Genomic DNA, 72,089 nt, shown 5'->3' with positions numbered 1-72,089 from the left:
TCCTGTAACCCGGAAGGTGTACACGATCAAAGGAAGAGCCGCGTGTGACAGCACCCACGTGATTTAGCAACTGACCTGCCTACACTGTGAAGCTTTCTACGTGGGAATGACCAGCAACAAACTGTCCATTCGCATGAATGGACACAGGCAGACAGTGTTTGTTGGTAATGAGGATCACCCTGTGGCTAAACATACCTTGGTGCACGGCCAGCACATCTTGGCACAGTGTTACACCGTCCGGGTTATTTGGATACTTCCCACTGACACAAACCTATCAGAACTCCGGAGATGGGAACTTTCCCTTCAATATATCCTCTCTTCCCGTTACCCACCAGGCCTCAACCTGCGCTAATTTCAAGTTGCCACCGCTCATACCTCACCTGTCATTCAAAAACATCTTTGCCTTTACACATGTCTGCTTGTGTGTGTTACGTGCGCGCGAGAGAGAGAGAGAGTGTATGCCTGTCTCTTTCTCCCCCAAGGTAAGTCTTTCTGCTCCCGGGACTGGAACGACTCCTTACCCTCTCCCTTAAAACCCACATCCTTTCGTCTTTCCCTCTTTCCTGATGAAGCAACCGTGGGTTGTGAAAGCTTGAAATTTGTGTGTGTGTTTGTTATTGTTTCTATCAACGTACCAACACTTTCATTTGGTAAGTTACAGAATCTTTGTTTTTAGATATATTTTTTCCCACGTGGAATGTTTCCATCTATTAGTTCATGCTTCTTTAGACTATGACTAGCAAAAGCTATGATTCTGTGTTCTACATTATTTGGATCCCTTTCTCCTTGGAACAATTCTGCAGCAACACCATGACCAGATGCATCTGTCAACAATTTAAATGGTTTGCCCATAACTGGATGATGTAATATGGGTAATTCAACAAGCGCTCTTAACGTTTTCAAACGCGATTTGCACCTCGATGCCATGACCACAGTACTCCCTTTTTTAACAAACGTAAAATTCTTGGGTCATTTAGCTCTTGCCCTCGTACATACGGTCTATAGTATCCGGCCACACCTATAAATCCTTTTAATTGTCTTACATCCCTGGGGTGCAGACATTCTTTGAGAGCTTTGATGCATTCCGGGTCTGATCTAATTCACTGCCCCTATAATATGACCTACGAACTTAAGTTCTTGGCGCACAAAAACGATTTAGACAGCTTCACCGTGATACTTTTCTCTTAAATTTTTTCAGAGTCTTGCACAAGGTTAGACAATTTTCCTCCCAAGTAGCTCATATTAGGACACTGTCTACGTATATTATCAAATCCTTCAATAAATCTCTTCCTAGTGCTTCATCTAATGCATGTATAAATACAGACACAGAGATATGAAGGTTTTTTTACGTCCATCCTTTTAGCAGGAGGTCTCTGGGATGACGGCCATTTACTATCATGACAAAAAATGGAAACACCTACAGCCGTCCTTATGATTTTATTTTATCGCTACCAGTTTCAACGCTTCATTGTGTCATTTTCTGGCTGTTTTTTTGATGCAGTACAGACTGATATGATCTCCATGCATAACCCATTGGCAGTAGATGGTTGGAGTGCTGACCCATTATCTGCTTATCAAGTAAAGCTGGCAACTGATGGGTTATGCACGGAGATCATAGCCACCTGTACCGCATCAAAAACCGCCTGAAGATGACTCAATGAGGCGTTGAAACTGGTAGCGACAAAATAAAATAAAATCAGAAGGATGGCTGTAGGTGTTTTTGTTTTTTGTCACGTCAGAGATATTAAGTCCGAATGGCAATACATTCAAATTATATGATTTCCCATCAAACAAAAATGCTGTATACTTTTTGGATTCTGGAGGTAATTTTATTTGCCAATATCCCGCAGTCAAATCCATTGTGCTAGCCTTTTTCAAATTTGGATAACAATTCACCAGTATTAATCGGTCAGTCTCTCTCTTTCTCTGTATGCCGATTTAATGTACAAGTGTCTAAAACTTACCCCACCTATAGATTTCTTTACGACGACCAGAGGATTATTCATTATGCTGGGACTCTGTTCTATAATATTATCATCAATCATTTTGTTGATTTCATCCTTAACTGCTTCCTTCAAACTCACTGGTATTTCATACCATTTACAAAAGAATGGAGTGTCATCCTTGATTTTGAACTTATATCTGTAAGTCACCTGGACAGTCTGAAAACACTACTTCATACTCCATTAAAATTTTATATAAATCTTGCCTTTGTTGATCAGTTAATCTTAGGGATTCATTAATTTTGTCTTGTATATCAGTTCTATGTGTTCCTTGATCTTTGGTGACAATTGTGCTGTAGCTGTTTATCGCAGACACTGAGACTCGGGTTTTTGTTTTCCAATGTAACTATCTGTCACAAATGATGTCCAACATCTACTGTTCCTTTACCAAAGCAAAGAAGATTTTTGTCTAAGATTAAGATGACTTTAAAATCTAGTAACCAATCTAAACCAAACAATATATCTCTATTAATATTCTCAACTATTAATAATGTTTGATGAAATACTATATTTCCAATACTGCATTTCATTCGAGTTTCATATTTCACAAGTTTACTTTTTGTTCTTGGTATACCAACTGTGCACACTCCAGTCACTGGCAACAGCAGTAATTGCTGTTTATTCTGTATCAAGTTAAAGAATGTCCCTGCTATTATAGGTCATGGGTTATTAGTGGCTAACCTTGGTTCTTCAAGCAGCAACCATTCCTTTGTGGATATTTTGTGTGTAAAATTAATATACTTATATTGAACAAGGCCTCCTAATGTATTTCCATGACCTGGGCCCCGGCCCTGGTTCCAGATTGAACAACGTTTTCCTCATTATGACTGACTACGGGTTGGTTAACGTAACAAGGTACTACAGTCCCATTTTATGTTTTTAGGTTACTCAGTACAAATTCTTGAGAAGTTACTAGATTTAAATTTGAATGTGGATGTTTCTCTTGATAATTATCGTTAAAATTTTTCTTATTGTAGTGGTATACTTTTGCTAAGTTTGTCTCATGCTTTTTAAAGTTATTCACGCTATTTCTTTTATAACTTGAACTTTCACCTTGGTGTAAGTTTCATTGCGGTCCTTATTTATCACATCAAGTGTGTCAACAAAAGACAGCTCATCTATCATTTTTCCAACCCCTACATAAGATGTCTTTCCTCTCATATGTGGGCAATCGTCTAATTAAAATACGAACCAACCCCTCCTCTTCCATTGGCTTATCTAAATACATTGCTCGTGTTAAACGCCAATCAAAATATTTCCTCATACTAGCCCAAGTATTATTGTAATATTTTGGGTCCCATAGATCTGATATCAACTTTTCTTGGGCACTGGCAGACCAGTATTTCTCTTTAAATTTCTTTTGAAAGTCCTCCCAAGAGGAAAAATGCTCAATATTTACCATTCCCCAATCTGAGGCTTCCCCTCGAAGGTACCCCAAAGCAAGTTCGATTATCTTATAATCTTCCCAATTTGTTGGTAATGCCTGTTTAAACCTTTTTAAGAAATGGGTCAGATGTACATCTCCGTCTGGCTTAAATTTAGGGATTGTCTATATAACCCTGAATTAGCTCCCCATTGTAAACCAGTCACAGCTTCACTAGTTAATACCACATTAAGTGAAGTTACTCTTCTTTCTACTTTGTCTTGAATAAGATTAAATTCTTTCCACAGGTCTTCTATACCTTTCCTGGTATCATTAAGTATGGAAGAAGGAATAGGTTATATGTTCCCAGATGTCATTCTCTGGTTAACTTTTCGACCTATAACTTCTTCAAATTGTTCCTCCAGACTACTTACAGGTGTACTGACACCTGTAATTTGCAATTGAATAATTGGTATTAATTCATTATTCTTATCTACACTCTTTCAAAGTATTCAGTCCCTGCTTTACAGCATTAAACTTAACATTGCACACATTTTCAAAATGATCCTAACTTTTCATTAATTTCGGATTCCACATTATTACATCTGTACTCAATGTTAAATTCTAACCTTTCTGATAAATTTTGGAAATTGTCAGTCTGTTTCTGACTGAGGTCAGTAAACATTTGATTTACATGAATGGTCGAGGAATTAGTCAATTCATTCTTTAAATCTGATTTTAAATTCTCTACTCTACTACTAAAGGCGTCAAATTCAGTCTTTTAAGTGCACCCGTGCCTTCGCATACATTACTAAACCTACATTTGTCGCTTGATTATTCAGAGTTTCACTCTGGGAATTTAGGGTTTCCCTCTGAGCATTCGAAACTTCACTCAGGGCATTTAACTGAGAATTTACCAAACTTAGTCACACTCTGAGCTTTGATTAAATTTACCAACTCAGCCTAGTCAGGCGTTTTTTTTGATAACTCTCATAGCCATAGCTGGTTCTTAAGTGTCTTCAATTTGTTGTATATTGTCCACGCTTTTATATGCGTTAGCCCTAGTAAGCATTTAAAACAAACTTTAAATACTATAATTACACAATACAAGTTCACTGAACAGTATGTATCACTTCTACTAAAGTAATGAAATTTTGTTTCACACTCACCCAGTGTAGCAGTCTCATTGCGTAGGTGAGTGGATATAGAGGCAGGGTCAACACTGGTTAACAGCAGCTGGGGCCAGCGGCATCAGATGTAGGTTGGTTTCTGCATCTGTGTCCCCGCACTGGATCTTCTTGGCTGAAGTGTTCTATACGTATTTCCTCTAAGACAAATGCGTCGAAATCTTCTTTGCTGTTTTATAGTTGTGAATTTTCCATGTCTTCATTTTTCATTCAAATTTTGCTTCACTGGGTACTTTAACATATTCCAATGTCCCAGTAAATACCTTGTTGTGTTATGTTTGGTTGTTAGGGCAATGCATAACATCTCTAGTTTTAGACTTAAAATTCCCGTTTTCTCGGGTCCTTTCACACAGGTCAGCACGTTCTAACGTTTTTGGACATTGATTTAAAGTGTGAAGTAGATGTACAAACTTCTCACTTAGATGAGATTCGCAGCCGATCTTTGCTGGCTAACTGGCTGCTGGAAAAACTCTCCATAGAATGATGCTAGGTACAGGAATATTTAAGCCTCTCTCTCTCTACTTGTGAAATAAGCAGATACATGAACTTTAATTTTAGTCAACCTATGGTATATTTAAACTACATACAGAATAAAATTCTCACTTTCCACATACATATATGACTTCCAGTAAGTCACTCGCTCTGTCCAATGTCAGAAACAAATTTACTTACATTTATAAAAAGAGTTGGCTTCATAACCATGACCACTTCTCATGAATCATAAACTATGTCTTGCCTCTAACAAGGCTGGATTAAAAGTCCATAAGAGTACTTTTTCCAATTGTTCTTGTTTCACATAACAATAGTCAGTGATACAATACGTACAGAGTTTCATATATGCTCCGTCGTTCTTCCTTACACACCACTAACACATCTGTTGATTGTCCAACAGGTACTTTTTGCTGCTGTTCGACTGCCGCATCTACCTTCTTCCCACAACGGATTTTAAATCTGCGCACGTGCGCGCACACGCACACGAGAGGCGCAGTAGGTAGGATATGAAACAAGACTCATCTGACCAAATGACTTTCTTCTATTGTTCCATAGTCCAGGTTTCATAGCACTGGCACCAACTATTCATATTACAGGCATTTTCATCACTAATGAGTACTTCTGGAATCTCAGTTCACCCTGCAATTCCCTGTTCATGGAGCTCTGTTGTAATGATTGTAGAATTTCTCTGTAAATTCTAGAACCACGCAGCCTTCTACCGTCTTGAACACAAGATATTGTAGATACAAGTGTGGGATGGTAAAATCCTACCTACTGCACCTTTCGTGTGTGCGAGACACGCACGCGCGCACGCACGCACGCACGCACGCACGCGAGAGGCGCAGTAGGTAGGATTTTACCATCCCACACTTGTATCTACAATATCTTGTGTTCAAGACGGTAGAAGGCTGCGTGGTTCTAGAATTTACAGAGAAATTCTACAATCATTACAACAGAGCTCCATGAACAGGGAATTGCAGGGTGAACTGAGATTCCAGAAGTACTCATTAGTGATGAAAATGCCTGTAATATGAATAGTTGGTGCCAGTGCTATGAAACCTGGACTATGGAATAATAGAAGAAAGTCATTTGGTCAGATGAGTTGTTTCATATGTTTATAACTACTGACTGAGTTTACGTCCCAAGAGTGAAGCGTGATGGGGCTTTGGTGATGATTTGGGCAGCCATATTGTGGTATTCCATGGGTTCCATGATTACTCTGAACACTCTCGTTAGTGGCAAGAATTATGTGACCAGATTGCATGATAGGGTCCATCCTATGGTACAGTGTTTGTTCCCAATGATGATGCTTTGTTCCAAGATGGTAAGAGCCCTTTTTCTCACAGCTTGCATTGTCCAGAACTGGTTTTATCGATTTGAAGATGAACTGTTACATCTCCACTGACCACCACAGTCACCTGAACTCAATATTATTGAGCCGATGTGGTCTACTTTGAAGAGAAATGTGTGTGATCGCTATTCACCTTTGTCTTTATTACCTGGAGTTGCCACTATTTTGTAAGAAAACCAGACATTATTTATTTATTATACATTATTTCCCCCCTGAAGAAACTGCAAAAAGGTGAGAATTTAAGGAGATGAGACCTGGATAAACTGAAAGAACCATAGACTGTAGAGAGTTTCAGGGAGAGCATTAGGGAACGATTGACAAGAATGGGGGAAGAAATACAGTAGAAGAAGAATGGGTAGCTTTGAGAAAGCAGAGGATCAAGTAGGTAAAAAGACGAGGGCTAATAGAAATCCTTGGGTAACAGAAGAGATATTGAATTTCACTGATGAAAGGAGAAAATACAAAAATGCAGTAAAAGAAGCAGGCAAAAAAGAATACAAACGTCTCAAAAATGAGATCGACAAGTAGTGCAAAATGGCTAATCAGGGTTGGCTAGAGGACAAATGTAAGGATGTAGAAGCACGTATCACCTTCGGAGAAAAAAGAACCACTTGCATGAATATCAAGAGCTCAGATGAAAACCTGGTTCTAAGCAAAGAAGGGAAAGCAGATAGGCGGAAGGAGTATATAGAGGGTCTATACAAGGGCAATTTCTTGAGGACAATATTATGGAAATTGTAGAGGAGCAAGAAGATGATGATATGGGAGAGATGATACTGCGTGAAGAGTTTGACAGAGCACTGAAAGACCTAAGTCGAAACAAGGCCCCGGGAGTACACAACATTCCATTAGAACTACTGATACCCTTGGGAGAGCCAGCCATGACAAAACTCTACCATCTGGTGAGCAAGATGTATGAGACTGGCGAAATACCCTCAGACTTCAAGAAGAATATAATAATTCCAATCCCAAAGAAAGCAGGTGCTGACAGATGTGAAAATTACCTAACTATCAGTTTAATAAGTCACTGCTTCAAAATACTAACACGAGTTTTTTTACAGACAAATGGAAAACTAGAAGCCGAACTCAGGGAAGATCAGTTTGGATTCCGTAGAAATGTTGGAACACGTGAGGCAATACTGACCCTATGACTTATCTTAGAAGAAAGATTAAGGAATGGCAAACCTACGTTTCTAGCATTTGTAGCCTTAGAGAAAGCTTTTGAAAATGTTGACTGGAATACTATCTTTCAAATTCTGAAGGTGGCAGGGGTAAAATACAGGGAGCGAAAGGCTATATACAATTTGTACAGAAAGCAAATGGCAGTTATAAGAGTCGAGGCGGCATGAAAGGGAAGCAGTGGTCGGGAAAGGAGTGAGACAGGGTTGTAGCCTATCCCCGATGTTATTCAATCTGTATATTGAGCAAGCAGTAAAGGAAACAAAAGAAAAACTCGAAGTAGGAATTAAAACCATGAAGAAGAAATAAAAGCTTTGAGGTCTGACGGCATAGGACCTGGAAGAGCAGTTGAACGAAATGGACAGTGTCTTAAAAGGAGGATATAAGATGAACATCAACAAAAGCAAAACAAGGATAATGGAATGTAGTCTAATTAAATCAGATGATTGTGAGGGAATTAGATCAGGAAATGAGACACTTTTAGTAGTAAATGAGTTTTGCTATTTCGGGAGCAAAATAACTCACAATGGTCGAAGTAGAGAGGATATAAAATGTAGACTGGCAATGGCAAGGAAAACCGTTTCTGAAGAAGAGAAATTTGTTAACACCCAGTATAGATTTAAGTGTCAGGAAATCGTTTCTGAAAGTATTTGTATGGAGTGTAGCCATGTATGGAAGTGAAACGTGGACGATAAATAGTTTAGACAAGAATAGAACAGGAGCTTTCAAAATGTGGTGCTACAGAAGAATGCTGAAGATTAGATGGGTAGATCACATAACTAATGAGGAGGTACTGAACAGAATTGGGGAGAAGAGAAATTTGTGGTGGCACAACTTGACTAGAAGAAGGGATCGGTTGGTAGGACATATTCTGAGGCATCAAGGGATCAGCAATTTAGTATTGGAGGGCAGTGTGGAGGGTAAAAATCGTAGAGGGAGACCAAGTGATGAATACACTAAGCAGATTCATTAGGATGTAGGTTGCAGTAGGTACTGGGAGATGAAGCTTGCACAGGATAGAGTAGCATGGAGATCTGCATCAAAGCAGTCTCTGGACTGAAGACCACAACAACAACATTATTTATTTATCCATTCCAAGATGACTGGAAGCTGCTTTGAATGCCAGTGGGTTTGCTGCTCTGTATCAGGCATGGTAACATGTTGTGCTTTTGGTTTTACCATATTTTTGTACAACATTTTATTCTTGTCTGAATCTATCTTCCATATAAACATTTCACTTCCAAACGAGGCTACATTCCAAATAAATAATCAGTAACCCCTCTGATTTATATCCAGTGTTAAAATATTTTTCTTTGCTTATACAAATAAGAAACTTTGGGAAGTCCAGGATGGAATAACAACACAGAAAGGGTAGACGCTACTCACCACATAGGTGGTGTCGACTTGCTTTAAGGCAACAGTGTCCATCCATATGAGAGTTTTTTTACTTGTTCAGTGTAGCTTTGTCCAAAAGTTGAAACATTTCTAGCATTCTTTTTCCTGCCTGTGACTCAACCCCTATTCTATGTGGTGAGTTGCAATCTGTCCTTTCCATATTGTTATTATTCTCCTCCAGATGTTTCTTGCTATTACCAGTCTGCAGATTGTATCTTCTCCAATTTGGCCATAAGCCATTTTGTTGCTCAAACAGCAAATTTCATACATTTTTAGTTCCTAATTTCCCAATCAAATCACCAAACCACTGTGAAGTGCATGGCACAAGATACTTCACATTATACAACTTATGAGGGCTTCTTCGCAATCCATTTGTGTATGGAATGCAGGAAAAATGATTGCTTAAATGCCTCTGTGCGAGTTGTAATCAAGTCTAATCTTACATTTGCAGCTCTGTGAGAGCTATATGTAGTAACTATTAGTATATTCCTCACCTAATGCTAGTTCTTTAAACTTCTTAAGTAGTCTGTCTCAGGATATTTGGTGCTTATGTTCAAGTGTCTTGCCGTTTCAGATACTTCATTTCCATGAAGCTAGACCATGGGCAAAACTGAACTGTTATCATTTTTGTTGCCCTTCGTATGTGTTTACTATTCCCTAATAGTCATATTTTATACTGGTTCCAAACAGTTGAGCAATTTGTAGGATGGGTCCCATGAGTGTTTTGCAAGCAATCTTCTTTATAGACTGATTGCATATCTACACAAATTGCTATACCCAGGCACTTGCACGAGTTGATTTCAGATGTGACTCATTGATATTGTAGACCCAGGATACTATGTTTTCCATTTTGTGAAGTACACAATTTTACATTTCTGAGCATTTAGAGTTTCCAGTCTTTACACAGTTTTGAAATCTTCAAGATCTGACCGAGTATTTGTGCAGCTTCTTTCAGACAGTATTCCAATACAGATAACTGCATCATCTGTACAAAGTCTGAGATTACTATTAATAGTATCTGCCATGTTAATAGCATAATACTATTGACCTGGCTGGTTTCATACACAGACAACGTTAAGTACCTATGGCCAGATGACTCTACTGGCATGGAGTATTTTACTTGCTGGCCACAAAATTGAGAGAACAATGTTAAGTAAGTTAATATAACTTATATAAATTACACGTTGTAAGCAACAACACCAGGAAAGTTGTCTGGGTTGTGAATGTTGTGTGTTTCATGTTGAATCATGGGTGTATGTGTCTGTGAGTTATTCAATATGTATCACAGGCTGGCTGAAGTGGCAGACAAAAGAAAAAATGCACGATCTATACGTTTATTTCGTGCTGCAGTACTTCTTTTGTGAAGCTTAACGCACACTGTGATGCAGTGTTGAGACTGGAAAGTCACACCAATATTCAAGAAAGGTAATAGGAGTAATACACTAATTTACAGGCTCATATCGTTAACACTGATATGCAGCAGGATTTTGGAACATATATTGTGTTCAAACATTATGAATTACCTCGAAGAAAACTGTCTATTGATACACACTCAACATGGGTTTAGAAAACATCATTCCTGTGAAACACAATTAGCTCTATTCACATGAAGTGTCGAGTGCTACTGAAAAAGGATTTCAGATCGCTTCTGTACTTCTGGATTTCCAGAAGGCTTTTGACACTGTACCACACAAGTAGCTTGTAGTGAAATTGCGTGCTTATCGAATATCATCTCAGTTATGTGACTGGATTTGTGATTTCCTGTCAGAGAGGTCACAGTTCGTAGTAATTGACGGATAGTCATCGAGTAAAACAGAAGTAAGTTCTGGCATTCCCAAGGTAATGATGTAGGCCCTTTGCTATTCCTTATCTATAAAAACAATTTGGGAGCCAACCTGAGCAGACACCTTAGGTTGTTTGCAGATGACGCTGTCACCCCAGCTAAAGGTGCCTTGACAGCAGATTCACACTGTCCCAAGTCCCATGATAACTCTCCTAGCTGTCTTGTCAAGATGGGGCTGTTTATAACACTGGAACAGCTGTGAACCTTAGTAGTCCAAGTGAGTAGCAATCCTGCCCAAGTAACAGAGTATATCAAAGTCTGTGACTCAACTTTGGCTATCATTACCTAATTCTCTTTAGGCCAAAATTGTTATGAAAAACCACCTCTTCAGTGCTAAAAGCCACATAAAGTACCCCAAAAACTCTAGCCATCGTTTTCTCAGAAAAAGTTGAGTATTTGCGGATAAGATGATACTTGTGTTCACTTACTTTGACCTCTCTTCCACTGAGTGAAGTTTCATACCTGTGTAAGTACTGCATCCAAAATGCATTTGAACCTGGTTATAGTATACTAGCCTCTGCCTCCCTACATATCATCTCTCTCTCTCTCTCTCTCTCTCTCTCTCTCTCTCTCTCTCTCTCTCTCTCTCTCTCAGTACTGTCCGTTGCCACACTGACGATTCCTGGGTATCTCAAGATGTCCGCTACCAACTCCTCTCTTTTATTCAAGTTGCACACAAAGCTCTTTTCTCCAAAATTATTCAGTTCAGTACCTCTTTATCAGTAATATATGACTAACCTACCTAATTGTCCAATTGTCCGCATTCTTTCTGCAGCACCCCATTTTAAAATATTCTATTCTCTCCTTGTCAGTATTGTTTATCAGCCAAGTTTCACTCCCAGCACATTTTATCTTTCTATTTTCAGTGTATCCTCCTACTTACAGTCTGTTCTAGTATTGGCACTGATATATCAACTATCTCTTCTGCATTTACAACGTCTCCGGTTTTCTAGTTCTCGTTGTTGTTAGCACTTCATTGTTAATTATTCTCTTGTACTGTTCTATACATGCTTCATTGCAGGTGTCCATCCAATTAGTGCCAAATAGTCTCTTCCTAGCTCTTCATTTCTTTGGTTATGATAGCTACATCTACCACATTTTAAGTGTATGGTTGTATCTGCTACTGTTTGGTAAGAAGTAATTTTGTTTCAAAGGAAAGTTGAAAAATAAGTAAATAAAACCTAATAAATTATGATTATAATAGAGGGAAACATTCCACGTAGGAAAAATATATCTAAAAACAAAGATGATGTGACTTACCAAATGAAAGTGCTGGCAGGTCGACAAACACACAAAATTCAAGCTTTCGCAACAAACTGTTGCCTCATCAGGAAAGTGGGAAGGAGAGGGAAAGACGAAAGGAAGTGGGTTTTAAGGGAGATGGTAAGGAGTCATTCCAATCCCGGGAGCGGAAAGACTTACCTTAGGGGGAAAAAAGGACGGGTATACACACTCGCGCGCACACACACACACACACACACACACACACACACACACACACACACACACACACACACGTATCCATCCACACATATATCATTGTTACTGTTATAAATATATCACTACTACAACATTTTCCTTTCTGGAGGTAAGTACTGGTCAGCAGAGAAGAAATTTTCTTTGTTTATATTTGAGTTTTTACACTATAGGTGTTAAATTTTCCAATTTTTTATTTTTTTTTTTATTTTTACAATATAGCAATTAACATCAAGTTTTGCAGTTCTTACTTACAAAAGACACCATCTCCTCAAACACGCTCTACTATGGAACACACAAACTGTTTCTCATTAAAATGATAGTACAGTCTCCCATAACACCACTGACTTTATAATGAGAAACGACTGCAGATGATATGCTACACTAAACACCAGTTTCTACAGGCTGCTAGTTATCATGATGAAATCATACTCCAGTGCCTACTCTATACAAGACATGGTAATCAGAGAAGGGAAAGAAAATGCAATGAAGTCTCAAACGTAACAAATCAATAACATTTTTGTTTATTTTATAATTCAACATCTCAAGCATAAACATCCTTATATTAACATTCCCAAATTATAGAAGAGCCACAAACTATATATGGCTTACAACTACTGCACTTCCCAAGTACAAAATATACTATGTCATTTGAAAAGAAAACCTTTACCTTTATCATTTCAGTTTAAAGAGTGCAAAAAGCCCAGTGACGGTGTCAACTGACATCATCTTTTTGCAAACCCATTGTCCACAAGAGGAAAGAATCAGTTTTAATAGTAACAACTTCTTCACAGTATTTGTTTGATGTGCTTACACAACCTCCAAATTCCATGGGGGTATCATCTGCAACAGATATGACTGATGTAAAATGTGCAAGCAAGGTAAAGCAAACTCAAAATACTGACTACCACAAGCAGATTGGACAACTAAATGCAAAAATCTAGTACTTTTGAGGTTTAACACAAAAAACGTGGATGATGTTCTGAAAGAGGAGAGGTAAAAAGAAATTCACTATTTTCTTTTTTCTGAAACTTCAAGTTGTCTCAACATAATAGAACTCTCAGATGGAAACTGGAAATACTCAGAACATTATTGACAATTATCTTTCCCATATGCAGAAACAGGGCACACTTTTACAATTTTGAAGACAGTTACAACTAGAAACAGTGTATTCCACAATAGTACTAAAATAATAGATGTATTATATCAGAAATTCTGCTACTATACAGAAAAAGTTTTTACAATAAATTGCAAAATGACACCATACTACAATAAGATGTGCATGTAATTCTACAGTCATCACAGCAAAAGGTTTGCAATGCCAAAACAGGCAACTCCATATTAATGATTACTGTGCAATTTACACTTAAGGCCTGGCACATAGTTCATCGAACCACCTTTAAGCTTATTTCTCTGTTCCCCTCTAACAGTAAATGGGAAAAATGAACACTAATCTTTCTGTGCGAGCTCCAATTTATCTTGTTTTGTTATGATTATCATTCCTCCCCACGTAGGTGGAGGTCAAAATATTTTCGCACTCCGAGGAGAAAGTTGATGATTGAAATTTCGTAAGATCTTATTGCAATGAAAAATGCCTTTGCTCTAATGACTGCAGCATCATATCCGAGGCGCTCTTTCCCCTATTTTGCGATAGTACAAAATGAGCTGCCCTTCTTTGAACTTTTTGATGTGCTCTGTCGATCCTACCTCACGCGAATCCCAAACCACACAGCAAGACTCCAGAAGAGAAATTAAAAGCGTAGTATACGCAGTCTCTTTAGTAGACCTGTTGCATTTTCTTAGTGTTCTGCTATAAATCGCAGACATTTGTTTGCTTCACCCACAACATTATTTATGTGGTCATACCAACTTATGTTATTTGCAATTTAACCCCTAAGTATTTAATTTAATTACAGCTTTTAGATTTTTGTGATTTATTGTGTAACGGAAATTTAGCCAATTCATTTGGGTACTCATGTGGACAACTTCATGTTTTTCATTATTTTGAGTCAACTGCCACTTTTTTGCACCATACAGATATCTTGTTTTAATCATCTTGCAACTTTATCATCAGATGACTATAAGATGGTAAATAATAGCACCATCTGCAAATCTAAGAGTGCTACTCAGATTGTCTCCTATATTGTTTATGTAGATCAAGAACACCAGAGAGCCTGTAACACTTCCTCAGGGAACACTAGATGTTACTTCTGTGTTACTCTATGACTTTCCATTAGTTACTAAGAACTGTGACCTTTCTGACAAGAAATCATGAACCCAGCCACATAACTGGGACAATACTCCATGCATTTTGACCAGAAGTCATGTGTGAGGTACAGTGTCAAAAGCCTTCGGGAAATCTGAAAGTATGGAATCGAATTGACATCTCCAGTCAATAGCACTCATTACTTTGTGACAATAAAGGGCTAGTTGTGCACCACAATAATATTTTCTGAATACATGTTGGCTGTTTATCAATAAATCTCTCTTAGAGATGTTGAAGGACAGTATATATTCCAAAATCCTATTGCAAATCAACAATAGATATGGGCCTGTAATTCTGTGGATTACTAGTATTTTCCTTTCTTGGGTATGGCTGTGATGTGAACAACTTGCTATGCTTTAGGTATGGATATTCCAATCAGTGACTGCATATGATTGCTAAATAAGGAGCTGTTCTATCAGCGTACTCAGAGGAACCTGAGTGGTATACAATTATGACCAGAGGTCTTGCCTTTATTAAGTGATTTAAGCTGCTTTGCTACACCAAAGATATCTACTTCTAACTTACTCATAGTGGCAGTTGTTTTTGGTTTGACTTCTGGAATACTTAGTTCGTTGTCTTTGGTGAAGGAATTTCGGAAAACCATATTTTCTTACTGTCTTAGTGACACTGTCATTAGTAACATCACCACTGTTACTGCACTATGCAGATACTGTGTCTTTCTGTTGGTGTACTTTACATATGACCAGAATCCTTTTGATTTTTTGCCAGATTTCTAGAAAGTTTCATTGTGGAAAGTATTGAAAGTATCTCGCATTGAAGTTTGTGCTACATTTCAAGATTCTGTAAAACTTCACCAATCTTGAGGATTTTGCTTTCTTTTAAATTTGGCATGCTTTATTTGTTGCCTCTGCAATAGTGTTCTGATCTGTTTAGTGTATCATGGGCAATCAGTACCATTCCTTTTTAATTTACTTGGTATATGCCTCAAGAGCTGTCAATACTATTTCTTTGAAATTAAACCACTTCCGGTCTACACTTACATACTGAGACTGGAAGACCTCAGGCAAATTTTTATCTGTTTTGTTAAACGTATTTTCATTAATGTTTGGTGGGTTTGGATATTACGGTATTCAGTCTTGCTGCAACAATGTGTATTTGTCATGATGCTCCCTATTTGCTCAGGATTATTTGTTGCTAAGAGGTTAAGTGCATTTTTGCATTTATTTACACTTCAAGTGACCTCCTGAGCTAACTGTTCAAAATAATTTTCTTATAATGCATTCAGGACAATTTTGGAAGACTTTTTGCTTACCTCTGTCTTTACACACGTATTTTCTTCAACATATCGAGAGTAAATTGAAGTTGCCACCAACTACAACTGTATGAGTGAGCTACCTATTTGAAATGAGTTTTCGTTGAACTGCTCAGCGACTGTAAAGTCGGAGAGGTGGTCAGTGAAAGGAGCCAATTATTAATTTATTCCAGTTTTCAAGTATAGCTTATACCCATACTGACTGACAGGAACTATCTACTTCGATTTCACTACAAGGTAAACTACTACTGACAGCAATAAACACTCCACTACCAACTGTATTTCATATATCCTTTCTGAACATGATTAGGTTTTTTGTAAAAATAACAGCTGGACTTATCTCCAGTTTCAGCCAGATTTCCAAACCTATAATTTGAGATTCTCTGCTTTCTATTAGCACTTTGAGCTCTGGTTCTTTTCAAACGTATAGTGAAAGCATTTGTAATGCATCAGATTATTTGTTTTAGTAACAAAAATAAATTTAAAATGTTCCTTTCAGAGTTAAAACAGCACTGTTGGAGTACAATACTTTTCGGACACTGTATGTGTCAAGACAGCATCTGAATAGAGAGACGTTATTCGGCAATTATTACACTCAAGTATTGTGTACGAGCAGCGTGCAACTTTGCATGTGAGTGTGCAAGTATCTTAAACGAAATTTCCGACTGTGATAATCTTTATAACAATGATAGGACAGCATACTCAAGTCAGTATGTCATCACACCAAGATGGGTAAATGATTCCAGCACATGGCTTTGCCCTTGTGATAATTTCTGATGTGTCTTCAAAGTTTAGTCACAAAGATGGCCAACTGGTCATATGTTTGAAGTGCTGAAGCCTGATCATTTGTTCAGTGTTATTATACATAGATAAGCTAGAGTTCATTTTAAATCATTGTGGAAAGGCCTGTGTGTCAGCGCAAATTTTAATTGTTGGCAGTGCAAGACCAATTACTTATTGTTTTTATTTGTGTCACCTATTTTAAATTACAAAGGGCACGAGATAGATTTCTGGTGTTCTAGAAATGGCAAATATGCGCGAAGTTTCTCTTTGCAGTGAGTACTCTATTTGTGACGAGGATTATTGATTCACGATCAGGATTATATTTAACATGATTAACAAAAGTATCATTAGAGGCATGTAAGGGAAGACATCCACCCAATACTGCTGTCTTTGTGTTGTCATCCGAAACAACAGGTGCTACACACAACTGTAATTATCATTCCCACGATAGTGGGAACTGCTGATCAAAAGAGGTCAATGCACCTCTCAATTATATCTGATGATTCATCACAGTTCAGATCTGTTTATTTCTGGCTAACCAATACTACTCCTCAGGCCATTCCTAATTATAATGATAACTCTCAAATACTTACAGTGTGCAAGTACAAGAGCAAAAGAGCAGAGCTATCCTCTAGTGCCAGTTTGACGAGACAGTAAAATATCAGGGTTTGTGGCTTCGCGGCATCTTACAAATATAAGATGGCTGTTGGCATGCTGTCCACCCTGGTTAATGAATAGAGTGGCATCTATATACTCGAGTAACTGGCCACTGACATCCAACCAATACTATTCTGATAAATTTACATTTAAGCTTTGTTGATATAATAGTATTCTTCCAGTTACAGTGATAGTCATTTGGTAGTAGTTAATACATTTTCAAATCCACCACCATATTTGCTAAGATACATGTAATACAGATGGGATCAGACAAATTCTTTAGAGAGTTCAGTACATGACCAGTCTGCGTCACAGACTTTTCTACAAACACTTAATATTTTTAAAGGTGTTAACAGGTATTACTTTGAGGTTTCTTCAAGAACAGTAGCCATGAAAGCCTATTCTCAAACATATAACCTGGGCACTTCACCAACTCATTAAAATGAAGAATGATATGCTCAGAACCCACATTCCCATTCACTGAAATTGCAACAGACATTTTAAAAATATAATTTATCGCCTTTTTTTTTTTTTTTTTTTTTTTTACCAAATTCTCCAGTCTGAAGTATCAATTGTAATAGGGTAATTTGGATGCAAGGTGAGACAAGGAGCAGTAAATCAAATTCTTACAGAATGATATCATCATTGCACACTTCACAATCCTAATTATATTTTATCTAGCAATGCTGATGACAGTGACAGTTAAAATACTCCATGGGGGGGAGGGGGGGGGGGGGGGTGCATAATTATAATGCATAAAATTTGCAGGGAGTGGGTCTTCTGTTTGGTAACACAGAACAGCTGCTCTGCAAGGAACAGTTTCAAAAAATTGGTGAACTTACATGGGAACCTCAGCTGCTGTCTATTTTACCTCTGCATATTACCATATGCTTTTATAGTGCCAAAGAACATGCCTCTTTGTAGGACAGCTCCCAGCAGAGCACTCTTCAGCAGGTTACCTGGGGTAGAAGAACAGAGACTCAACCAACACTGGAGGATGTTCCTAAGTTTCTGCGTACCAAAAAACCACATTGGGCAGTTGTTCACCATTTAGCTGACAGTTTTTCACACACAACTCTTGAGAAAAATATTAGGTCAATCTTCTGGAGTTTCCTGAGGGTCATCATAGATGCCTCCCATTGTGAGCAACTGGCCATATGTGGATGGAAAGAAGATTAAACATTTCTTTTGATTCCTTGCACAACTGCTCTCATAAAAGTGAGTTCCGATTCCATTGGTGACAGACGTATCACCAGAATCACTACTGAATGGGCATTTTTTTTTTTTTTTGTGGTTTTCGGGCGCACAACTTCAATGGTCATTAGCGCCCTGACTACTCTAAGAATGCACCGCGAGGCATAAGTTGACAACAACTAAAAGGGAAAACACAATAAAAGACAGACTGACAGGCATAGGATTAAAAAACATCATCAAATGTCCTTAGCGAGGTTTGTCAAAGTGATAAAACAAAGAACACGAGCAGCTGCTCATGGGTCATCCGCTAAAATGGCATCTAAAGTATTAGGCAGGTTAAGATCGAGGCGCAGTGTGTTAAGATCTGGACAGGACATTAAAATGTGTCTAACCGTCAGCAAGTGCCCACATGGGCAGAACGGCGCCGGCGCAGCCGTCAGCAGATGGCGATGGCTGAACCGGCAGTGTCCAATTCTCAACCTTGCTAAAACGACCTCCTCCCGCCGAGAAGAGCGTGAGGAGGACGTCCAAGCCACGGGAATAGGTTTTAAGGCCCGAAGCTTGTTGTCGGTAAGTGCAGCCCAATCGGCATGCCACAGCGACTCAACGCGCCGACAAATGACCCTGCTAAAATCGGACGAAGGGACACAACAAGAAGCTGTCCGAGGCTGGAGGACCGCAGCCTTGGCCGCAGCATCTGCAGCTTCGTTCCCAGGGATACCGACATGGCCAGGAACCCACATAAAGCTAACCGGCGTACCGACGTCCACCAGCTGCTGAAGAGAGCGTTGGATCCGGTGTACGAAAGGGTGAACCGGGTACGGATCACTGAGGCTCTGGATGGCGCTCAGGGAATCTGAGCAGATGACATAAGCAGAATGTCGGTGGCGGCAGATGTAAAGAACAGCCTGGTAGAGGGCAAAGAGCTCAGCTGTGAAGACCGAACAATGGCCATGGAGCCGGTATTGGAAACTTTGTGCCCCGACAATAAAGGAACACCCGACCCCGTCATTGGTCTTAGAGCCATCTGTATAAATGAAAGTCATGTTGTTGAACTTCGAACGAAGTTCCAAAAAATGGGAGTGGTAGACCGAACCGGGGGTGACCTCTTTTGGGAGCGAGCTGTGGTCGAGGTGAACGCGGACCTGAGCCAGGAGCCAAGGTGGCGTGCGGCTCTCGCCCACTCGAAAGGTTGCAGGGAGTGAAAAATTAAGGTGTTGAAGGAGGCGACGAAAGCGAACTCCAGGGGGTAGCAAGGCAGAGACATACAACCCGTATTGAAGGTCAAGAGAGTCGTCAAAAAAGGAACGATAAGACGGATGGTCGGGCATTGACAGTAGCCGACAGGCATACCGACAAAGCAGTATATCGCGCCGGTAGGTGAGTGGCAATTCGCCAGCGTCAGCATGAAGACTCTCTACGGGACTGGTATAAAATGCTCCGATCGCAAGTCGTAAACCCCGATGTTGTATGGAGTTGAGGCGGCGTAAGATGGATGGCCGTGCAGAGGAGTATACGAAGCTCCCATAATCCAGCTTGGAGCGGACGATCGACCGATGTAGACGAAGTAGGACGGTTCGATCCGCTCCCCACGACATACCACTGAGAACACGGAGGACATTTAAAGAACGGGTACAACGGGCGGCCAAGTATGACACATGTGGAGACCAGCTAAGTTTCCTGTCAAATGTAAGGCCTAAAAATTTGGTTGTCTCCACGATTGGGAGAGCAACGGGACCGAGTCGTAAGGACGGTGGGAGAAACTCTGTAGCGCCAGAAGTTAATACAGACCGTCTTCTCGGCAGAAAAACGGAAGCCATTGGCGACACTCCAGGAGTAAAGACGGTCAAGAGAACGCTGAAGACAGCACTCCAGGACACGTGTACACTGCGCGCTGCAATAGATGGTAAAATCGTCCACGAAAAGGGATCCTGATACATCAGCTGGGAGGCAATCCATTATTGGATTGATCGCGATGGCGAAGAGAGCGACGCTCAAAACTGAGCCCTGTGGCACCCCATTCTCCTGGCGAAAGGTGTCGGACAGGACAGAACCCACACGTACCCGAAACTGTTGATCCATTAAAAAGGAACGAATAAAAAGAGGGAGGCGACCGCGAAAGCCCCATGTATGCATGGTGCGGAGAATGCCCGCCCTCCAACAGGTGTCGTAAGCCTTCTCCAAATCAAAGAACACAGCCGCGGTCGGGCGCTTCCGCAAGAAGTTATTCATAATGAAGGTCGACAAGGTAACCAGATGGTCAACAGCAGAGCGGCGCCTTCGAAAACCACATTGTACATTGGTAAGTAGGCGTCGAGACTCGAGCAGCCAAACCAATCGAGAGTTAACCATTCGCTCCATCACTTTACAGACACAGCTGGTAAGCGAGATAGGTCGATAACTGGAAGGCAAGTGCTTGTCCTTCCCCGGCTTAGGAATCGGGACAACAATAGACTCGCGCCAGCATGCGGGAACATGTCCCTCAATCCAGATGCGATTGTATGTACGAAGAAGAAAACCTTTACCCGCAGGAGAAAGGTTCTTCAGCATCTGAATATGAATAGAATCAGGCCCTGGAGCGGAGGACCGTGATCGGCCAAGTGCGGTTTTGAGTTCCCGCATGGTGAATGGGGCATTATAACTTTCACAATTCGAGGAGCGGAAGTCAGGTGGCCTAGCCTCCTCTGCCTGTTTGCGGGGGAGGAAGGCAGGGTGGTAATGAGCGGAGCTCGAAACATCGGCGAAAAAGCGGCCGAAGGCATTGGAGACAGCCTCAGGGGCCACAAGGACTTCATTCGCGACCTTCAAGCCAGAAACAGGGGAGTGGACCTTAGTGCCAGATAGCCGGCGCAGGCTACCCCAGACAACAGAAGAAGGGGTAGAACTGTTGAAGGTGCTTGTGAAAGCAGCCCAGCTGGCTTTCTTGCTTTCTTTAATAATACGACGACACTGAGCACGTAATCGTTTATAATTAATACAATTCGCCACTGTAGGGTGGCGTTTAAAGGTGCGTAAAGCACGTCGACGAGCACGTAAAGCGTCTCTACATGCTGCGGTCCACCAGGGGACCGGTACGCGACGAGGAGAAGAAGTAGGGTGAGGGATGGAATATTTAGCAGCAGCGAGAATGACTTCCGTGAGGTGTGCGACCTGACGATCGCAGCTTGTGAAGGTTTGATCCTGAAAGGTCGCCCTGGAAGAGAAGAGCCACCAGTCTGCCTTGGAGATGGTCCAACGAGAGGAGCACGGAGAGGGAGTATGCTGCAGGAGATGGATAACACACGGGAAGTGGTCGCTCGAATATGTATCAGCAAGTGCATACCACTCAAACCGGCGTGCAAGTTGGGGAGTACATATAGAGAGGTCTAAATGGGAATAGGTATGAGATATGTCCGAAAGAAAAGTAGGGGCGCCAGTATTGAGGCAGACAAGATTGAGCTGGTTGAAAAGGTCTGCTAACAAGGAGCCCCTCGGGCAGGATGCTGGAGAGCCCCAAAGAGGATGGTGGGCATTGAAGTCTCCAGTTAACAAAAATGGTGCAGGTAGCTGAGCAATAAGTTGCGTCATGTCTGCCCTGGTAACGGCAGATGACGATGGAGCGTAAACGGTACAAAAGGAAAACGTAAAAGTGGGGAGAGTAATGCGGATGGCAACTGCCTGCAGGTCGGTGTGCAACGTGATGGGATCGTAGTAAATATCATCCCGGACCAGCAACATAACCCCTCCATGAGCTGGGATACCTACCACAGGGGGTAGGTCAAAACGCACAGAGGTGTAGTGTGCCAAGGCAATTTGATCGCATGGGCGTAGCTTCGTTTCCTGGAGGGCTACGACGAGCGGACGATGCAAGCGGAGCAGCAACTTCAAGTCCTCTCGGTTGGAGCGAATGCTGCGAATATTCCAGTTAATAAGTGCCATCGTAAGAAAAGGAAGATGAGAGAAGGGGTCACCTCGAAGGCCGCTTAGGGCCTGGCTTCGAGCGAGCACTGCCGCTGCTAGCAGGAGGCGGACAGTCATCGTCCATGGGGTCTATAGGGTCATCGGCCATCTCGGGAGGATGGCCGGGAGGGGGAGCGTCCTCCGTCGGTGAACGGCCAGGTGTTCGGCTACCAGCGGTGCGGCCAGGCGAAACGGATGACGGCCTGGGGCGGCAACCGCTGGGTGGCACAGGAGAAGAAAGGCGCCGCGGCGGAGAAGGAGAACTGTGCTTCCTATGCGCCTTTTTAGAAGGACGTTTGGTGGAAGTACCGGTCGAAGGCTGGGAGGTCGAGGGACGGAGGAAGTCTGCACGGGATGGTTCCTTCTTGAAGGCCCGTGCATCTGACTTCGGGGTCTTCGACTGAGCAGAAGCTGAGGAAGTGGCTGGTGTCTGTGGGGTGATGGGAGGAAGAGGAGACGTCGACCGCGCGATCTTAGCACTGGCCGAACGGACGACCGTGGTGCTGAAGGTCAGATCGCATGTCTGGGTTGCTACCTCCCGGGTAGTCCGAGGAGAGGCGAGGACAGTGCTGTATTTCCCCGCTGGGAACAGCGTGGGCTTCCTACTAGCCAATAGCTTGCGAGCAGCCGAGGTGGACACTTTCTCTTTGACTCGAATTTCCTGGATACAGCGTTCTTCATTTATAGACAGGACAGTCGCGGGAGGATGCGGCATGGTCACCCTGACAGTTCACACAACGAGGAGACGGAGGTGGACAGTCACCCTCATGGGCATCCCTGCCACAAGTGACACATTTAGCCGCATTGGAGCAAGACTGTCGAGTGTGATTGAAACGCTGACACTGGTAGCAGCGCGTAGGTGTCGGGACATAGGGGCGAACAGAAATAACCTCGTAGCCCGCCTTGATGCGCGATGGCAGCTTAACACTATCGAAGGTTAAGAAAAGTGTCCGGGTCGGCACAAGGTCATTGTTGACCTTTTTCATGACCCGATGGACAGCCGTCACGCCCTGCTCAGCGAGGAAAGATTGAAGCTCCTCGTCAGTCAATCCGTCGAGAGAGCTACTATAGACTACACCACGAGACGAATTCAAAGTGCAGTGGGCCTCCACCCGGACAGGGAACGTGTACAAGAGTGTGGCCCGAAGCAGTTTTTGTGCCTGAAAGGCACTCTCAGTTTCTAGTAATAAGGTACCGTTACGCACCCTGGTACAAGATTTGACAGATCCGGCTATGGCATCTACGCCCTTCTGAATAACGAAAGGGTTGACAGAGGAAAAATCCTTTCCGTCCTCAGATCGAGAAACTACGAGGAACTGTGGGGCAGGCGGTAGTACTTTTGTCACTGTTGGCTGGTCACGTTTCCGTTTGTGGGTCGAAGTCGAAAGCGATGGAGTAGAATCCATTGCGGAGGAATCCCCCATGATTGCCAGCGTCTCCGATGGCGCGCTCCTTCCTTGTGGGGACCCTCTCAGAGGGCACTCCCGCCTTAGGTGAATGTTTACACCTCAGGTCACACCTCCCAAGAAACAGACGGAGGGACCAATCGGCATGGTCAGAAGGTATCAGCTCAGGCAATCACCCCTCCCCGGGCCTGGCCTTTACCAGGGGGTACGCGCGTGCCTTACATGTCTACCCAGGGCGGGGACTTACGTGTTACCCCGTCACCGGCTACGCGTGCGAACGCGTGGGTCGGCCTTCAGACACGCACAGGGAGGAAGGAAGAAGAGGAAAAAGAAGAGAGAGGGAGAAAGAGGACAGACTGTCTCAAACGCCGAGGCGGAGACCAGAGAAGGCAAGGAGAAGAAGGCAATGAGAAGGCAAGGAGAAGAAGGCAAGGAGAAAAAGGCAATGAGAAGGCAAGGAGAAGTCAAGGGAAAGAGTAAGGAAGACAGTGAAGTGGAGAAGAGCAAAGAAAGGAACCAACAAAAGGAAGGAAGAAACGAGAAGTGAAAAACCAAAAAGACCACGATTATAGGTCGTGAAACCGTCCGTCTCCGGACGCAGGCGCTAACTACCCCCGTGAGGGGGATGGACTCCTTTTAGTCGCCTCTTACGACAGGCAGGAATACCTCGGGCCTATTCTAATCCCTGGACCCGCAGGGGGGTACTGAATGGGCAGACAATACTTAGCCTCAGTATTTCTATTTCAATGCATGCAAATTTGTTTCACTGTAATGACACTCTTGACATGGAGGGAAAGATTTTACATGTGTACATAATGAGAAATATTCAGCAATTTTAACTACTGAAGTTATTTTCTCGTGTGTGTGTGTGTGTGTGTGTGTGTGTGTGTGTGTGTGTGTGTGTGTGTGTGTGTGTTTTGCTAGCTATATTGTTGATGATGGTCACCACGAGTAAACTATAACAGATTATGCTCCCTTAATTTTTGGAAAAGCTTTACTCTACAATACCCTTCTTAATAGGACCAACTTCCCATGACTAAAATTTTTAGCTTTATTGAAGTATTTTTGCACTGGTGGGTACTTTGTGCATCTTCCTGACATATTTTATGCTTGTCACCAAATGGTACTGCATAAACACATTTTCACACACTACATAGCAATTATTTCAGTCTTTTTTTTTTAAGATGAACTAAAATAAGGGTTATAAAACTAAGTACACAGAGAGAAAGATAAGTGTTTTTGGAAATAATATCCTGCGGAAGATACTTGAGCCAGTTTGTGAGAGAGGAGAATGACGACAAAAGAAAAAGGAGCTAAGGGATATATATTTAATGAACTAGATGATGATGATGCAGAAGCCCAGACAAAGAGCCTGACGTGGGCTGGCTGCTTCTACAGAAGGGATGAGGGATCAAGATTGAAAGAAGTGTCAGAGAAGAAACCCAAATGATGATGACCTTTAGGCCTACCAAAAATAAGAAGGAGAGACCAGGTGGCCAACTGCCAGCAAACTTTCTGTGTTCAGGTATGTATCATCATCATCATCATCATCATCATCATCATCATCATCATCAAATGTACCTTTTGTTTTCTTTATTTTGCAATTAAAAAACACAATCCAAAAAGCAAAAGTGTTTTGTTACCATTTTTTCTGTCTTATGTAACATCTTGTGATTGATGTTAATTCTGCCCACAACCCCACCCAACATCTGGCTAGGAGCACTGTCTCAAGGATTGCCTGCTAACAACTGCTGTGGCTCTACATGTTGAGGTTCGTACAATTCTTGTAATCCACGAAGTTAAAGATAACACCCCTGTTCCTTACCAAAAATGGTCTACAGTCATGCTGCACAGTGTCCATAGGAATGTGCCCAGAGCTTATGGCACACTTGGCTCAAACGTACTGTACTCTGCCACGATTTGTCAAATTAAATGATTGCTTCCTCACAGTAGCAGTGACTTTTTGTTTTGTTTGTAAGTTGCAATTTGTCTCTTAATATACACATGCTAATCATTTATTTGCAGTACAAGAGACATCAAAAATGGGTAATAAATCTTCACTAGTATAAAACAATATTAAGACTACAGTATTTTAACATCAATGAAACTTTTTTGTAAATTGGTGCAATCTGAAGAAAACAACCAGAGTTGTGGCAATACCACTCATGAAAAATGCATCACGTAATGCTCCTTGGCACCATGTCATCCATAAAAATCCGGAAACGAAGCCCATGAATGGCTGCAAATGGTCTCCAAGCAGCCGGACATAACCGTTTCAAGTCAATGACTGGCTCAGTTGGACCAGAGCACCCAAACCAATCAATGTAAACACTGTCCTCACCTTTATGGAGTCATCGCCAGTTTGCACACTGCTGAGCTGACAACTTGAGCTCATCGCTTCGTAGAATCTGCGCCACACTCTAATCCTACCATCAGCTCTTACCAATTGAAATCAGGACTCTTCTCACCAGGCTAATATTCCAGGTCCAACTGATATGGTCATACGCCCAGGAGAGGCGATACAGATGTCAGTTGTTAGCAAAGGCATTTGTGTCCATCGGCTGCCGTAGTCCTTAAAACCAAATTTCGCTGCACTGTCCTAACGGACACGTTTGTTGTACGTCTCACTTTGATTTTTGTGGTTATTTTATGCAGCATTGCTTGTCTGTTAACACTGACAACTCAATGCAAATGCAACTGCTCTCTGTCGTTACAGTGAAGGTCACTGACAACTGCATTGTCTTTTTTTTTGTAATGGTTTTAGGGCGCAAAACTGCTACTGTCAGAAGCGCCGATTCTGTGGCTTAGGGAAGGGCAAAAAACCAAATGTTAAATCAGCAGTCATTTCCACAAATACCAACGTGCCCTGGGGTCCAGAGGAATGCCACAGAGACACCCCACAAGTGGAGCAAGTAGAGGCTGTCCTGAATCTGGTGGACCAGAGGGTGGCCGGGATAAAGAGCTTGAAGGTTGAGAAGAGAGCTGAGCAAATTCGAGCATATAATATATTGCAGCCGCTTATGGCGACATGTATTGGACAGCCTGTAGAACAGTGTAAAGCTCTGCAGTAAAAACCAAACACTGGTCGAGAAGCCAAAATCCATTAAGTGTGTTGCCAACACTATAGGCACAACAAATGTGGTCTTTGAGACATCAGTGAAAATAAATGTGGCATCCTCCATTTGTGCGCACAGAGCAGCAAATGCCTGACGATAAACTACAGGGGAGTTGGGGGTGGTGGGGTACTATCCTTGGGAAGCTGACAAACGTCACGGAGAATGTAGGTCCACAGATTAAGCTAAGGTGGCGCCGTAGCCCCATTTGTAAAGGAATTTTAGGAAAGTGGGAGGAAAGAGAATGTGGCAGTTGACAGAAGCACATTCCGGGAGGGGGAAGGGCATGGGTCGGATGGGTAGGCATGGAAGACATGACTAGCATAACGACTCAGGACAGCTCTCCGATTGGACAGTGGAGGTTCAGCAGTCTCAGCATAAAGGCTCTCCATAGGGCTGGTGTCAGAAGTTCCAGACACTAAACGCAATCCACGGTGGTGGACTGAGTCGAGACGCTGAAGAATAGATGGCCGTGCAGAGGAGTAAACTACGCTTCCATAGTCCAATTTCAAGCACACTAAGGTGTGATATTGGCAGAGGAGGACCACTGACTGCTCCCCAGGAGGTACCACTCAGAACACTGAGGGTGTTGAGGGATCGCGAGCCGAAAGATATTAAACGTGGGAAGAGCAGCACAGTTTTCTGTCAAAAAAAGTTTTGTGACATCTGAAGGGAAGGTCGACAGAGCCTAGGTCTAGGGACAGTGGAGAAAACTGTACGATGCCAAAAATTTACACAGAGGATCTTACTGGGAGAAAAGCGGAAGCCAGTTTTGAAGCTCCATGAGTGGAGGCGATCGAGACATCCTTGAATACGTCGTCCAAGAAGGCTGGTCCGTTGAGAGCCATCATAGACTGTAAAATCACCGACAAAGAGAGAGCCCGAGACATCAGGAAGGAGACAATCCACAACTGGATTTACGGCGATGGCAAACAGTACAACACTCAGCACCAGCACAGAGCCCTGGGGCACCCCATCTTCTTGGGAGAAAGTACGGCAGAGAGTAGTGTTCACACGCACCTTAAATGTGCGCTATGTCATAAATTCATGAAGAAAAACAGGTAGCTGACCTCTAAAGACCCAAGACAACAATGTGCGAAGGATGCCTGTCCTGCAACAGGTATCATATGATCTCTCTCCAGATCAAAAAAATATTGCTACCGTTTGGCGTTTCCTGAGAAAATTGTCCATGATATAAGTGGAGAGAGCAACAAGATGGTCAAACTGCCAGAATGATGCTTTCGGAAACTGCATTGGGCAGGTGTTCAAAGGTTTTGGGACTTCAGCTACCAGCCTAAACGAGAACAGGAATTACTATGGCTTCCCGCCATCTTCTGGGAAAGGTACTGTCGGTACAAATTCGATTATAAAGGCGGAGGAGGTAATGTAGACTACATTATGATAAATTTAGCAACATTTGGATGTTGATGCCACCTGGTCCTGAGGTGGAAAAGCGAGAGGAAGAGAGTGCATGCTGGAGTTCCTGCACAGAGAAAACAGTATTATAGCTTTCGCAATTTTGAAGGGAGAAAGCAGGACATTGCACTTCTGCTGCACATTTCTTCGTGAGAAAGTCTGGCGGGTAATTTGAAGAGTTCGAAACCTCAGCAAAATGTTGACCCAATGAGTTATAAATGGTGACTGGGTCCATTAAGGTATCGTGCATGATGGTGAGCCCAGATATCAGGGAGAAACTAGACATGCCGGATAACCGTCCAATTCGACTCTGAACTACAGGTGAGGGAGTGAAGGTGTTAAAGGAGCTGGCAAAGAAGTCCCAGCTTGCCTTCTTGCAATCGCAGAAGGTGCGACGACATCGCGCACGTAATTGCTTATGCCGGATACAGCTGACCTATGTAGGGTGGTGGCAGAAAACGCAAAGAGCATGTCTCCACTTGCATATTGTGTTACAGCATATCTCGTTCCACCAAGGAACTGGAGGGCACCAGGGGAAAGGGGAGGCATGAAGTATTGAACGTTCTGCGGCTGTAAGAATAACTTTCGTAACACGAGTGACCTGATTGTCGATGCTAGGAAATTGACGGTCATCAAATATCACTACAGAGGAGAAAAGTGTCCCATTGGCTTGGGAAAACTTTCTAGCGACTTGTGCGCATAGATGGCAGTTGTAGCTGTAATCGAAGGACACAGGAAATAGTCACTCAAGTGCGTATCAGCAAGAGCGAACCATTCAAAGTGCTGAGCTAGAACAGTACCGACTGAAAGATCGAAATGAGAGAAGGTTGACGTGGAGAAAGACAAAAATGTAGGTTCCCAGCATTGAGGCACACAATAGCCGCTTGGTAGAAAAGGTCAATCAATAGGGAGCCTCACGGACAAGGACGTGGAGATCCCCAAAGCAGGTGGTGGGCACTGAAGTCCCCAACCAGCAAATAGGGGGCACAGGAGCAGACCAAGGAGATTGAGGAGATCAGCTGTTGCAATTAGTGTGGGCGATGGATTGTATACAGTACAAAGAGAGAAGGTGTATCCAGAAAGGGAAAGATGTACAGCGACAGCTTGGAAGGAACTGTTTAAGGGGATTGGGTGATAATGGACAGTATCATGGAGAAGAATCATAAGTGGCCAGAGGTCCATCAACAGAGGGGGAGATCAAATCGAACTCATTGGAAATGAGGGAAGACAAAGCGATCATAGGGATGTAGCTTTGTTTCCTGAAGACAAGACAACCGGGAGTAGGATTCATCCCGACTGGAGTGAATTCCATGCATATTCCATTGGATAACTGACATAGGGCAGATAGAAAAGGGAAAAAAATCTCACCACAGTTGCCGTCAACCCAATGACCGCCGACACCTGATGGCATATGGTATGGAATGGCATTCTGCCAAAGGGTTGCTCAGGGGCAGCTCCTGCCGCCAGCAATTGGCTGGTTGATCGGCCACCAGCAATGCGTCTCGGTGACACTGAAGGTGGTCAAGAGCTTCTACTGCTGAGTGGCGCAGTAGATGAGACACGCTGTGGCGGAGGAGGAGAGGAACTATGTTTCTTTTGAGCCTTCTTGGAAGCAGTACATTGAGAGGAGGGATGAATTGATGGTTAGGATGTTCGGGGTACATTTAAAAAAAAAAAACTTAGAGTAGGCTCTTTTTTGGAAGTCCGGGCATCCAATTCCGGGGCCCATGATTTTTCCAGGGGTGAGCCTTAGAGTGAGCAGATGATAGGGTGGGGTGGGGTGGGGTGGTGGGGGGTGGGGGGGGGGGGGAGGTTGAATGGGCAATCTTTTGGGTGGCCGATGCGACTACCGCGGCGCTAAAGGTGAGATTGCAAGTCTGTGTGGCTATCTTCTTAGTACGTCGAGGAGATGCAGGGACGGTGCCAAATTTAGCCACTGGGCTTTCTATTGGATAATAACTTATGAGCAGCAAATGTATACACCTTTACCTTCACTCTGATTTCCTGAATAATTCTTTCATCTTTGAAAACAGGGCAATCTCTAGAGGATCGGGGACGGGGAGGGGTGTGGGAAAGGAAAGTATGCAGTTCAAAAAGGGAACAGTTGCACTAGCTCAGGGTCCCATGCTCACCATGTGCATATTCACAAAAGAGATGGGGAACCCCTGGGGGCACTGCATTGTCTGTGACGAGACAATGCTTGACACTGTGGATTGCAAAATATCAAATTCTCTAACGATTTCAGGATTGGAATGTCCCTTGTGAGTAGCTACAATTACTATTCCATGTTCGAAGTCTATTAATTCACATCATGCAACCATAATCACATCAGAAACCATGTCACATGAATAACCAGAGTACAAATGAAAGCTGCGCTAATGTACTGCCCTTTTATAACTTGGGTATGCAATACCACTGCCATCTGTATACGTGCATACAATTATTCCATGCCTTTTGTCACCTCAGTGTATTCTTTATTCCATTCCTAATAATAATATTTTTTCCTTCATTTTGTCTTGTTTTCCGATTGAGGCCTTTACAACATACTTTCTTGTTTAACGTGAGTTTCATGAAGTATGATTATTCATGAAATTTTCTCAGTTACTGATGACAATACTATAATAATCCCTCTTGGAGATGAATTGCATGAACAGAGATTCAAAGAAACCACATGGAAACACAGATTAACAACTCTGAATGTATTGCCACACCACGTCTGAAAGCCCTTTGGTTCCCCTTTTCAGTAAGCATTTTATTTATCTGAAAAAAAAATATTTTAAAAGTTATTAGTAATTACTATATCTAGAATGTTGCCCAGTCTAACCAAGGCTTATTTCTAGGTTTCTGTTATTTAGTTCTGAAGTCCCAATACTGCCGATTACAAAAATACCCACTTTACGACAGTTCAGTTTGCTAATTATTCAACACACAAATTAGAAATTAGCCAAACATCGGGGGGGGGGGGGGGGGGGGGGGGGGGGGGGGAGGGGGGGGGGAGGGGAAATCCCTGCTGGAGTACATCTAGTATTAACATCTGATAAACAATTAAGATCTATTTGTCTACATGAAAGTCTGGCCTTGTCTAGCATCAACCATATAATATGAGGGAGAGTCAAATGAAAACCTTAAATATTTTTTTTAATATTATTTATTGTGCAGAAGTGGTACAATGCTGTATCACTTTTCCAACATACTCATCCCAACACTCAATGCAGTCCTCCGGCACTTACATAGTGCATAAATTCCTTTAGAAAAAAATTCTTTTGGTAGTCCGCACAACCACTCATGCACCGCGTGGTGTACCTCTTCATCAGGACAGAACTTCTTTCCTCCCATTGCATTTTTGAGTGGTCCACACATATGGAAATCACTTGGGGGCAAGGTCTGGTGAGTATGGTGGATGAGGAAGACAAAATGCAAGTATGTGGTTGTTGCAACTGTTGTAGGGACAATGTGGGGCCTTGCATTGTCACGTTGCAAAAGGACACCACCTGACAGCAATCCACGTCGCTTTGATTTGATTGCAGGCTGCAGATGATTTTTTAGGAGATCTGTGTATGATGCACTGGTGACAATGGTCCCTCTAGGCATGTAATGCTCCAAAATGATGCCTTTTTCATCCCATAAGAGAGTCATCATAACCTTCCCTGCTGATGCTTCTGTTCGAAACTTCTTTGGTTTTGGTGATGAGGAATGGCACCATTCCTTGCTCGCTCTCTTCGTTTCTGGTTGGTGGAAGTGAACCCAGGTTTCGTCCCCAGTAACGATTCTTGCAAGGAAGCCATCGCCTTCTCGTTCAAAGTGCCAAAGAAGTTCTTCAGAAGCATCAACACATCATTCTCTCATTTCAGGAGTCAGCTGCTGTGGCACCCATCTTGCAGACGCTTTGTGAAACTGGAGCACATTATGCACAATGTGGTGTGCTGAACCATAACTAATCTGTAAGCATGTTGCAATGTCATTAAGTGTCACTTAGCAGTTTTCCTTCACTATGGCTTCAACTGCTGCAATGTTCTGTGGAGTCACAACCCGTTGTGCCTGACCTGGACGAGGAGCATCTACTGAAAGTCACACCATTTGCGAACTTCCTACTCCATATGTAAACTTGCTGCTGTGACAAACATGCATCACTGTACTGAACCTCCATTTGTCAATGAATTTCCATAGGTTTCACACCTTCACTATGTAAAAACTGACTAACAGAACACTGTTCTTCCCTGGTGCAAGTCACAAGTGGGACGGCCATTTTTATACTGATACTGCGATGGTATGTGTGCATCTGCACTATGCTGCCACGTACAGGCTATTCTGCACACTGTTTGTAGCATGCTTACAAACTTACAGGATAACGGAGCGAAATTTAGATTTGTCATTACAAATTTAAGGTTTTCATTTGACTTGCCCTCTTATCTTACAGTCACTGCAACAAGAAATTTTATTTTTATTTACATGTCAAGTTCCGTAGGACCAAACTGAGGAGTAAATCTCCAAGGTCATGGAACGTGTCAGTATGTGAAATTACAACATAAAAGTAATAACAGATAAAAACAAATGTTTATCAACCCAAAAAAAAGGCTGTTCATAAGTTTAAGTAAACGTACAATTAATTTGTGCTGTAACCAGTTTCTAGTTAATCTTCATAAAGTTACGCCTATATGAACTGTGTCAACAAATCTGCACTTGCTGTTCACACTGTTAACACCTCTGCTTTAAATATTTGTGTTACTTGCCCCCAAGAGCTATTAATATTCGACAATCTTTTTTTGAACTGTGGTTTATGGAGATCTCTTCTGTAGAAACACAGAATGCTGAATGTGTTATGGAACAGTTCACTAAGCCACTATTTAAGTTCGCTAACTGTGACTGCTAGCATGTTTTGTGTAAACCATGTATCCAGTTAAAAGGAGCTGTTCATTGCAACGTGTTTTGGATGTAATAAATGTGAAGAGATTTCATGATAGCTCAAAGGTACTGAGTCAATCACTGATCCAATCCCAACAGTTAGAGTTAAAGAGAATTTCAATGCTAGCAAGGGAATGTGGTTATCACACCACTAGATGATGATTTGGGTTGAGGGGGCACTCAACATCACGGCCATCAGCACCCTGACAAAAAGTCAACATGCAAATCTCACGGGTGGGGACGAAGGCTGTCCCCACATGCGGAGCAGTTTATAACGTATTAAAGTCTGCCACTCTTCCCCACCAGTTTAGGGATGAGGCCTGACCGTTCACAAAATTTCACTACTCTTAACACTGGCATCGGTATCTGTGAGGATGGTGGACACATCTCCAGCGAGACCAAGGGCTGCCCTAATATCAGTATACAGGACACACGTAGCCACAATATGCTGAACTGAAAGTGGCACCTCACAAACTTCACAGAATGGTGGATCCTCCCGCTGGAGGAGGAAGCTATGTGTGAAAGGGCTATGCCCAATGTGCAGTCTGGTAAGCAAAACCTCCTTCCAGCGGCGAGGCTAAAATTAAGTATGCCAAGCCTTTGTGGTCTATTTGAGCAACCACAGTTTGTTGTCCATCACCTGCAACCATTCAGTCTCCCACTGACGCACAATGCATGTCAGAAAATGAGATAACGGCATACAACAGGATAGGACATTGATGGACAGCACCATTCCAACATGCTCCCTTGCCAGCTTTGTCAGTCATGTCATTACCCTGTATCCCAATGTGGCCAGGGACCCAGCAAAACATTAACTCCTTGCCACGGCTTTGGAGCCGTTGTAAGGAGTCATGGGTGAGCTGAATCAGCAGGTCTACTGTATACATCTGGTGAAGTGCCTGCAGCGTACTAAGAGAGTTGGAACAGACAAGAAAACTCATACGGTGATGTTTGTAAACCCTCTCCAGTGCCATCAGAATGACGTAACTCCACATCATAATTTGTAAGTTGTTCTGGAAGACGTACTTTAAAAACCCTATCAGGAAAAACCACAGAACAACTGAGAGCATTCCCCTGCTGGGATCCATCTTTATAAATAACGATGAAACTACGGTACATACTTAAAATAGACAAAAACAAAGTTGTAAAAACGAAATCTGGAGTACAACTTTTCGTATACTGTTTCAAGCTTAAAATCACTTTGGGCCTCTGAAGACACCAAGGCGGCAGTGCGTTCCATTCCTGGGTGTGTATTTTCATGCCCGAGTGAGCCAGATCCTTGGGACAGTCTGTAGCACATATACCAAATGGCTGGGTCGCTTGGGGCCCGATTCCTGAACAGTCATTCGAAGGTGGGTTAGATCACTGAACTAAATGCCAATGACCGAGGTGACACTAAGATTTTCAGCGCCTGGCGAGGCAAAAGGATGCGTCGCCGAATCCAGAGTGGTAGTTCACCAGCCTCTGCATGCAGACTGACTGGGCTGGTCCAAAAGGCTCCATTCGATACCTGAATGCCCTCATGGTGGACAGCACCTAACATCTGGATGTACGAAGGTCGGGCTGATCTGTAGACCACGCTGCCATAGTCTAAGCGTGACCGAACAAATGCCCTATAAAACTACAGGAGATGGGACCTGTCAGCTCCCCACGTTTTTCCGCCAAGGCATTTCAAAATGTTTTACAACCAGAAGCCCTTTGTTCGTAGGTCTTTCAGGTGTGGGAGCCATGTTAGTTTCAAGTCAAATAATACACCCAAAAAGTGCACATTGTCTTGAAAATGTAAAATATGGTCCCCCATTGTACGCTCTGATAAGCACGATTAAAACTGACACACATGGTCTTCTCAGGTGAGAACCGAAAACCAGTTGACTGGGTCCAATCAGCTGTAGCTGCCTCCTCATATTAAGATCAGAGGAAGAGGAAAGATTGCACAGTCATTCACAAACAGAGAGCATTTGACAGGGCTCCTAACTACAGAGGAAATGCCATTGATAGCGATGGCAAACAATGTGACACTGCCCTGGGGCACACCATTCCCCTGAACATAACAATCAGACATGGCATCACCAATGCAATAATGAAAACACCGGTCCTTGAGAAACGATTGAATCAGAAGCGGCAGGCATCCATGTAGTTCCCATTCATGAAGTTGGCAAAGGATGTTGTACCGCCAAGTCGTGTCATATGCTTTTTTGAGGTCAAAAAACATACATACTAAATGGTTTTGGCGTAAGGAGGACTCCTGCATAGCCGTCCCCAGTAGAATTAAGTTGTCAAAAGTGGAATGGTAGCACCTGAAACCACACTGGGAGCAGCTCAGGTGACCTTGGGACTCTAGCATCCAGACGAGGCGGCAGTTGACCATGCTTTCAAGAGTCTTACCTATACAACTGGTAAGGGCGACACTGATAACTGTTAGGGGCACTACGGTCCTTGCCTGGTTTCCAGAATGGAATTAATATTGGCTCCTTCCAAGTCGTGGGGTACTGTCCATCGAAACAGATCTGATTGAAATAAATGAGGAGCTGACCTTTCGCTTCAGGGCACAGGCAACAAAGCATGGTATAATGGATCTCATTAGGTCCTGGAGCAGTGTCTCTGGCTGCAAATAATGTTGATTCCAGTTCCCACATGGAGAATGGAAGGTTGTAGACTTCCTTAATACACGAGAAGAAATTGAGCTTCCTTATCTCTGCAATCTGATGCAATACCTGAACAGCAGGAGCTTGTCTGGATGACGTACTAACAGTAAAGAAGTGTGCATCTAAAACGTGAGTCATGTCTTCTGGTGTGTCCATTATTTGACAAGGCCGTAAGGGGATGTGGATAATCCTGGCCTGAAATCCACTGTTTTGATTCCCAAGCATGCGCAGCAGAAGTGGATTCCCTCTAGGAAGCCCTCTTACGTTCTTTGAATACTCGCCTTGCATGTGCTCTCGCAGACCTGAAGGCATGAAGATTATCTGTAGTTCTGCAGAGCTGTCCATCTGGCCCTAATGGCCAATCGACAGTCGTCATTCCACCAAGGTACAAGCCGTTGTCTGAGGTGGTTAATAGACCTGGGGATGGACTCCTGTGGCAGCCCTTTGGATCTCACGACTAAAGACTGTTTTACCTAAACAGCCATTAACCACCTCAGCACATAGCACACCTTGAGGTTGAGGGTTTTTTTTTATAGAGGTGTGTACTTTCCTCGCAGTCCAAGCGGTGAAGCCAAGACGCCCATTCTCTGAAACACACAAGATTCCACTGCTGCACTGCATGGTGGTCGCTGAAGTATGACCAGAGGTTATGGCGACAGAGGACTGGTGGCACTTACCAGTCCCCAGCTCAGGAAACCCGGGGTCGCCAAGCCTGTACGTAGCAAACTAATGATGAGTCCCTGAGGGGCACACCACTAGAAGCTTTTGCAACTGCATTTTTACGAGAGTAGTAACAGTTTCCTCTTACTTTACTATTACGGCTCAATGATACTTCCACACTACTGTGTCTAAGGTGTGGTGAGACCAACTTGTAAACAAATACAAAAAGCCAAAAGAACATATAATTACAACACACCTTCAGGCCAGTTTGAAATAAATTTGAGAAAGAAGCCTCCAGCAGAATACTCATTCATTTTTCACAATACAACTTAGTAAATGATTCCAAGATTGTGTCCTGCAAAGGATTACCTACAAGGAAACTGTTACAGTTATCCAACAGCCCATAAATGTATCCCTAAGTTATTACAAAGAACACAGGGTTCAAAATGACAAATTAGCACAAGAATCTAACTAAACTCACAATCAGAATAACTATATATAACAGCTAAGTTTTCCAGACTGTGCAGTATTGAGCATCTTTTATCCTAAACCGAAACAAAAAAACACTCACTCAAGGAGTTTGAAGGAATGCTCATGATCTGTAACATCTGTACATGCTACAGGGACCAAAATTCAACCACAGCAGATATCTCTCATACGACAGCTGAGCTAGAGTTGGTACACAGCCAGTAGTTTGAATTCTGATCTCAGAAAGTATCATGTCATACTATTTCAAACAAGCAAAAATCTGTTTGGACTTTAAACAAACAACTGTCTCATACAAAACTAAACACCTCATGTAGCATTCACTGTAGTGCAGCAGAACAATGATCATCAATAGAACATTCTTTGACAAACTAATTAAGAAACACATCAAACTTTTAAGGCTCTCTTATTGTACTGACTATATAGACAGTATCTTATGGTGTGGACTATATGAACCATGGCTGCTTTATTTTGTTTGCAGTCACTCCCTTTTGTCTTACAGAATTACTTTCAGATACAATATGGCTCTTGTAAATAACGTATTTAATGAGAAAAAGCAACTAGCAACTGGGTGGGGGGGTGGGGGGGGGGTGGGGGTGGGGGGGGGGGGGTGGGAGGAGACTTAATTGTGAGATGCAGATAATTTCACATTTCTTTAAGGTCTTTTCAGTCACCTGAATTCTTTTACTTTTTAATGGCATTTTAGTCATATATTCAGTAGATAATCAAAATGTAGTTCTTACGACACCATATGTCTCTGAACTGACATATTACTTTACATAAAAAAGGAGCAATTTTAGAGATTTTTCAGCATTTTCGTAATTCCGTCCCTTTACACGAACAAACTTGTGACCATTCTTTGTATATATTTACTATTCCTTGTTTGTTCTGTATGGTAAGGGTTTATACACTACCAATATTATAAGGCGAGAAGTGCAACTGTTTTGTATGGAGCCCTCTGTCAAGTGACATGCGATTTCTCAGTACCCCGCAGAGAATCAAAGACTGCAACTTGTTTTACCTATGACCGAGCTTATGTCATTGTTCAATATCATATCCCCACAAATTACTACACCCAAATATTTGTATGAGTTGCTGATTACAATTGTGATTCTCTGATATTGTAGCTGTATTCTATTATGTTTCTGCATTTTGTGAAATGCACAATTTATATTTATCAGCACATAAAGCAAGTTGCTCATCTTTGTAGCACTTTGAAATCTTATCAAGATCTGACTGAATATGTATACAGCTTGCTTCAGACATTACTTCATAATAACTGCAGCATATATATAATCATCAACTTTGCCCCTTCAAAGTATTCCCCCTCAGATACAATACTCTTGTGCCAAGGTAATCCCACTTAGAAATAATGAACTTGTATCAGCACTTTTTCCAATCTTGCAAGCACTTCTGGAACTCACTTTTCGTTATGGTGGTCAGCTTCTCCAGCTATTCTATTTTTGTCTTATCAGTGGTGGCAAAACTGATGTTCTTTCATGATTTTCTTCAGCCTCAGGAACAGAAAGAAGTCACACGGGGGCCACGTCTGCTGAACACATTAGCCGAAGCAACAAAGGTTTTGTTTCTTGCAAAAAATCATGAACAAACACTGAGGTGCAAACAGGAGCATTATGTGATGCACTTTTCATGAGTGGTTTTGCCACAATTCTGGTTTTCTTCAGATTGCTTCACAAAAACAGCACATAACTTCTAGGTAGCATTACTTATTGTCTGTACAACCATTAGGCAGGAACTCGTTTGTTTGTTTTGTTTAAGGCTCCAAAACTAACTAGGGTCATATGCGCCCATGTCAAAACTAGAATATGAAGACAAAGAGAAATGTTAAAATGATCACACATTAACCCCAATTAATGGACGAGAAGACAGCTAAAAACAGGGATGTGGAGAAAGGTCTATAAAATACACCATAGAGAAATGGAGGTCCTGAACTAAAAAATAAGTGTCCTTCACCACATTGCCATGTAAGACATGGGAGGACCAAAGAAGTTTCTTATCGAGCATGAGCCCAGGAATTTTGTAGTTTCAATGAAGAGAAGAGCAACGGGCCCAAGATGTAAAGTTTGTCGAAGACACCAACTGCGCTGCCAGAAATTCATACAAACAGTTTTGTTAGTGGAAAAGTGAAAGTCATTGTCGATGCTCCACGAGTGAAGACAATTGAGACGTCACTGAAGATGTTGCTCAAGGAGATGGTCCGTGGAGAAATGCAATAGATGGCAAAATTGTCAATGCAAAGGGAGCCAGTGATGTTCAGTAGGAGACAGGCCATTATAGCATTAATGTTGATAGCAGAGAGGACGACACTCAGGACGGAACCCTGAGGCACAGAATTTTCCTGGATAAAGATGTCCGACAAGGCAGAACCTACACGAACCTCAAAAACTCAAGTCTTAAAAATTCCTGAAGTAAATGGGTCATGCTGCCACGGAAGCTGCACATGTAGAGAGTACCGAGAATACCAGTCCTCCAGCAGGTGTCACAGGCTTTCTCCAAATCAAAAAACAGGGCCAGTGTGGGATTTTTGCAGAAAAACACTCACGACATAGGTGGACAAAGTGATAAGATGGTCAACTGCAGAACGGCGCACTTGAAATCCACACTGTGCAGTGGTTAGTAAATTGTGAGACTCGAGCCACCATACCAGCCGGGCATGAATCATATGTTCCATCACCTTGAAAAAACACCTGGTGAGAGAAATGGGGAAGTAGCTAGAAGGAAGGAGTTTGTCCTTACCAGGCTTAGTTACGGGTATGGCAGTGACTTCATGCCAGTGTCTGAGAAACATGTCCTCTGACCAGATGTGGTTGTACATATGAAGCAGCAAATGCTTGCCCACAAGAGAAAGGTGCTACAACATCTGAATGTGAACACCGTCTGGCCCTGGGGCAGAGTATTGGGATGAACTGAGAGCATGATCTAGCTCCCTCGTAGTAAAGGCAGTATTGTGGCACTCATGATTCTGAGAAGAGAAGGGTGTCGCACTAGCCTCTTCCACTCATTTCTGATGGAGAAAGGCAGTGGTAGGAGTTCAAAACCTCTGCAAAATGGTGTCCCAAGGTGTGGGAAATAGCAATAGGGCCCACTATGATATCGTCTGCTACTGTCAGGCCAGAAATTGGGGAATGGATCTTGGTTCCAGAGAGCCATCGCAGGTTGGCCCACACAACTGAAGTGGAACAGTTAAAAGAACTAGTGAATGAAATCCAGGTAGCTTTTTAGCTATCCTGAAGAATGCAACGACACTGTGCACGCAACTGATTAAAGTGAATGCAGTTTACCATCATAGGATGATGGTTAAAAATGGAGAATACATACCCGCAGGTGGATTGCGTCGCAGCATGCCTCAGTCCACCAAGGGACTGGAACACAGCGTGGTAAAGAGGAAGTGCGACGAATGGAACGTTGTACAGTAGTAAGGATAACGTTTGTAAGATATTCTATCTGGTCAACACAACTGGGGAAATTTTGTTCACTGAAGGTCACCACGGAGGATTAAAGCTTCCAGTCGGCCTTAGTAAGCCATTTGGATGCGCACATACGTTGGGCAGGAGTCAGCAAACTGATAGGACACAGGAATGGTTGCTTGAGTATGTGTCGGAGAGGGCGGACCACTCAAGATGATGGACAAGCTGGGCCATGCAGAAGGATAGGTCCAAATGTGAATAGGCATGTGTGGAGTCTGAAAGGAATGTGGGTGCTCCTAGGTTAAGGCAGAGGAGATTAAGTTTATTGAGAAGGTCAGCCAAGAGGGCACCTCTCTGATAGCTTCTGGGACAACCCCACAGGGGGATGGTGAGCATTAAAGTCATCAAGCAGCAGAAAGGGGTGAAGTAGTTGCCCAATAAGGCAGGAACTTGTGAAGCACTATCCTACTGTAATCAAGAAAACAGTGAGAAGAACCTTCAAATATAATTGAACTTTTTGAATTTTTTCAGTTTTGGCTCTATGGGCAGTTTCCACAGAGACGACTGGTCCTTTGTTTCACCAACATAACTGTCATGTTTCTTTTTAAGTTATTTCTTTTATTGGCGACATCCATGACAGCATATGTCATCCTTCTTGTCAAGCAGCCAAATCACAATTTTCATTAGATACTGAACGTGACTGCATTGTTTTTAAAAGGTTGGTGGACTGGGAGCAAGAGCGGACCAAACAACATGGTTATCAGTCCCTCGATCCACGACTGGTGTATCCAAAGGTAGAGACATCGATCAAGAACATTTTCTTATATAGTTGGGCGATTCATAAAAGTAAATGTCAGAAGGCTAAAAACATAATGGACATCTTTTGTACCATCTATAATAAAGCAAGATGAGAGTTAGGGAAGTCAGCAGGTGGATGTCCCCGGAGATCTGCACATGACAGGAAATGTCCCACCCACAGCTGTTAAACCCCTGATCCACTACAGTCAGGGGCACCCACTATTCAGCAAAGTGCCACATTCACTGATTAGAAAATTGGGTGTGATAAAGGATGCAACCCAAATAGAAAAGCAATCACAACAATTGAGTAGAAGTGGGCTGAAAGAGTAGCCTTGTCAAAGATCCTCAGACCTGGCATACAGCGCAAGACGCACCATGCCCAACTACCCTGCCCCTGGGCTAGAGATAGATTAAAACCTTTTACCTCAGAATACAAACCACTCTCTCGGAGAAAACAGACCCGGTTTAACTGCCAGCGAATTGTCTGTCATTATTAAAGGCAATGAGTCTAAGTCCTACTTAGCACAGAGGGTCAAAAGGAGGGGGCATTCCACAAGCACATGAGCTACTGTTTGTACGCTCCACAACCACAAAGTGGGGGGAGGGGGGCAGGCACTCTACAAAAAATGAAACTATGGGTTAACCTGGTATGACCAATGCAGAGGCAACATAGGAATGTGGATTACTTCTTGGAGAAGTGGAAGGAAGAGCACCACACTGCAGCAGTCTCCATGTGTGTGTGTGTGTGTGCAGACTATCAGATGGGGCAGCAGCCCATGAGATGCTGCTCCATTTCTGAGCGAGAAGGGATCTCATGTGCACCTGCAAATATGCACACCATTGGCAAAGTGAACAGGGAGTGTGTAAGTGCTCCTCTAGCCAAACAGTCTGCCAGTTCATGCCTTAAAATACTCACATAACTCAGGACCCAGAAAAAGACAACTGAGCTTGTCAACTAACTCAAAACAACCTGTCGGATAAAAATTGGCAAATAAAAATTGGTAGGGGGCCTCGAAAGCTCCAGTCATGGAGGGTAACTAAAATGTGATGACACCATGTCGTGTCTTATGCCTTATGAAGGGGAAAAACTGCAATAATGTATAGCCATTTAGAAAAAACCTGTCCCAGTGCTGCTTCTAACCTAAGCAGATGGTTGGTTGTAGATCATTCCTCTCAGAACCACACTGACATGGGGGACAAAGGGCCCGTGATTCGAGAACCCTGTGTAATCTAAGGGCAACCACCATTTTAAGCACCTTACAGAGTATATCAGGCTAATTGTACAGCAACTGTCTAGACACATTAGGTTCCTGCCTGGCTTGGACTGGAACTATGCTATCTCACCATAGTGAGGTAAAGACACTTTGCAGCACTGTTTAAGATCCTGAGGAGATGCCTTTGGGGAACATTCAGGTACTGGATAATCTGACTGAATTAAATCAGGGCCTGGGGCTGTGTTGTTGGCCAAGGCAGGAGCCTGAAGTAGCTTCCAGTCAGTGCAGTGTTCATTACAGGATTTAGCTAGGTGGGGAGTGAAACATAAGGGGATGACTACAGCTTGTCACTTTTGTAGTAGAAAGGCAGCCAAATAGGAAGGGGACGCCAATGCTGTCACAAAATGGGTCACAAGGTGTTCTATTCTGCAAGAACCAATGAATCTGCACTAGTGCCAGCCAGTACGACCAGGCCTGGAGCAGCTGTTGAAATTTAGCGGCCTGTAAGATCATAGAGCTTTGCCCCCACCTGAGATTAAGAGTCATACATCCCCATAAAAAGAGACATAGCACTCTACATCTACATCCATACTCCGCAAGCCACCTAACAGTGTGTGGCAGAGAGTACTTTGAGTACCTCTCTCAGTTCTCCCTTCTATTCCAGTCTAGTATTGTTCATGGAAAGAAAGATTGTTGGTATGCCTCTGTGTGGGCTCTAATCTCTCCGATTTTATCCTCATGGTCTCTTTGCGAGATATACATAGGAGGGAGCAATATACTGCTTGCCTCCTTAGTTCTCGAAACTTCAACAAAAGCCCGTACCGAGCTACTGAGCGTCCCTCTTAAAAGAGTCTTCCACTGGAGTTTATACATCATCTACGTAACGCTTTCGCGATTACTAAATGATCCTGTAATGAAGCGCACTGCTCTCCATTGGATCTTCTCTCTCGCTTCTATCAACCTTATCTGGTACGGATCCCACACTGCTGAGCAATATTCAACCAGTGGGCAAACAAGTGTACTTTAACCTACTTCCTTAGGATTCATCCAATGAATCTCAGTCTGGCATCTGCTTTACTGACAATTAATTTTAAATGGTCATTCCATTTTAAATCATTCCTAATGCCTACTCCCAGGTAATTTATGGAATTAACTGCTTCCAGTTGCTGACCTCCTATATTGTAGTTAAATGATGAAGGATTTTTCTTTCTATGTATTTGCAGCACATTACACTTGTCTACATTGAGATTCAATTGCCACTCCCTGCACCATGTGTCAATTTGTTGCAGATTCTCCTGTATTTTAATACAATTTTCCATTGTTACAACCTCTTGATATACTACAGCATCATCCGCAAAAAGCCTCGGCGAATTTCCGATGTTATCCACAAAGTCATATATGTATATTATGAATAGCAACGGCCCTACGACACTCCCCTGTGGCACACCTGAAGTCACTCTTACTTCGGAAGATTTCTATTAATTGAGAAATGACTCAGCACTCCTCCTTATTGTGTTTCATTTAATAGCAAGCCTTAGCTCGAAGTTGCTTAAAAGTGATAAGGCTGGTCTATAAATGATGTTGTCCAACTAACTGCAGGCTCCTCAGCAATCCTGAACAGCTATTGGAGTGTCTTTGGTCCGTCAAGGCACTGGCTGACAGTGGATGGGGAGGGGACTGTAAAAAAGGGTAAAAAGCAGTTTCAGCAGCATGGATGATCACCTGAGACACCTTGCCCAACCCTCATCAATCCAATCCAACAGACAGGTGGCAAGTGTAACAGCAGAGGTAAGGACACTTGGTTCTGTGAAGTGCCCAATGTGGTTGTCTGTCTGTCTGTCTGTTGCTGGTAAGGAAATGACAGGATCACTAGGAAGTGGTCACTGCCACAAAGGTAATCGTGTAGCTAGCAATATAGTGAAGCTTCACGATTTGGGCGAAGGTATCATTAGCATGAAGCAGGTGAGAGAAACATCATTGAGGAAGTACACATAATGGTATGTCAGAAGTTGGTCAAGTAGAAGGCCTCTACCAGATGAAGTGGTACTCACCCACAGGGGGTGGTGTGCATTGTAGTTCCCAAGCTCCTGGGAAAGTTGTTGGATTAATATGGTGAATTCAATATAATTAAGTGGCCTGCCTGGAGGTAGGCAGACATAAAAAATGGTAATCACTGAAATGATAATGAAATCAAGACCCTAAGATGACAACAGGCATTGAAATACATCAACAGGGACAGATGAAAATGTGTGCCCCAACCGGGTCTCGAACCTAGGATCTCCTGCTTACATGGCAGATGCTCTATCCATCTGAGCCACAGAGGATAGTGCGACTGCAGGGATTTACCCCTTGCATGCTCCCCGTGAGACCAACATTCCCAACTTAATGTCCACACATGACATTCGTAGTGCCCCTGCCCATTACACTCGTTACTCATGGCAGACAATCTTACTGAGTTCCGTAAGAGTTCGGGCAATGTGTGTGTGCATCCAGTACAGAATAAGAGGGGTCAATGGCCAGTTAGCCTTAACTATATGAAGATTGTTCTTTCAGACATGTCCGAAAGAACAGATACTATCTTCTGATAGGTAATCACTGAGGTCGTTTGCACCCAGACGACTATTACTTCCTATGGGGTATGAAGGGAAATCCATTCACCTACATCTGTACCAACCAAAGTGAAGATCCCCTCCAGAGGACCTCTCGGGAACAGCGAGGTTCTAACAGAATGCACGACAACCACAGAGCATTGGAAAATGGTCATCAGTGAAGTGAGTTTCTTGGAAAGCAATGCAAACTGTAGAAGAGTGGGAAAGAAGAGGATTTAGTTCCAGCAAGTGACAGTAGTACCCATTACAATTCCACTGAATGATCATGCGACTGGCGGCCGGGTTAAATGTGAAAGAGTCAGAAGTGCTGGTCACGCTGCTGGATCACTACCTGTCACCAGTGTGGATGGAACCACATCCACAAGGATCATCTCAGAATCCGACTGTGTGGGAGGACCTGGCGCCTTCAGTGGCACTGAAGACTTGGCCCGATTCTTCTTCTTCTTCTTCTTCTTCTTCTTCATCACTGGTGGGCAAGGTTAACTCAAGGGACTATCCGCACTGACCACTGTGACAGATGATAGACAGCCGGGACTCACAGGCAGTGGCTCCTTCAGTCATTCTTTGGCACTGGTCCTCCGGGTCCGGGGTTGCCAAGGAGAAGGATCCTGAGTGGGAGCCCTGTCACTTGTAGACATTGAAGAAGGAGAGCTCTTCTCCAGTTGGGTATGGGAAGTGGTTCCCAAGGAAAGTACTGTGAGAACCATGGGAGAGGTGAGCGATGGGAGACCTGGTCTGGGAAGGTTTGCGGGAAAGGAAGGGGGGGGGAGTGCACCAGCATTATTGATTATCATGTCCTCAGGATATAGGCATTAATTTTTTTTGTGCCTCAGTAAATGACAGACTATCAAATTCATATTCCTGGATCTTCTGTTCTTTTTGGAAACTGGGCAACGGGGCAACTGAAGGGTCATTTTCTGCGCAGCTGACACACAAAAGTAGATGTTCACAAGAACTACATTCATGGAATGATTATCTGCACCTCTTAGGTAGTGGGACACATGGTTTCCACATCACAACTGTACAGCATGACCTTTACCTTCTCCGGAGGAAATTCCCTCCATAGGCTAAGACAAAGGTGCCTGTACCTGTATGTTTATCCTTAGGCCCTTTTTGTACACATCTGATAAAATGTACACATCACTGGTGGAGATTAGCCCTGAGTTCCCACATCTGTTTGGAGTGTAAGATCTCTGTGAAAGATGATTCCTTGGACTATGCTCAAAGTTTAGTTGGGTCAACGATCACAGGTACATCACATGGATGATCACATACCAGAAGAGATGTAGATTTGGCAGCAGATGAAGTTTCAGTTAATAACGAACCATCTTGAATTTTCTCCAGACACTCAACATCTGCAAATTTGCCTTCAATGTTTTCAACAAAAAATAAAACAATCCCCATCAGTACAAGCACAGACAAAGTACTGGGTGAAGTATTTTACTCCCAGACATCCAGCTTTTTTTTTTTTTTTTTTGTTGTGGTTTTCGGGCGCACAACTTCAATGGTCATTAGCGCCCTGACTACTCTAAGAATGCACCGCGAGGCACAAGTTGACAACAACAACTAAAAGGGAAAACACAATAAAAGACAGACTGACAGGCATAGGATAAAAAAACATCAAATGTCCTTAGCGAGGTTTGTCAAATTGATAAAACAAAGAACACGAGCAGCTGCTCGTGGGTCATCCGCTAAAATGGCATCTAAAGTATTAGGCAGGTTAAGATCGAGGCGCAGTGTGTTAAGATCTGGACAGGACATTAAAATGTGTCTAACCGTCAGCAAGTGCCCACATGGGCACAACGGCGCCGGCGCAGCCGTCAGCAGATGGCGATGGCTGAACCGGCAGTGTCCAATTCTTAACCTTGCTAAAACGACCTCCTCCCGCCGAGAAGGGCGTGAGGAGGACGTCCAAGCCATGGGAAGAGGTTTTAAGGCCCGAAGCTTGTTGTCGGTAAGTGCAGCCCAATCGGCATGCCACAGCGACACAACGCGCCGACAAATGACCCTGCTAAAATCGGACGAAGGGACACAACAAGAAGCTGTCCGAGGCTGGAGGACCGCAGCCTTGGCCGCGGCATCTGCAGCTTCGTTCCCAGGGATACCGACATGGCCAGGAACCCACATAAAGCTAACCGGCGTACCGACGTCCACCAGCTGCTGAAGAGAGCGTTGGATCCGGTGTACGAAAGGGTGAACCGGGTACGGATCACTAAGGCTCTGGATGGCGCTCAGGGAATCTGAGCAGATGACATAAGCAGAATATCGGTGGCGGCAGATGTAAAGAACAGCCTGGTAGAGGGCAAAGAGCTCAGCTGTGAAGACCGAACAATGGCCATGGAGCCGGTATTGGAAACTTTGTGCCCCGACAATAAAGGAACACCCGACCCCGTCATTGGTCTTAGAGCCATCTGTATAAATGAAAGTCATGTTGTTGAACTTCGAACGAAGTTCCAAAAAATGGGAGTGGTAGACCGAACCGGGGGTGACCTCTTTTGGGAGCGAGCTGTGGTCGAGGTGAACGCGGACCTGAGCCAGGAGCCAAGGTGGCGTGCGGCTCTCGCCCACTCGAAAGGTTGCAGGGAGTGAAAAATTAAGGTGTTGAAGGAGGCGACGAAAGCGAACTCCAGGGGGTAGCAAGGCAGAGACATACAACCCGTATTGAAGGTCAAGAGAGTCGTCAAAAAAGGAACGATAAGACGGATGGTCGGGCATTGACAGTAGCCGACAGGCATACCGACAAAGCAGTATATCGCGCCGGTAGGTGAGTGGCAATTCGCCAGCGTCAGCATGAAGACTCTCTACGGGACTGGTATAAAATGCTCCGATCGCAAGTCGTAAACCCCGATGTTGTATGGAGTTGAGGCGGCGTAAGATGGATGGCCGTGCAGAGGAGTATACGAAGCTCCCATAATCCAGCTTGGAGCGGACGATCGACCCGATATAGACGAAGTAGGACGGTTCGATCCGCTCCCCACGACATACCACTGAGAACACGGAGGACATTTAAAGAACGGGTACAACGGGCGGCCAAATATGACACATGTGGAGACCAGCTAAGTTTCCTGTCAAAGGTAAGGCCTAAAAATTTGATTGTCTCCAAGATTGGGAGAGCAACGGGACCGAGTCGTAAGGACGGTGGGAGAAACTCTTTGTAGCGCCAGAAGTTAATACAGACCGTCTTCTCGGCAGAAAAACGGAAGCCATTGGCGACACTCCAGGAGTAAAGACGGTCAAGAGAACGCTGAAGACAGCGCTCCAGGACACGTGTACACTGCGCACTGCAATAGATGGTAAAATCGTCCACGAAAAGGGAGCCTGATACATCAGCTGGGAGGCAATCCATTATTGGATTGATCGCGATGGCGAAGAGAGCGACGCTCAAAACTGAGCCCTGTGGCACCCCATTCTCCTGGCGAAAGGTGTCGGACAGGACAGAACCCACACGTACCCGAAACTGTTGATCCATTAAAAAGGAACGAATAAAAAGAGGGAGGCGACCGCGAAAGCCCCATGTATGCATGGTGCGGAGAATGCCCGCCCTCCAACAGGTGTCGTAAGCCTTCTCCAAATCAAAGAACACAGCCGCGGTCGGGCGCTTCCGCAAGAAGTTATTCATAATGAAGGTCGACAAGGTAACCAGATGGTCAACAGCAGAGCGGCGCCTTCGAAAACCACATTGTACATTGGTAAGTAGGCGTCGAGACTCGAGCAGCCAAACCAATCGAGAGTTAACCATTCGCTCCATCACTTTACAGACACAGCTGGTAAGCGAGATAGGTCGATAACTGGAAGGCAAGTGCTTGTCCTTCCCCGGCTTAGGAATCGGGACAACAATAGACTCGCGCCAGCATGCGGGAACATGTCCCTCAATCCAGATGCGATTGTATGTACGAAGAAGAAAACCTTTACCCGCAGGAGAAAGGTTCTTCAGCATCTGAATATGAATAGAATCAGGCCCTGGAGCGGAGGACCATGATCGGCCAAGTGCGGTTTCGAGTTCCCGCATGGTGAATGGGGCATTATAACTTTCACAATTCGAGGAGCGGAAGTCAGGTGGCCTAGCCTCCTCTGCCTGTTTGCGGGGGAGGAAGGCAGGGTGGTAATGAGCGGAGCTCGAAACCTCGGCGAAAAAGCGGCCGAAGGCATTGGAGACAGCCTCAGGGGCCACAAGGACTTCATTCGCGACCTTCAAGCCAGAAACAGGGGAGTGGGTCTTAGTGCCAGATAGCCGGCGCAAGCTACCCCAGACAACAGAAGAAGGGGTAAAACTGTTGAAGGTGCTTGTGAAAGCAGCCCAGCTGGCTTTCTTGCTTTCTTTAATAATACGACGACACTGAGCACGTAATCGTTTATAATTAATACAATTCGCCACTGTAGGGTGGCGTTTAAAGGTGCGTAAAGCACGTCGACGAGCACGTAAAGCGTCTCTACATGCTGCGGTCCACCAGGGGACCAGTACGCGACGTGGAGAAGAAGTAGGGTGAGGGATGGAATATTCAGCAGCAGCGAGAATGACTTCCGTGAGGTGTGCGACCTGACGATCGCAGCTTGTGAAGGTTTGATCCTGAAAGGTCGCCCTGGAAGAGAAGAGCCCCCAGTCTGCCTTGGAGATGGTCCAACTAGAGGAGCACAGAGAGGGAGTATGCTGCAGGAGATGGATAACACACGGGAAGTGGTCACTCGAATATGTATCAGCAAGTGCATACCACTCAAACCGGCGTGCAAGTTGGGGAGTACATATAGAGAGGTCTAAATGGGAATAGGTATGAGATGTGTCCGAAAGAGAAGTAGGGGCGCCAGTATTGAGGCAGACAAGATTGAGCTGGTTGAAAAGGTCTGCTAACAAGGAGCCCCTCGGGCAGGATGCTGGAGAGCCCCAAAGAGGATGGTGGGCATTGAAGTCTCCAGTTAACAAAAATGGTGCAGGTAGCTGAGCAATAAGTTGCGTCATGTCTGCCCTGGTAACGGCAGATGACGATGGAGCGTAAACGGTACAAAAGGAAAACGTAAAAGTGGGGAGAGTAATGCGGATGGCAACTGCCTGCAGGTCGGTGTGCAACGTGATGGGATCGTAGTAAATATCATCCCGGACCAGCAACATAACCCCTCCATGAGCTGGGATACCTACCACAGGGGGTAGGTCAAAACGCACAGAGGTGTAGTGTGCCAAGGCAATTTGATCGCATGGGCGTAGCTTCGTTTCCTGGAGGGCTACGACGAGCGGACGATGCAAGCGGAGCAGCAACTTCAAGTCCTCTCGGTTGGAGCGAATGCTGCGAATATTCCAGTTAATAAGTGCCATCGTAAGAAAAGGAAGATGAGAGAAGGGGTCACCTCGAAGGCCGCTTAGGGCCTGGCTGCGAGCGAGCACTGCCGCCGCTATCAGGAGGCGGACAGTCATCGTCCATGGGGTCTATAGGGTCATCGGCCATCTCGGGAGGATGGCCGGGAGGGGGAGCTTCCTCCGCCGGTGAACGGCCAGATGTTCGGCTACCAGCGGTGCGGCCAGGCGAAACGGATGACGGCAACCGCTGGGTGGCGCAGGAGAAGAAAGGCGCCGCGGCGGAGAAGGAGAACTGTGCTTCCTATGCGCCTTTTTAGAAGGACGTTTGGTGGAAGTACCGGTCGAAGGCTGGGAGGTCGAGGGACGGAGGAAGTCTGCACGGGATGGTTCCTTCTTGAAGGCCCGTGCATCTGACTTCGGGGTCTTCGACTTAGCAGAAGCTGAGGAAGTGGCTGGTGTCTGTGGGGTGATGGGAGGAAGAGGAGACGTCGACCGCGCGATCTTAGCACTGGCCGAACGGACGACCGTGGTGCTGAAGGTCAGATCGCATGTCTGGGTTGCTACCTCCCGGGTAGTCCGAGGAGAGGCGAGGACAGTGCTGTATTTCCCCGCTGGGAGCAGCGTGGGCTTCCTACTAGCCAATAGCTTGCGAGCAGCCGAGGTGGACACTTTCTCTTTGACTCGAATTTCCTGGATACAGCGTTCTTCCTTATAGACAGGACAGTTGCGGGAGGATGCGGCATGGTCACCCTGACAGTTCACACAGCGAGGAGACGGAGGTGGACAGTCACCCTCATGGGCATCCCTGCCACAAGTGACATTTAGCCGCATTGGAGCAAGACTGTCGAGTGTGATTGAAACGCTGACACTGGAAACAGCGGGTAGGTGTCGGGACATAGGGGCGAACAGAAATAACCTCGTAGCCCGCCTTGATGCGCGATGGCAGCTTAACACTATCGAAGGTTAAGAAAAGTGTCCGGGTTGGTACAAGGTCATTGTTGACCTTTTTCATGACCCGATGGACAGCCGTCACGCCCTGCTCAGCGAGGAAAGATTGAAGCTCCTCGTCAGTCAATCTGTCGAGGGAGCTACTATAGACTACACCACGAGACGAATTCAAAGTGCGGTGGGCCTCCACCCGGACAGGGAACGTGTACAAGAGTGTGGCCCGAAGCAGTTTTTGTGCCTAAAAGGCACTCTCAGTTTCTAGTAATAAGGTACCGTTACGCAACCTGGTACAAGATTTGACAGATCCGGCTATGGCATCTACGCCCTTCTGAATAACGAAAGGGTTGACAGAGGAAAAATCCTTTCCGTCCTCAGATCGAGAAACTACGAGGAACTGTGGGGCAGGCGGTAGTACTTTTGTCACTGTTGGCTGGTCACGTTTCCGTTTGTGGGTCGAAGTCGAAAGCGATGGAGTAGAATCCATTGCGGAGGAATCCCCCATGATTGCCAGCGTCTCCGATGGCGCGCTCCTTCCTTGTGGGGACCCTCTCAGAGGGCACTCCCGCCTTAGGTGAATGTTTACACCTCAGGTCACACCTCCCAAGAAACAGACGGAGGGACCAATCGGCATGGTCAGAAGGTATCAGCTCAGGCAATCACCCCTCCCCGGGCCTGGCCTTTACCAGGGGGTACGCGCGTGCCTTACATGTCTACCCAGGGCGGGGACTTACGCGTTACCCCGTCAACGGCTACGCGTGCGAACGCGTGGGTCGGCCTTCAGACACGCACAGGGAGGAAGGAAGAAGAGGAAAAAGAAGAGAGAGAGGGAGAAAGAGGACAGACTGTCTCAAACGCCGAGGCGGAGACCAGAGAAGGCAAGGAGAAGAAGGCAAGGAGAAGAAGGCAATGAGGAGAAGGCAATGAGGAGAAGGCAATGAGGAGAAGGCAATGAGGAGAAGGCAATGAGGAGAAGGCAATGAGGAGAAGGCAATGAGGAGAAGGCAATGAGGAGAAGGCAATGAGGAGAAGGCAATGAGGAGAAGGCAATGAGGAGAAGGCAATGAGGAGAAGGCAATGAGGAGAAGGCAATGAGGAGAAGGCAATGAGGAGAAGGCAATGAGGAGAAGGCAATGAGGAGAAGGCAATGAGGAGAAGGCAATGAGGAGAAGGCAATGAGGAGAAGGCAATGAGGAGAAGGCAATGAGGAGAAGGCAATGAGGAGAAGGCAATGAGGAGAAGGCAATGAGGAGAAGGCAATGAGGAGAAGGCAATGAGGAGAAGGCAATGAGGAGAAGGCAATGAGGAGAAGGCAATGAGGAGAAGGCAATGAGGAGAAGGCAATGAGGAGAAGGCAATGAGGAGAAGGCAATGAGGAGAAGGCAATGAGGAGAAGGCAAGGAGAAGTCAAGGGAAAGAGTAAGGAAGACAGTGAAGTGGAGAAGAGCAAAGAAAGGAACCAACAAAAGGAAGGAAGAAACGAGAGGTGAAAAACCAAAAAGACCACGATTATAGGTCGTGAAACCGTCCGTCTCCGGATGCAGGCGCTAACTACCCCCGTGAGGGGGATGGACTCCTTTTAGTTGCCTCTTACGACAGGCAGGAATACCTCGGGCCTATTCTAATCCCCGGACCCGCAGGGGGGACATCCAGCTTGTCATCCTTCCCACACTGTAGTGAGCGGAGGAAACATTTATGGTTATATCTAGCTGTGTTATAATAATCTTTCCCATCTTAAGAGACTGCTGGCTGTCATGCATCTGCCAGCAGATTAAAGTTTCATTTGCTTCATGTGTGAATCTTCCGCCACGGTACCACCCACCCCTAATTGTGGTTCTTCCCACGGGCACCAGCCCGCCACAACAATAGTTTACCTAGCCAGTGAAATGTTGTCCACCATCTCCGTGCCCCAGCACATACTCCTTGGCTTGTGGTGAGGATTCTAGCTCAGGCACCAACAGTGCGATCCCTGCATGGTCAGGGGGTTACCACTTGACACACACCCTCCACCTGATAATTGACAGCACTTTTGCTGCTTACTACCAGATTTTAACTGAGGACAGCAGGAAGGAGGTGCAGGTTGGGGAGAGAGAATCTAAGCTTTTTTAGGCTTTTGTAATAATTTCTCCATCAAATAGTTTTCTGCCTCTGTAAGCTGATTTATCATTGGTAAACATGTACTCCATGAAAAATACCCATTTGTTAAAGCATCACTGTTAGTAAAACTCACTTTTGGTTCATTTTTTAAGCCATACTGAATTTTACTATGAACTGTCTGCAACAATTACTGTAAGTAATAGTTTTGAATCTAAACAGTATCCATTTAGTGTATAAAACTGCATGTGAAATACAATAAAAAAGTAAGTAAGTTGGTTGACTGGCTGACAGGGATATGGGGTGGGGTTAATGATCAAACAAGGTCAGTTGCTCAATCCAAGAGTGGTGTATCTGGAAGTAGAGATGTTCACCGAGCACATTTCCTGATCTAGTCAGGAGATTCATAATGGTAAACGTGAAAGGGCTAAAACATATTGGGCATATTTTGTACCGTTAATAATAAAAGCAAGATGAAGGAGATAGGGAGGTCAATAGGTGAGGATCCCGGAGCTTTGCACAGAACAGGAAACTTCTTACCCACAGCTGTCCCACCCCTGATACCTTACAGTCAAGAGCACACACTACTCAACAAAGTGCCACATCCACAGATTACAAAATTGGGTGTGGCAGAAAGAAGACAAATGAAATAGAAAAACAAAACAGAGTAAAAGAGGAATGAAAGATTAGCCTTGTCAAGGCAGTAAGAGACGCCCCATCCCAACCACTCTGCCCCAAAAAAACTTGCATAGAGAAAACCAAGAACCAGTTCAACCATCCACAAATTGCCTGGCAGTCTTAGAGGCAACGAGTCCTGAAGTCCACACTCAGTGCAGAAGGAAAAACAGAGAGGAGAGGGGGGGGGGGGGGGGGGCATTCCACCATATATGAGCTACTGTTTGTAAGACTCCACAACCACAATGTGGAAGTAACTTACGAGCACCGTGCTGCAGTAGCCTCCTTGATTGTGCAGATTTAATTAGATGGGGCAGTAGCCCACCAGATGCTGTTCCATTTCCAGGCGAGAAGAGGTCTCACATGCACCCGCAAATCTGCACCTGGGGTCGGCAAAGCAAATGGGGAGAAAGTAAGTGCTCCTCTAGTCAAACAGCCTACTAGTTCGTTCCCTGGGATATTCACGTGATGTGGGAAACAGTGAAAGACAACTGAACAGGCAGCAAAACGAAGTCAAAAATACAAAAACGAAACAGAAAAAAATGAACGTTATATGCTGATGTCCTGTCTTCTTATCCAATTGAGACTTCATGGCATAGCCACAAAAAAGTCATTTGTCTCACCCAGGTAGGCTCTCACTTTACACTTCGACAATGTGTTAAACTGTCTGGTTCAATGTCGCACAATCTGAGCTGAATGCATTCACTCCATATCCTGTTCGAATGCAATTTATATTCTTCAACTTGGGCTGTGAGAGTACAAAACCAATGGGTATCTGTTGAGTGTCAACAAGATATTGGCTTCAGGTGGAGCATTCGTATTGCAGGTTTCATACCATTTACTGTATGTTGAAGTTGCTATCAGAAGCCTGTGGGGGTAATCGCAAGGGTGGATTTCTGGAACAAAATTTGTTTGCTGTCAAACCTGGGATACCTTCATGGATGGGAAGTGTACGATACCTCATTTTTTTTCAGAAATATTCATTCAATATAACTTCTTCCCTTCTTAACAGAGGATGGCTAAGTGGCAGAGTGTTATCCAGTACAGTGGAATACTTTTTATGCACCCAGAAATGATTCTCTTGGTTGCACTAAGCCGAAAATTATTTAACTTAAGGGTGTTGAACTATAGACTTCTAGTATACTGCAACAGCTTCCCAGGTCTGAGTTTGCAATTTTACCTGTACTACTTCACTAAGCATCTCTCTGGTGTACAGCTGTGCAAGCTTACTTTGTCTGCGATTCATGAACTAGAACAATGTAGGTATATTTTGCTTCACATGGTAACAGAATCACAAAACAAATGTCAGTGATAAGGTTGTGTGAAAGGAAATCATTATCTTCTAAAGTACCACATCCAGAAAACTTTCTAGCTTTAGAAAAGTGTCATATTTTAAAGAATTTGAGATCTCTTTCTCGGAAGAACAGTGTTTGATGGTTAGTAAACGATTTCTGCAATATATGTAAAATGTCTGTATGGACTGCAACCTTCAGAATTATAAAAACCCATCTTTTTCTAGGAAGCACAGTGATCCCAACTAACTTTGAGAAAACAAATGTTGAACATGCTAAGCAGGTAGTTTTGCAAGTAGTTGTCTTGACATGAATGGTTCTAAAAGACAACGGTAACATTAAGGTACTAGCAGAATTAAAGTGGAGGACAGGTCATGAGTCATGCTTAGATAGCTCAGACAGTAGAGCACACGCCCACAAAAGGTAAAGGTCCTGAGTTCAAGTCTTGGTCCAGCACAGATTTAATCTGCCAGGAAATTTCAAATCAGCAACACTCCGCTGCAGAGCGAAAATTTCATTCTGGAATGGTGCCATTCACAAGAAAGCTTTGTATCTTATTTCTTCAGGATCTACAAAAAATACACGGAGCATGTGTTCAAATGGTACACACTTCATGTCAGCAACGCATGACATGGACCAAGCAGTCACAATGGTGACAGGGTACAGTACCTTTCACATGACAACATAAAATTGGAATCTCTACAGAATCAATTTCTTCCAATCTAAGACTCCATTACATCTGTGTCTGAAAAGCAATTCCTCAGTAATGAAACATATGAAGCCTTAAGACTGACTACCAACTTTACAGTGAATGCACAAAATATCTGCTAAATATTAGATTTCACTTTGTCTTAAGTTGCAATTTGAACAGCAATTGTATATAAATGTCTTAATGCACTGTGATTAACAGCTGGTGGTGACATGCTGAGTTACAGGGCAATGACCTTCAGTATGAACAGAATATTAAAAACTGGTTTATCATCAGTATCTTCATGTACCAACAAAGACAAAACAGCAAATTCAGTATCAAAAAATTCACATAAAAAACCACCACCACTTCACAGTGAAGGGGTAAACAAAAAGGAAGTACAGTTGCCTGTTCACATTGTCAACATACTAGCTGCTACATGCAATTTAAGTCTGTGTATATAATAGTTATTGTCTTATGCTCCTATAATTTAATATAATATTCTTAAAAAAATAAAATTTAAATTTTCCAACATAAATCACTTTTTAATAATAATTAAAAACCAATAAATTCTAAATTTGAAAATCTTAAACTAAGCACACTAATAAAGTGTTTTATATTTATTTCCAGATACACACATATCAAAACGAAGTTCTCCATTGATCATGTTGTAGCCGTGGCTACCTGTACGAGCTAATTTTTGCTTGTTGACAGTACTCTGAAGACCAACATAATTGGTGTTGCTGCTAACACCAATTATTGTTGTGGAGTGAGTTAGTTGCAGTTCAGCTCTTGGCCAACACTGAGTGACCCGAGCTTAGGTAGAGCACTCATCAGCACTACTCAGTTGCCCTATTAATGCTTTTACAGCATGTTCATGATGCAATTGGTTGTTGCTTACATTTCAATGTGGAAGCGATAATTAGCAAATTGTGTCACATAGACTGAAATGGTGAATGTTATCAAAAGTATTAATGTTTACCGAGTGACTGAGAGGTTGCCCTAAAATTCCAGGCGAAATTAAATTTTGAGGTCTGGGGATATTCCTCACAAGGCAGAGAGAGAGAGAGAGAGGTAGGTGTGTGTGTTTTTTTTTGGTAGGGTTTAAGGGCGCTCAACTGCTGAGGTCATTAGCGCCCAGTCACTGGTGTTAGAACACATGGAATCTGCTAAAACTCAAGGGGATGGGGGGGACACCAGAAGGACCTGACAAAGATGCAGATAAAATAAGTAAAAAGGTTAAATGTCTTTGGACAAGCCAGTTAAAGTTATAAAACGCAGAATACGAGCAGCTGCTCGAGCGTCATCAGCTAAAACATCCGGTAAAGTAGATGGCAGGGACAGGATAACACGAAATTGACTAAAACGGGGACACGACAATAAAACATGGCGCACTGTTAATGCCTGACCACAAGGGCACTGCGGGGCTGGGTCACCGGAGAGCAGGTAGCGGTGGCTAAACCGGCAATGCCCAATCCGCAACCTGGTCAGAAGGACCTCCTCGCGCCGAGATGGTCGGGAGGATGTTGTCCAAGCAGTTGGGAGCGGTTTTACTGCCCGGAGCTTGTTTCCTTGGAGGGATGACCAAGCATCCCACCACAACGACACAAGCCTCTTACATACATCCCCATGAACGTCAGATGACGGGACACAATGGGAGGCTGGCCGAGGCAGGAGGACTGCAGCCTTGGCCGCAGCATCCGCAGCCTCATTCCCAGGCACTCCTACATGTCCGGGAACCCACAGAAAGCTGACAGAACCACCATTATCAGTGAAAGAATGGAGGGACTGCTGTATCCGTTGAATCAAGGGATGGACCGGATAGGGAGCTCCAAGGCTCTGAAGAGCACTGAGTGAGTCAGAGCAGAGTACATACGATGAATGGCGGTGGCGGCGGGCATACTGAACGGCCTGATGGAGAGCAAAAAGCTCGGCCGTAAAGCTGGAACATTGGTCGAGGAGCCGGTATTTAAAGGTGGCGGCACCGACGACAAAGGCACAGCCGACACCATCGTCAGTTTTGGAGCCATCGGTGTAAATAAAGGTGTGACCGGCAAGTCGAGAACGAAGTTCGACAAACCGTGAGCAATACACTGCAGCCGGAGTACCCTCCTTCGGGAGTGAGCTGAGGTCGAGATAAATAGGAACCGGAGCCTGGAGCCAAGGTGAAGAAGGACTCGTAAGAGGGGTGGTCGGGCATAGACAACAGCCGGCAGGCATACCAACACAGCAGTACGTCGCGCCGGTAGGTCAATGGTAACTCGGCAGCTTCAGCATAAAGACTCTCGACAGGACTAGTGTAGAAGGCTCCGGTCGCAAGACGTATCCCCCGATGGTGGATGGAGTTGAGCCGGCGTAAGAGAGATGGCCGAGCGGACGAGTAGACGAAGCTCCCATAATCCAGCTTCGATCGGACTATGGACCGATACAAACGAAGCAGGACAGTGCGATCCGCTCCCCAAGATGAACCGCTAAGAACTCTGAGGACATTAAGGGAACGTGTACAACGGGCCGCCAAATAATAGACATGTGGAGACCAACACAGTTTCCTGTCCAACGTGAGCCCTAGAAACTTAGTGGTGTCCACGAATGGGAGAACAACGGGACCGAGATGTAAGGATGGTGGAAGGAACGCTTTATATCACCAAAAGTTGATACAAACCGTCTTCTCTTCAGAGAACCGGAAGCCATTTGCCACACTCCATGAGTAGAGGCTGTCTAGACAACGCTGAAGGCAGCGCTCCAGGAGGCATGTTCTCTGGGCACTGCAGTAGATCGCGAAGTCATCGACAAAGAGAGAGCCTGAGACATTAGGTGGAATGCAATCCATAATTGGATTGATCGCGATGGCAAAAAGGGCTACGCTCAAGACGGAGCCCTGAGGCACTCCGTTCTCCTGGAGGAAGGCGTCGGACAATACGGAACCCACACGTACCCTAAACTTTCGATCCGTTAAAAAGGAATCGATAAAAAGGGGCAGACGACTGCGTAGGCCCCACCTGTGCATAGTGTGGAGGATACCTCCTCTCCAACAGGTATCATAAGCCTTCTCCAAGTCGAAGAACACGGCTACCGTTTGGCGCCTTCGCAAAAAGTTGTTCATGATGAATGTCGACAAGGTCACAAGGTGGTCAACAGCGGAGCGGCGGCGATGAAAGCCGCATTGGACATTAGTAAGTAGTCGTCGAGATTCAAGAATCCAAACTAACCGAGCATTAACCATGCGCTCCATCACCTTAAAGACACAGCTTGTAAGAGAAATGGGGCGGTAACTAGAAGGAAGGTGTCTATCCTTCCCGGGTTTTGGTATAGGAACAACGACGGCGTCACGCCAACGCATGGGGACTTGACCTTCAGTCCAGACGCGATTGTAGGTACGAAGAAGGAAGCTTTTGCCCGCCGGAGAAAGGTGTGCCAGCATCTGAACGTGAATGGCATGTGGCCCTGGAGCAGAGGACCGGGACAGTGCAAGCGCGCGTTCGAGTTCCCGCATGGTAAAGGGGGCATTATAAGTTTCCAGATTCAGCGAGTGGAAGGAAGGTCGCCGAGCCTCGTCTGCTTCTTTCCTGGGAAGGAAGGCAGGATGGTAATGGGCGGAGCTTGAAACCTCCGCGAAAAAGCGGCCAAAGGCGTTGGAGACAGCCACAGGATCAACAAGGACCTCATTACCTGAGGTCAGGCCAGGTACCGAGGAGTGGGCCTTAATGCCCGACAGCCGGCGCAGGCTACCCCAAACGATGGAAGAGGGAGTAAAACTGGTAAAGGAGCTCGTGAAAGAGGCCCAACAAGCTTTTTTGCTGTCTTTGATGACTCTACGGCATTGCGCTCGGAGTCTTTTGTATTCAATACAATTCGCCAACGTAGGATGGCGGCGAAAGGTGCGTAAAGCACGTCGTCGAGCACGGATAGCGTCCCTACAAGCCTCATTCCACCAGGGGACGGAAACGCGACGTGAAGAAGAAGTAGTACGAGGAATGGAACGTTCGGCAGCATTGATAATAACAGCCGTGAGGTATTCGACCTGACTGTCACAACTGGGAAAATCGTGGTCCGGAAAGGTCGCCAGGGAGGAGTAAAGTCCCCAGTCAGCTTTCAGTATGTTCCAGCTCGAAGGACGTGGGGATGAGGTGTGGTGCAGGAGACGAACGACACAGGGGAAATGGTCGCTCGAATAAGTGTCAGAAAGGACATACCACTCGAACCGACGGGCAAGAGTGGTAGAACAGATCGAGAGGTCCAAGTGGGAGTAGGTATGAGTAGAGTCCGAGAGGAAAGTCGGCGCGCCGGTATTGAGGCAGACAAGATTGAGATGGTTGAAGACATCCGCCAAGAGTGAGCCTCCTTGACAGGATGCAGGAGAGCCCCAAAGGGGATGATGGGCATTGAAGTCGCCAAACCATAAGAACGGCGGGGGAAGCTGAACGATCAGGCGCATCATGTCAGCCCGACTAACAGCAGATGACGGTGGAGTGTAGATGGTACAAACTGAAAAAGTAAAAGCAGAAAGAGTAATGCGGATAGCTATTGCTTGGAGTGGGGTGGTCAATGGGATGGGATGGTAATAGACATCGTCCCGAACGAGCAACATGACCCCACCATGAGCTGGGATACCGTCCACAGGGGTGAGGTCATACCGCTCCGAGGTATAGTGGGTAAAGGCAATACGGTCAGTCGGGCGCAACTTGGTTTCCTGGAGACCAACGACGAGCGGACAGTGCAGGCGGAGGAGCAGTTGTAATTCCTCCCGATTAGATCGAATACCTCTTATGTTCCAATGAAACAATGCCATTGCTAGTCAAAAAGGTGGGGGAATGAGACGGGGGAAGAGCTGGTCACCTCGATGGCCGCGGAGGGCCAGGTTGCGAGGGAACAACGCTACAACCGACGGGAGGCGGATCCGGTTCCATCGACTCGTCGCCAGCTGCGGCCGCTGTCCATGATTGTGTAGGAGGGGCCTCATCATTTGCCGACGAAAGGCCGGCGGAGCGCCTGGCAGCAGAGCGTCCCGGCGAAACTGAGGACGGCCGGGAGCAGCGACTCACGGATGAAGCGTCAAGACGAAACGCGCCGGGGTGGAGAGGGGGATAGAGACTTCTTCTTGGAGGCCTTCTTGGAAGGCCAAGGAGGCACAGGGATGGTGGGCTGGACCCGAAGAAGGTCCTCAAGCGCGGGGTCCGTTTTGGAACGCCGGACCTCGGAAGCTGGGGTCCGGAACGTTTCCCCGATGGACGCCTGAGAAGAGGATCGCTTCTCAGGTGGCGTGGGGGGAGGAGGAGGAGGAGGAAGTGTGGCCCCTGGGGCAGAGGGGGTGGGGGCCACGGGGGAGGAGGATTTGGAAGGGAGGGATTTGGGAGAGAGAGAGTGTGTGTGTGTGTGTGTGTGTGTGTGTGTGTGTGTGTGTGTGTGTTTTAATCATTGCTTGTTGACAAAACGCTAGAGACCAGTTATTGTCATGGCGCAAGTTGCAGTTGGGCTCTCAGCCACAATGGAGTGCGCCGAGCTTGGCTATTGCGTTTGTCAGCACTGCTCGATAGCAGTCTTAATGCTTTTACAGCAAGTCCATGCCACAATTGGTCACTGCTTAAGTTTCAATGTGCAAGTGAGCAGTAGCAAGTTGTGTCATGTAGACTGAAATGTTGAATGTTATCCAAAGAGTTACTGCTTATTGAGTGTCTGAATAAATTATAATTTGTGACCCTTTAACAATCTATGTTCTCACTTAAAACAGTGATCATAGTATCCCTGGACGAATTATTTAATGAGATTGGCTGTATGGAAAGTTTGTTGGGAAAGTAAGGAGAGACTTTAACCTAATATAGCAGGCCTGGAGGAAGACCAACAGGACAGTTAAAATGTCAAATTTAAATGAAATATTAGTAAAGAAGGGAGAAACATTATTGGGTGGGAAGGGGGGGGGGGGGGGGAAGGAGTTGCTTTAACAAAAATTGTTCCACTAGTTGGGGCTGGAAGTATCATAACATAAATGGGTTCAGCTACAAATGACAAATGCATCACAATATGACAGCTGTGATATGTGTTTAGTATTACATCAACCGTACTATGCAAAGTAAATGACCATGCAAAGTCTGGCACAGTTGTAGCACAGTTAGGTAAGCCCATGCACCATAGCAAGGTTGTACATCAGATGGGAAAAAATCTGCTTCTATTTGCCCTCAGGCAGAAAACCGCATAAAAGGGAATAATTAAATCCCTTTTAAGTGTCGTGAGACTTATACACAATATGTTCAACATGCTGTTCACTGTTTTTAGTCACAAGTTGAACTTACGAAACAGCATGTTTCACAACAGATCAGAGTCTCTCATGGGTAACATTCAGTATGCACAGTGCAATGTGAAATTTCAATTCAGTTATATTTGTAATCAGAGCATTGAACATAGCATCTTTCAGGTAACACCCAGTCAGAAGTCTCACAGATTAAGATCAGGTGATCTTGCTAACCAGGATCTCCAAAATGTTTCTGCAGCAATTGCTTTACTGGCTACACAATGCCAATGATTCAATGATGCTATCAACTCCCATCACACAAATTACCCTTAAAGAATGATGCAGTACCAGCTGATGTGTGACCGGACCTTCATTTGCCCATATTCTGCAATTCTGTGTACTGACCTGTCCTCAGAGATGAAAATGGGCTTCATATGTCCACAGAATGTTCCATGGCCAGTCAATGCCCACTTCCATGCAAGCAAGAAATTATGGAGCAAACCTTTGTCTAACTCCTGAACATGGGTAATTTTGTATGGGCAGCAATGCAGGATGTTTCACAAAATTTTATGCACAGTGCTTAAAGGCATATCCAATGTTCAGGCAATTCCCCATACATTGCATGTATGCCCATCACCCCCTGATCCTTCCCCACCATCTACTGATGTCTGGACTACTTTCCATACTGCTTTCAAAGCCTGCCAGACAGCATGCAACATGATTTGATCGGGCATGATTCTGGTCAACTTACATAAGAACCCTTCTTTCCACACTATCAGAAATGGTCGTCCAGGAGACAATTACTACAGAAGTCTTTGGTTTTCTTTTCCCAGAAATGCAGCTGTGATGTATGCCGTCAGGCTTAGAGCCTAGCCTGTGTAGCTCCCGTTTGGTCTGGAACATGCTTGATCTACAGGGACTATTTTTTCCAGGAGTCTTGTACCTATCCTATTTAACAGAAGACTCTCGAAAAGCTCCTAAAGTTTAACACCACCCAAGAAGAGCTATTTGATTGTAACTTTCTGTTTCATCAGAAGATTTGTTCAGTTTCAAGAAAACAATAGTTTAGTAATTTTGAAAGTGTCTGGTAGATGTCCTGATTTCAGGATTGACCTATAAAGTTTGAGAAGCCATATTTCAGTGCTGTTCCCTCAACAAATCAGAAACTGAGTGTTACCTCATTAAAACCAAGTGACAGGCCTGTCTTTACATTACATTGGGGAAAAAAAATCCACCAAAACTGCAGGAATAAGGTTTTATTGTGTACAAGACAACACTTGGCCTATTCTCTCAACCAACATATAAGAATTCAACTATTAAACAATGAGAAATATAACTTTACAGTACACATCTAAATATAAAACAAAACTAATCTGAAACTAGTTTCAAAGCTAACAAGTTGATAAAAAATATTAAATCCTAAAAAACGTAGCATTACTTACTTAGGTTCCATTTCAGTCCCGTAGTAGTGACAGAATTGGCCTTTCCACCAATAGGGATTAAGCCACACCACACTTTTTCTGCAACGAGATCAGGTGGGAGAGAAATTTCATGGGAACCTGGCCTCAGCAACCATGTCAGGGAGTCTGACGACAGAAGGTAGACAGGCATAGCACCTTCCACATGTGTCATCTTGAAGAGAGTATTTATGTTGGCAAATATATGGTCCATTCTTCCTGCAGATTGAACCACAGCTACAAGGGCATCCACCTATCACAATAACTGAATGACATATCTCAACAAAGGAGTCATGAATTAGAGGTTAAATTTAGAGACTAATTATTGCAGATTAAGAGTTAAATGTTGATATGTAGTACAGCTTCAAGAAATATAATGTTAGTAACATTAGCACTTGCCCACAATGTACGCATGCATGTGCAAATACACTCTTATGAAAAATCTAGATCTTTAAGCAACATCTCTGATAGAGAAAGTAATAGTCCCAGTCTGAGAAATCTCTTTTTTTCAAGTCCCACCCTTATAAGCCACATTTGCTATCCTTTCAAAATACAGAATATCAGACTTTTAGTCTCTCTTTCACCAATTACAATGTTGGGCTAGTCTTTTTGGATGTACTGATGGATCTTCGGGTCGTGGTGTTTGCCCTTTAAGCTCATGCACAGAGAAGTGTATGTTAGGGCAGCAAAATGTCATTGACCATGCTATATCGCCCACAGGCAGGTGCTTGATAAGCAGTCATAAGACACATGTAAACAAGAACAAAGGTTTATTATAACCCCAGTAGAGAGATTTAATAACAAAGGAAAAACTCTTCTGAATAAGAAATAATACAACTTGTCAGACACCAACACGCACATGCCTGGAACACACAGTGAGACATGAGGACTATGCCACCAACAATCCCTAACGACAAAGGTTGAGCGTTCGGCATAGTTGACTGACAGGTATGTCTCTGTATAGTCATAGGTTCCGCTGTGGTGTCTTCCATCCTTGAGCAAACTGCATCAGAAAACTTGAACGAATGTACAAGGTTCACATTGATAAAGCAGAGTGCACAGCACTGTTGGCCACTAAAGAGTCCAGAAAGAAGCAAAAACCTTAGAAAAAAATCAAAATAATGATATACAGTATAGTACAGGGTGCTTCTGAGAGACTAAAAATAGAAAAAAAAAGCACATATTAAGTGAGTTACATTCTTTTGAAACTTTCGAAGCTGTTTCTGAAAATTTAGATTTTCTGTTGCATTTTTCCTTAAATCTCGGAAACCACTTCGAGTAGAGTATTCAAATTTTCAGGGAGTAATAACATAGATATCCAGAGTCTACTGAACTAAAAGAAGAACACAATGTTATCTGTAATTACAATTATTTACATTAACATACAAAAAGTACACCAAATTTTAACCATGTAATTAAAAAAAAATTATTTCCGAAAGCAGTGGCTGAAATGCAATTATTGTACTTCAGTAGACTCAGAACATACAGTTTAATGTCTTGTAGAAGTTCCATGTCAATGGCTACAGTGGTTCCTGAAATACATGGAAGCCAAGTCAATAAATTTAACATTGGCAGGATAGGGCATTCCAACTCCCCTTGAAGGACAGAAACAGTCATCTATCAAAGTTTTAATAAAATTGGGGTTTTGTTTAAAAGAATGGTAGTTTTTAATGGTACAGCTGGGGTCGAAAGAGAGACCATCTGAATTTTTTTACTATCTGGCTTGACTTGCCACATCAGGATGGATAGTCTAGAATCTACTGTGTATCACCAAAGTTTGTACAAGAAGATACTTTGCTTTTCACTCCTTCATTAGTGGACACTCCCTTTTCATTAAGAACAACGCTGATCTTAGGCAATAAAGCATTTTGAAATGCTGCACCATTGTGGGAAATTTTTTGTTGATGGAGCCTGACAAACATATGACGGATGGAAGTGGAGAAACATCAGTATCAAAGTACAATATGAATACAGACTCCAAAACCATCTTTGTCAATTATTTCCACCTCTTTCTGAAATAGTGTCATGCATTAATATGTCCACAAACACACAAGATATAACCTCTATAAAGGTTAGGCTCTTGCTCCGGCTCTGCTCAGATCACACTGAACACAAAAAAAATGACTTTTTACAACTCTACAACCTTAAAAGGGTAGGCCACAATGTCAGGATTTACTTCAAACCTTTTACATATTTAGTAGGCCACTAAAACAACATAATGTGCAAGTAGTAAGGTGCACTAATATGGCAATTCCGAGAAAATCGCAAGCGTAGTTTTTCGCATTTATCGTGTAACATTTATCTGTGCATAGGTGCTGGATGTTAGCGTTTGTGGTGGTCAAGTGGTTAGTATTTGAGCTTTGTCAGATGAACGTAGATGAGGTGATGGTTTGACTTCCACTCAAACATTCATTTTTGCAGAACAAGTGTAACTTCTATGATACTAAAAAAAAAGTGCACCTACACTATTCATTCTTGCATTAGCAATGTGTTACTGCTAGGCAGATTAACTGCCAAATGGGGCCTGCCTCTGTGTCTGCAGCTCAAAGTGTTGAGGTGCAGAGTAGTTCTGGGTACCTTATCAGATTGCATATATAAGGGATTCTGCAAAGCATGACAGGCATACATTTTCAGGAAAACTGTGCTTCTTCATTTACTTGTCGATAGTTATAAATATGTTTGTTCTAATAATTAAATTTAATTAAAACAATAAGTAGTCAAATAACATGAAATTCACTAAAACTTCATGCAAACGGACATTTTTTTAATTATATTACCTTTCAAAAATAGATTCAACAAAATGACCAGTGTTGAAAAAATATAAATTAGAATTACGTTTGAGTTAGAGTCAAATCATTGCCTCATACGTTTGTCTTCCAACGCTCCAACACTATCCACCTGACTGCCGCAAATGCTAACGTCCAGCACCTACACACACATACATCAGTTACATAATAGATGTGTAAACCTTCTCTTAAATGTGTACAAAGTTCGAAGCAAATCTGTGATCCCAACATTGTGGCCTCCCCCCTGTTAGATTTAGCTGCCCAACCAAATAAACGATTTCACAAGCTTTTAGCATAATATACTCAAATATGTATCTGATTTATGATGCATTTAAGCAAGTAATCTAGATTTAATTCCCATAGTTGAGAAAATAGTAAATCAGCACTACTGTCTCGTCAGTGTAAGAAGATCCCTGACAACTGGCCGTGCATTTCCCAGCTTTCACTGTGAAGCTGAAACAGTTGCAGGTGAAAATAATAGCAGTCTATAGAGCTGTGACAATGTACATATGTTACCATAGAGACCTTTACAAAATTGCATTACATGATGATTGCGGTAGGTGCACAAAGCTGTTGTGCTCAACTTAGAGCATCTGTCAGAGATCAGCTTATACTGCCTCGAAAATAGCCACAATCTGTTGTTAGCATACTACACTGAAGTACTGTAGCCTGCCATGTCTGCTGATGTATAACTCTACACATTCTACATGCCTACAGCAATTTTTTGGTACACCACTTGTGAATGAATGAATAAGTGGGCCACTTACATCAATCTTATTAGCTATAGCAACAAAACCAAGACTACTTCACTTCCTAAATTTGGCAGACAAACTATAATTCAGCTCATCTATCAAACCTTAGGATTCCTGTTGCTACAGCATTGCCAAGAGTTAATACAGGACAACTAGGCCTAATATGTGTTGTGCATTCACTAGGTGCCCTACACACTACCAGAAATAAGTAAGACAGTTCATTTAAGGGCCAGAAATTAAATTTATATATATTAAGAATGCACAGTTTCACAGTGATATGTACTGATAAAATTCTCTTGAGCTTCCAGTTGTGTCAAGGGTTCAAAATCCATGAGCTTTCGGCTGAGCACTCCTCAGCCATTGTCAAGTAGTGACCGTCTTTTGGTTGCTGCCACCACACTTACATAGCTGTCTGCCTTCTCTGACATCACTGGTGCTCATTCTACCACCATATAAGGTAATGTTTTCACTGCACACCAGCTTCAACCTTCCCATGGCTGAATCCCAAGCTGTACTTAGCTGCAAACAGTCTTCTTTATTTAGCACGATGTTACAAATTTTTTGTCAATCGCTTCTTTAGTTCCTCTATCTCAGAAACTATTAGTCCATATAATAACAGATGTCTCTTCAAATGCAATATAATGTGTATTTTCTAAGTCCCGAAGGTGAAAGCATCTCATGTTCCACACAGTGTCATTCAATGGTACGCACAGTTGGTCCTACATAAAACTGTCTACATCCAAATGGTATTTTATATACTCCTGGCGTTCATGGATGTGGCTGAGTGCACAAGAGAATTTTGTCAATATAGATTAGTATAAGTGAAGCATGTAGTCAATAAATATCTAAAATATCATACCTGCAATTGCCTGACAGTTTCAATTAATGAAAGTGTAAAACTTTAAAGCAAAAAACAAATCACATTCATCCCTAACAATTTTTCACACACCTATTATTTGCCTTCATCAATTACAATAGACAAAGTTGCAACGAAAACTGAACAACACATGTACCTTAATTTTCACCTTGCCAAGATGCTCAACAGCAAACAAAGCAGCTTTTGTAAAATCAGTTTTATTCTGATCCGGAGTGACAACAACAGGAACCCCTCTCTTCTTGTAGTAGTCAAGAACACATTCCTCCACAGAATCTAAATCTCCTGTTATGAAATCAGGCAATGAACAGCTTTCTTCTTCACTGAACTTAAACCAACGGTTGGTTCCTCCATCAACCGTAATCCTCAAGGATGCTGAGGTAATGTGAAAATCAAAAGTTTAGAAACATGCGTCTTGAAAAGAAATCCATTTATCTTATGTACTAAGCATGTTTTGAGAAAATTTACAGTAGTAACAAATACCCTACCAATAGTGATTGGACTCTTAAGCTGTTGAATCAAAGATAATAAAAAATGTTTTATTTTTCCAACATTATGCTTACTAACTTACAGTTTTACAAGTGATAAAGATAGCGATTTCATCACAGAAATAGCATTAAGCCATATGCACCATACAATTAAGATACTGCACGTCTCTGCAGTCCTTTTTTTTTCCTTCATAAGCACTAAAAATTATTATGGTAGCCTAATTAGTGATTGTTATTAGTTTCCATTACAGACAAACATTAAAAGTGAGGGCCAAGGGGTGATATTACAACCTTCCCTTCCCCCTACTTCGCCCTGAAATATTGGTTGTTTCGAATATGCATGTAGCCTGAGGTCTATGTAGTGTAGTAGTGTAACAATCTAGTTGTAACTGCATAAACTAGAACAATGTACAGAAGCAGGCAAGGGAGTACAATGTACCACTTCTCAAAAGTAAATGCAATAAGTCGTGTGTTAGCAAATACAACCTTACAGAAAATATTATCACTTTCAGTATTATCAGGAAATTTGAAGAAACTAACAGTGCAGTCACTAACAATAGCAGTGTGTACAAGAAAGCTATAAGATGTTTACATAAAAGTTTTCTGGATCCAGATTCCTGGGAGAAAAAAAGTGAAAAGAACACTACATAAGGTTATATAAACAGTGGCGGGGCTACATTGAAGGGCCAGTTGGAGGAAACAAAGCTGCTGCTTCACTTTCAACCTTATCTCAGAATTACAGCACTTCGTTCTCTTATCAATAAATGAAAGAGAATGACCTGCTGGCATAACTAACTTTTTTTGTACGATACATGTTCCCTTTTCTATGCCTTCAAAGATGTCAAATTATGTTGTCTTAACTAGTAACATTTTATGGTGCTTCACATTTCCCAGTGTGATCCACATTTGTGGCCTTGAAATATCTTACATTAATAATTTGTTTAAATAAAATAGTATGACCTAAACTGATATGTCAGCCTTGTCTAAATATCATTTAAAATATTTTTGCTTACCGTTCTGCCACAGAGAAAGCATAGCTGCACGATTGTGTCTTATAGGCTGATTTAAAATCATAACAACATAGCTAAATTTACTTCCGTCTGGTGTCAATATTTTCAATGTATCCCATCGATGCACACTGTCTTCCAAGTCAGTCACATTCATGTTACACTGTTGTTTGAGCTGCTACTTGATTCACACATTGTATATTTTACGATCAAATAGAAAAACTTGGCTTTTCTGGGTCATCTACTATCTCAGAATAATTTCTTTACAGCAGCTGCGTTTTGTTGTCATGAAACACTGATGCGCCATATGACACGAATACTCATCACAGGTTCAGATTAAGTTGACAACAAGGAAAACATACTTTTTAAGAACTAAACGCTACAACCCACACGCCGGCTACGGAAGTCACATTGAGCTACCATGCTCTTGAAAGACCGCATTTATGATCAATGGTTTGTGTACGCAGGGCTGCCAATGGAGCGCCGATGGAAATCCTTACTGCTCTCCAGGCAGATACAAATTTCTTTCAGAAATAGTCTTCGTAACCATCTCTCTGCATGTCCAATAAATGGAACTTTTATAATGTCTCTTGCAATTTGCATTTGGATGGCTATTCTACAGCAAGGCTGAGGAAGACATTAACACAGTCAAAAATTTTAGACTGTGCAGGGCTGTACAATCTCCGGTTAGCAACCGCTTAAGCGCTATTCTTGGAATAGCGCGGGGGACGCATTGGCCGAACAGGGATTAACTCCTAACCAGAGAATAAAATCTGGATAAAGACCAGTTCACACTGGCCGTCACGTCACGTCATGTCCCGTTCCGTCAAACTATTCCGCAATGCATTTCAAATGGCGGCATCCATATTGGCCGTCTCGTCACGTCACGGCATCGTCTGGTTTTCTCTGGAGGAAAGTTCTCACGGTTGACATCGTCGATACGTTGCTGATTATGTGACCCACAAGCTCATTTCCTCCCAATACACGGCCATGCACAGATCTCCGTATTTCGTTTCTTTGTGGCTTTTCTGGTTGATATCAGTTCTTTGTTTTTCGTTAGCTGCTATCAGTTGTTTCGTTTTGTAATATATTTTGTTAAAATTTGTTATACATGACGACGGATTAACTGAAGCAGTGAGACAGCAGTCTGAATGGTACGACATGAGTGTACTGAATTACTTGCCCTCTTCTAGATTTATAAAGTGGATTTTTATAGATAACGGTTTCATATTTAATATTTTACAATGAAATGGATTGCAACATTGCTGCAACGTGACGTGAAAAAAGTACTGTTAATAAAATCAGATTGATTAGTAGGTGGAATTTGTCACGTTGTCAAATATTTGTAGTGTTAGATAAAGAAACAGAAGAATGCTGAAGATTATATGGGCAGACCACAACTAATGAGGAGGTATTGAATAGAAGTAGGAAGAAGAGAAATTTGTAGCACAACTTGACTAGAAGAAGGAATCGGTTGGTAGGACATGTTCTAAGACATCAAGGGATCACCAGTTTTATTGGAAGGCAGCATGGAGTGTAAAAATCGTATAAGGACACCAAGAGATGAGTACACTAAGCAGATTCAGAGGGATACAGGTTGCAATAGGTACTGGAAGATGAAGATGCTTGCACAGGATAGAGTAGCATGGAGAGCTCCATCAAACCAGCCTCTGGACTGAAGACCACAACAACAACAACAACAGATAAAGAAACGCACTGAAACTTCAGACAGTGCAAGTAGTTTATTTTTTAAAAAAAATGTTAAAATGTGTGTGAAATCTTATGGGACTTAACTGCTAAGGTCATCAGTCCCTAAGCTTACACACTACTTAACCTAAATTATCCTAAGGACAAACACACACACACACCCTTGCCCGAGGGAGGACTCGAACCTCCGCCGGTACCAGCCGCACAGTCCATGACTGCAACGTCTCAGACCGCTCGCCTAATCTCGCTTGGGTCGTTTATTTCAAAATGTATATGTGGTAGACTTATTTATTATTAAGTAGCTCTCTGAATTGTGTGTGAAACAATTTTGCAAGTATCAGTGGTGAAAATTTATGTGGTTTCACTAGCTAACCCCAGTACAAATAACACACATGAACTATCAAAAGCCAAATGCAAGATGTAAAGAAAATCAATAAGTCTTGAAGGGAAAAATATTGAGGGAGGTATGACTCTTGCACAAACATTTGCACTGGACTATAGAGGCTCGCTTATTCATGAAATGAGATAAACATTCGTTTTATAGATTTGAGCTGCAGTCTCTCAAACAGAATTTGAGTTTTAACATTAATGTAACTTAGCTTGACTTTTATGGTGACTTTCTTTCTACTGCTTTTTGTAAAGCCTCGAAGAAATAATGGCTCTCGTAATTAAAATAGTCAAAACAAGGAACCATCAGTCTTTGATATTTAAAAGAAACAGGTTGCTGGTCTGA

At 43.5% G+C, this 72,089-nt stretch overlaps 1 protein-coding gene across 1 annotated transcript; it reads right to left on the bottom strand.

Moving 5' to 3' along the window:
• Positions 1–12,790: 12,790 nt before the first annotated feature.
• Positions 12,791–70,092, bottom strand: LOC124777582 (thiamin pyrophosphokinase 1). The gene is made up of 4 exons (XM_047253037.1): positions 69,656–70,092; positions 68,294–68,529; positions 63,728–63,995; positions 12,791–13,132 (listed from the first exon to the last, which is right to left on the bottom strand). The coding sequence occupies exons 1-4, from the start codon at positions 69,804–69,806 to the stop codon at positions 13,005–13,007; spliced, it is 783 nt and encodes a 260-aa protein (XP_047108993.1). The 5' UTR covers positions 69,807–70,092; the 3' UTR covers positions 12,791–13,004.
• Positions 70,093–72,089: the final 1,997 nt, after the last annotated feature.

This window comes from Schistocerca piceifrons, chromosome 2, assembly GCF_021461385.2.
Source record: "Schistocerca piceifrons isolate TAMUIC-IGC-003096 chromosome 2, iqSchPice1.1, whole genome shotgun sequence".
NCBI lineage: Eukaryota > Metazoa > Arthropoda > Insecta > Orthoptera > Acrididae > Schistocerca > Schistocerca piceifrons.
This window is presented reverse-complemented; position numbering and strand designations above follow the sequence as displayed.

Excerpts from the sequence above, each read along its gene's own strand:
- LOC124777582 (XM_047253037.1), bottom strand. The coding sequence starts at position 69,806 with ATGAATGTGACTGACTTGGAAGACAGTGTGCATCGATGGGATACATTG. Across the intron at positions 68,530-69,655 it reads GCTTTCTCTGTGGCAGAACG|CATCCTTGAGGATTACGGTT; the intron begins GTAAGCAAAAAT and ends ACATTACCTCAG. Across the intron at positions 13,133-63,727 it reads GGGACTGAAATGGAACCTAA|ATGATACCCCCATGGAATTT; the intron begins GTAAGTAATGCT and ends TATCTGTTGCAG.